Source organism: Triturus cristatus, chromosome 7 (genome assembly GCF_964204655.1).
Source record: "Triturus cristatus chromosome 7, aTriCri1.1, whole genome shotgun sequence".
Classification (NCBI taxonomy): Eukaryota; Metazoa; Chordata; class Amphibia; order Caudata; family Salamandridae; genus Triturus; species Triturus cristatus.
In genome coordinates this window covers 92,827,399-92,899,487 of record NC_140590.1, presented here as the reverse complement: position 1 = coordinate 92,899,487, position 72,089 = coordinate 92,827,399, and the positions used below count along the sequence as shown (strand labels likewise).

The 72,089-nt window shown below is 43.1% G+C and overlaps 1 protein-coding gene across 1 annotated transcript; it reads right to left on the bottom strand.

Moving 5' to 3' along the window:
* Positions 1–36,102: 36,102 nt before the first annotated feature.
* Positions 36,103–55,156, bottom strand: LOC146808902 (phospholipase A2 inhibitor and Ly6/PLAUR domain-containing protein-like). Its single transcript, XM_085615714.1, has 5 exons — positions 54,973–55,156; positions 48,666–48,785; positions 47,639–47,791; positions 42,326–42,475; positions 36,103–38,582 (listed from the first exon to the last, which is right to left on the bottom strand). Exons 1-5 carry the CDS (start codon positions 55,139–55,141, stop codon positions 38,449–38,451), a joined length of 726 nt encoding a protein of 241 aa, XP_085471840.1. The 5' UTR covers positions 55,142–55,156; the 3' UTR covers positions 36,103–38,448.
* Positions 55,157–72,089: the final 16,933 nt, after the last annotated feature.

Genomic DNA, 72,089 nt, shown 5'->3' with positions numbered 1-72,089 from the left:
CGAGAGAACATCTCACCCAAACAGGCTTCGCTGCATTTTCTGTGCAGGCAACATGGGCCGGCATTGGACGCCCCTCAGGTGGTCTGGCTCCCTGGGTAGCCACCGATCTGGGCTGTAAGGCTATTGTATATCCACAAAATTCGCCGAACATTCTTATGGTTCGGCTTGACTGGCCGAACGCAAACAGTCTTCTGCTAATTAATGTATACTCCAGGCCAACCAAGATTTCCCAGACTTCAAGTACGATAGAGGAGCTCTCAGGAGTTTTAGATGACATTCCACAGGGCACTCACTTCTTGATAGGAGGAGATCTTAACTCCCATTATGAGCCCCTTCCGGGATTACTGTTGGATTTAGCAATGGAGGAGGACATGGAGTGGTCCATACCCCCCCTGCGAGCAACAGCCCCCAGAGCTTGGACCCCCCTAGCTACACAAGTTACCGCCTTAACCTTAAAATTTGGTCTGAGGGCATGTAACGGCAGGTCTACCTCAGATAACCCAGCTAGCTTCACTTTTAACAGCAAGGGTAGGGAGTCAAGACTGGACTATATACTGGCCCCACTACCAATGTGGTCAAGTATCATTGACTTCTGGGTATTGCCTAGGGATGACAGTGACCATAATGCACTGAAACTAGAATTTGCTCATCCTGGTATAGATTCTAGGCTGGAATTGAGGGATTCCCGGGATACCGGTCTTGGCCTGACTCAAAATAAACGAAGAGTAAAGTGGGAGATATTCATCTCTAACCCAGAGAGGATACCCATACTCTATCAAAGGGTTGTCCCTATACTCGAAAAAGTTCAGGAAATCATGGTTAATGATATAAACCAGAGTAACCATGAACAAGTAGGGCAGTGCCATAGAACCCTCTCTGAGACAGTATCTGCAACACTTACTCGTACCCTAAGGAGGCCAACTGCCTGTGCAGCTGGCCCAATTTGGTATAATAGGACCTGTCGTACTGCAAAATCAAGCCTCTTGACCTCTATCAAAGCAGGTCTGGGAAGCGAGATAATTAGAGCCAAGAGATCCGCTTACAAAACTTTAATCTGTAATGCGAAAAGAGAATGGGAACACCAGAAATGGGAATCCCTTTCTGTATCATTAGCCAGGGGGGACTCACGAACATTTTGGCGAACAGTGAACACTGGCTCACTGGAATTGGCCCCTGCACTGGAGCCGAACATTTCACCTAGTGCATGGTCTGATCATTTTAAATCGCTATACCAACTACCAGATGGGGAGCAGGCTGCTTTCTATCCTTTATGCACTGAGGATCCTAAAGAAATCTCCCTGTTTACATTCAAGGAGGTTAGAGCGGCTATAGCTGGATTAGCTTCAGGCAAGGCCCCAGGGTTGGATGGTATCCCAGGTGACCTTTTTAAGCAGGAGGTGGATGTCTGGACTCCATATCTGGTTTTATTATTTAACCACATTCTGCGAGGCATGGAGATTCCTGCTACTTGGCTGGGCGCAGAGATTGTTCCCATTTTTAAGAAGGGCTCTCCTCTGCTCCCAGCCAATTACAGACCCATAAGCCTCATAGATGTCTCACAAAAGATCTTTGGTAGAGTGATTCTGAACCGGCTTCAGGACTGGATCGATGACAATAACATCTTGAGTCCCTTTCAGGCAGGTTTCAGTAGGGGGGTTTCGACAGTGGACCAGATCTTCCGATTGAATCTTCTCTACTGGAAAACAGTAACAATCGAGGGGGGCAGTCTATACACAATATTCGTCGACCTGCGGGCGGCGTTTGATTTAGTCCCTAGGGACAAACTCTGGGCAGTTTTGGCAGCTACAGGGGTTCCTGCTGATCTACTCTTTATTCTGGAAAAACTACATCAGGGCAACTACGCAAGGGTAAGATGTGGCAGAGGAGGTACCCTTTCAGATCCTTTTCCCGTTGACAGGGGGGTTAGACAGGGTTGTGTGCTTGCACCCACCCTTTTTTGCCTCTTTGTCAACGGGATCTTTAACCATCTTGACGGGATTAGTAACATCGACGCCCCAAGGTTGGCGGGCAACAGGGTACCGGCAATTATGTTTGCTGATGATACCCTGTTGCTCTCCAAATCACCTATGGGTATACAAAGGGTCCTTGACGGCTTTGTCGACTTCTGCAAGTCGCATGGTTTGGAGATCAACACTACAAAAACAAAATATATGATCTTCAACCCACCTGCCTCTACCCGATCTAGCCCGCGGATAGAGACTTCCAGTCTTGAGAGGGTGTACACCTTTGAATACTTGGGGGTTATCTTTAATCCCCTAATGAGGTGGGATTCACATCAGACAAAAGTGAATCTGAAGCTAACCCAGATGACGGGCGCCATTTCCAGGATGCTGAGTGGGCTGAGCTACAAACCATTAGGCCCACGCCTTCACATTTACAAAACCCAGGCTAGGGCGGCTGGGCTATATGGGGGCGAAATCTGGGGACATGTACCTATCCAGAAAATACAGGTTGTAGAGAACAACTTCTTGAGGCACCTGACAGCTCTACCATCAAGCACCCCGCTATTACCCTTAAGATTGGACTTGGGCTTAAAACCCATTGCGTTGGAACTAGGCCTCAAACCTCTAATTTTCTGGCATAAATTATGGCGTACCCCAGAGCTTGAGAATTACAGAAAAGAGCTACAAGATATTCTGCGCCTTATAAGAATTGATCAAGTACCATGGCTTGCTTATATTAAACATTCCTGTGAATTAATAGGAAGATCTGATCTGTGGACTGACCCAGTTAATACATGCCCAATGTCTTCCCGCAAAACTATCTCCTCAGCTTACTATGAGCACAATTTACGTGCCCTAGTTATGAAGGCTAGGGCTGGGTCCCTTACTGAACAGTTCCTGGCATTTAAAGATACATACACCCGGGAACCAGTCCTAGATGATATTGAACCAACATTAACCAGGAAGCTTTACCTACAATGGCGCTACGGTACTTTGCCTCTTGGAGCCCATACTGTCAGCTGGTCACCTAACTCAACAACTCTATGCCCAGCGTGTGGCCACCCATCAGAGTCTGACTTGCATATAATTTTCTTCTGCCAAGCCTACCACAGACCACGGAGATACTGGCTTCTTCCACTTTTAAAAAACCTGGGTTTTAAGCATTACATTTCAGCTTATAGGATTTTAAAAACTGACTTATCACCACCAATAGTATTTGCGGTAGCGAAATTTTTAACAGCTATGTGGATCAGCCGCAACCGTCATGTAAAGCCCAAAAATTGCAGATGGACTGATCTGAATGTTGCTATGCTGCTAACTCTAAATGAGTATTTTAATGTGGTGCATAACATGTTATTTATTGTATGTTTATCTCTTTTATTCTTTTATGGCCCAAGTGGCCGAAATAAAGCTGAAATGATGATGAAAACTTTAATCTCTGTATATATAATCGGGGTCTGCTGCTAACACCTAGAGAGTGCTGATATATAATCAGTTTGCTTCTGTAGAAGGGGAGGGAGGTTAGGTAAATACTCTTCTATATAATGACTGCTCCATTTATGATTCATGGGCTCCTTGCTATGCTAACCATATTTGTGCATTTTCATACTTGTTGAGGCATGCATAATGTATACCAGAGCAAGATAGTTAAAATAAACATTTTAAACTTTCTTCATATCTTGTTATTATTTCCAATGTACCCCAATATAGGCCTGGGTAGTCACCTAACCTTTCACCTACATTCACCCTGCCACTGTACTACATAACAGTTTTGGTGCTGACCTTTTACCTAGTTAGCTACTGCATAAATGTTGTGTGATTTTTCTCGAAAACTAGCCTCATTTATTATACATGAGTATTCTCAGAATCACAGCATGAACACCATCTTCTGCATAATATCTATCTATAAGGTTCATCGCCATCGTAATCCTCGGCCGACATGACACAGCAAGATAGAACCTCTGAGGGTACCTTTAGGGTATATAAGTGTTATGTCTTCGCTGGGGCAGGCAGAGGAGAAAGACTTACATGCTGACACAGTGACACACAGCAACAGCGGGGCCTGCAGCGCTCCCCAATAAAAAGGTTGCAGCATTGACAGCAAAATATGCCCCAGAAGGTAAGAAACCTCCTCCTGGACACGAGATGGGCAGTGACTCTCCTCAACAGCGTGGCGGAAGTTATCATAGGGCACTAGACATCCACCTATTTCTGGATGCGAGAGCAACTGATACCTTTGTCACTGTTGAAACAACGGATACCCGCGTAGCTCCCCCTGATAGACTTTATAAAATGGACATTCAGATTGAAGGTGACATTAAGCTCAGCATAAATGCTGTTTTTTTAACAACTTACCATCTGCATATGACATTTTATTAGCAGATGTTGATTGCCCCCACCTCCTTTTGTTCCTGCTTGACCACGTGGTGAGGACGTGAATATTCCTTCCTTTTCGCAATATGTCCCTGATGAGACTAAGCATGCCTATGCTTCGGAGTGGGCTCTTGCCTTAGCTCCTGCCTTATATTGCAATAAGTCTTGTTGGGATATAGATTCTCCTTCACATGTTGTACCTGTTCGCTCTGCTCATCAGCCACAGCCTCAATATCCAATTTAACGTGATGCAAAGGGGTTGTTAAAGAAATGCTGACTCAATTGGAGTATCAGGGTGTAATAGAACCCTGTTTCACTGCAATGCATAACCCTCTTTTTCCGGTATTGAAACCTGATGGTTCATATTGCATTGTTTTAGATTATAGACATTTGAATAGACATACCCGTACATATGCAGTGCAAAACACGTATAGTAATGCATTAATAAATAATATAATATGTAAGCAAATTTTGGACGACATTGGGTATTTCCAATGGCTTTCTTAGCCACAGCCTGGCTCCTGAGAGCCGGGATATATCCATATTTAGCGCCCTCGGCACTCAGAGGCGCTATGCGAGATTGCCTTTGGGGTTATAAGAATGCTGGGTGGTAGGAAATTTGTGTCAGCCCGGTGATGCCACAACTTTCCCACACAAAAATGTGTGGAAAAAGTGATTTTTTCAGCTAAATTTGAGGTTTGCATGGGATTCTGAGTAAGAAAACTTTGGGGGATCCACGCAAGCCATACCTCCCTGGAATTCCCCGGGTGTCTAGATTTCAGAAATGTGTGGGTTTGGTAGGTTTCCCTAGCTGGCCGCCAAGCACGGGGTCAAAAACCCAGGTGACCCCCCCTTGCAAAACCAGGTCGTTTTGTGATAGGAAATTTTGTATGTCGCCTCAATACGTTTTGGGCCCTTGTTTGTCGCGGGTACTTGGGCCTCCTACACGAGTGAGGCACCATTTTAAGCGGGAGACCTGAGGGAACACTGGGTGGTAGGAGATTTGTGTCAGCCCGGTGATGCCACAATTTTCCCACACAAAAATGTGTGGAAAAAGTGATTTTTTTCAGCTAAATTTAAGGTTTGTAGGGGATTCCGGGTAAGAAAACGTTGGGGGATCCATGCAAGCCATACCTCCCTGGAATTTACCAGGTGTCTAGTTTTCAGAAATGTGTAGGTTTGGTAGGTTTCCCAAGATGGCCGCCGAGCCCGGGGCAAAAAACTCATGAGACCCCCTTGAAAACCAGGTTGGTGTGTGATAGGTAATTTTGATGTCGCCTCACTAGGTTTTGAGCCCTTGCCTGCCGCGGGTACTTGACCCACCCTCACAAGTGAGGTACCATTTTTCTGAGAAGACTTTGGGAAATGCGGGGTGAATGGAATTTTGTGGAGCCACACACATTCCAGTACTTTCCACCACAGAAATGAGAGGAAAATGTGTTTTTATACACATTTTGAGCTTTGCAAGGGATTCTGGGTAACAGAACCTGGTGAAAGCCAGACAAGTCCCCCCATCCTGGACTCCCCTTGGTGTCTAGTTTTGAAAAATGTATGGGTTTGCTGGGTTTCCCTAGGTGCCAGCAGAGCTAGGGTTCAAAATCTACAGCTAGGCACTCTGCAAAAAAAGGGTCAGTTTTTACTGTGAAAATGTGGTGTGTCCACGTTGTGTTTTGTTTCGTGTCATGGGCACCAGGCCTACCCACACAAGTGAGGTACCATTTTTCTCGGAAGACTTTGGAGAACGCAGGGTCGGTGGAATTTGTGGATCCACACAGATTCCAGAAGTTTTCACCACAACACTTTTAGGAAAATGTGGGTTTTTAGACAAAGTTTGAGATTTGCAAGGGAGTCTGGGTAACAGAACCTGGTGAGAGGCACACAAGTCACCCCATCCTGGATTCCCCTTGGTGTCTAGTTTTCAAAAATGTACAGGTTTGCTAGGTTTCCCTATGTGCCGGCTGCGCTAGGGCCTAAAATCTACAGGTAGGCACATCCTGAAGAAAATTCAGTGCCGAGTTGGCTTTTTGCCACCCTGGGGAGGGGGGGAAATCGAGGGCTATTTCTCTGATATGCCCCCAAGAGGGGCAGAAAGACTGTGACTATTCTTTTGGGGGGGTGGGGGCATTGAGATGCCCATTCTGGGAAGCCCCCACCCCTACTAATAGAAAAGCTAGCATAATCGCTGGCGCCTAGTGGACATTCTGCCCTCCCAAGGGGGGGCATATCAGGGGCTACTGCTCCCATCTGCCTCCTGGGGGGTCAGAAAGGCTGTTAGGATTTTGTCTCAAGTTTGTCTTAAGTCTGTCTTAAGTCTATCTTAAGTCCGTCTTAAGTCTGTCCTAAATTTGTCTTAAGTCTGTCTTAAGTCTGTCTTAAGTTTGTCTTAAGACAAACTTAAGACAAAATCCTAACTTCTGTGAATAACAAAAGTTGTAAGTTTAGGATTTTGTCTTAAGTAAGTTCTGTGAATCGGCCCCTGAGACTCTGCTGCCATCTCCGAGTTTCACCTGAGCTCTGGTTTTGCTATGTAAAGCTATGATGGCATAGAGTAATTTTTGTGGTAATCACCATACTTTCAATTTTGCCCAAAGTCAATCTCATGGAACGCTATCAAACGCAGATTTTAGATCTATGAAACATGTGATTAACCGAGATTTTCTTCTCATGGCTTTTTCTGATAAAATGGCCAGGGCTGTCAGATTTGCTGTTGTTGCCATGCCGGGTCTGAATCCTGTTTAAAAGTTCGGGATCACGCATTTCTCTTTCTTGCTTGGAGGTGTGCTAGGATGCGTATAGTTTTGCCTCTACATCAATCAGGGCTATCAGCCTGTAATTTTCTGGCTGGGTGCGGCATCCGTTTTTTTATATTTGGTGGATTATGTTTCCTTTCCAAGAATTTGGTATCCTGTTCTGACTGCAGATATAATTGAAGGGAGGCGCAAGATACTCAGCCCAATAGCCTGCTGCTTGCTTGAATAGTGCGTTTGGGAGACCGTTCCGCCTTGTTGCTCCTTCCGCCTTTCGTTTTTTTAAATAATTCCTTTGATTTGTTTTGCGTTGGCTACCGCATTGGGTCCGTGAGCGCTTAAATCAAATGAATCCCCTTCCGATTTCCTGCTTTCCTGTAGTTAGAAGCTGGAAGTTGCTGCTCCATTGCTTCCATCTATTTTGACTGCATCTGAATGTTCCGGCGATCGAACTTCCTGCACCTTTGTCTCCTGGGCGGTCTTGTAGTTTTGGGGGTTGGTATACATTTTATGAACATGTTTTTTTCCAGTTTCTTTGCTTATTCCTGCATTTTAATACTGTCTCGGTCCTTTTGTTAGGTTGTTTATTATGCCCCAAAATTCCCTGCTGTTTGGCAGTTTACTTGCTCAGAGTAGTTTGCCCCAGAGGTCTTCCTTATGTGCCTTTTTTGCCTCCCTACATTCTTTCCTATATTTCTTCTTCATTGCTGTGATTTCATTCTTAGCCATTTATATACCTTTTCTTGCTGCTGCTGCCCAAATTCTCACCTCATTCCTTGATTGTTGTCTGCCAGAATTCCTCTGGTTTACCGGTTTTGCTGGGAACTTTTTTACTAGGATGTTTCCTAAATTCACCCATTTATTTACAATATGTTTCTCACTCTGGGTCCCTGTATTGTTTGCGTATTTGTATACAATGTCTATGACTGGTCCATATATCTATATGCTTCTAACTCTACCTGTCTCTGTCTATATCTATTTAAATAACGTGCTATTTCTAGCTCCTTGCCTCTATCCCAGTCACTTTATCAGTCTCTTTCTGACTCTTTTCATGTATCTATCTTTATTAAACTGCCTCTTGCTCCATATGTGAATTTGAATTACTGTCTCTTTCTCCATCATTTTGTCTGTATTCATCTGTCTTTATCTGTCTCTATCTCTTTGCAACTGACTCTATTTCTTTTTCTCTCCATCTCTCCTTATCTGATTCTTTTTATTTGCCCCTATCTGCCTGCCTCTTTTTATCTGCCTATTTCTAATTCTCTCTCCTACTCTTACGCTATCTATCTTCCTCTCTTTATAAATGTTGCTAGCTTTCTGTATATATCTGTCTGTCTATCTGTATATCTGTCTATCTATCTATCTATCTATCTATCTATCTATCTATCTATCTATCTATCTATCTATCTATCTATCTATCTATCTATCTATCTATCTATCTATCTATCTATCTATCTATCTATCTATCTATCTATCTATCTATCTATCTATCTATCTATCTATCTATCTATCTATCTATCTATCTATCTATCTATCTATCTATCTATCTATCTATCTATCTATCTATCTATCTATCTATCTATCTATCCATCCATCTATCTATCTATCTATCTATCTATCTATCTATCTATCTATCTATCTATCTATCTATCTATCTATCTATCTATCTATCTATCTATCTATCTATCTATCTATCTATCTATCTCTCTCTACCAGTCTGTCCCTTTTCTCTCCTTCTGCCTCTATGTATCTGTTTCCAGCTCTGTCTCTCTTTATATCTCTTTCTAGCTCACTTTACTTGATCCTATCCTCATGCCTTTAACAATCTGTTTCTATCTGCCTGCTCTACTTGCCTCTCTCTGTGTAGCCATCTCTCGCTGTCTCTGTCTGTATTGTACTGTCTCTTTCTAACTGTCTATACCTGCTTCTGTCTCCACTTGTCTCTGCCCATCTCTTCCATGGGGACTATGGTGCAGGAACAGTCCTTTTTAATAAGAATCGCTACTCCACCACCCTTGCCCACCGTACGGTCCCTCCTCAGGATATGATACCCTGGGGGAATGGCGGTAGCAATAGTGGGGTTAGAGGTTTCGGTAAGCCACATTTCTGTCAGAAACTAAATGTCTGGATTGGACTCTTGCAGCAAATCAACGATGTGCAAAGCTTGTTTTTAACATATTTAAAACGATTTTAAAGATGGGGCACAGTAGTTAGTTGTAAATTTAATTTTTATAAATAATGTTACGTAAGTCTTTAAAATAAAAGATAAAACAGGATGTTTGTGCACAGCAAGTTTCTAAATAAGTATAATACAAAATAAATAAGTTAATATAATTAGGATTTTAAATACTAATAACATAATTAGGACACTTGAAATAATTTAAAATTATTAATGTGTTATTTAAAAAAAATATAAACAAGTAACTTAGATTTTTTATTACATGCACACATACATATATTTATGCATCAATTAAAAAAAATAAAAGTTTGAGAAAGATGTACATTCACATTTTTAAAATGCCTTTCTATGATTTTTCCCACGTTTTTCAGTTGAATCAATGGGTAAAATTGTACTTTTTTACTTTTTTACTTTTACAGATGATGTACCCGATTGACAGTTTATTGCTACAGTCAGTGGTGCGTCACGGGCAAGAACGGAAGCAAGGAAGAGCTGCGGCCAGGTAAGTCAAACTATATTGATTGTTTTGACATTGTGGCTTGCTAACTTTATTGTAAGGAGAGTGGAGGGAGGCAGTTAGATATATGTAAGTATTTAGAACTGTGTTTTTAACAACAAATTCACTCCTATGCAGGTAGCAATTGTACGATTATGTAGGGGTGATTGTTTGTTTTAAACACTGTTGGTTTAAAAGAAGAGAACTCTATGAAGAGGTAATATTTCATTTAAACCAATTTTCCTTTTTCGATTGGGGAGTACACAGATGGCATAAACATTTAGTACACTTCGGAGAACTGTTTTAAATGTTTTTGTTTTTTTGCTCCAGTATAGTCTTTGGAGCATTTCAAGGGTTTTGCTTTGGTTTTTCACACACCGTAGAAAGAGGATTGCAACGTTGAATTTGTTAATGCGTTTTTTGCCAATCTTTGAAATTTTTTCAGGATTTTTTGGGGGGATGCGTTTGTTTTAGTTATCACAGATTTATTTGCAGTATTTTAATTGCAGGTAAACATGGCTTTGCCAATCTGTGACTTTTGATAGTTATGCACGCGCTTTGGATTGGATTGTGGAATATGGATATACAGTGTGGATATTTGGGGAGCTTCAGACTCTTGATGGACTTCTGAGTTTTACAGAGAAGAACAATAGTCGAAGAAAGAAGACAACTGAAGGTAAGAACATGATTTTTCAGATCTTTGTAAAAAAAAAGTTTTAGAAAGAATTCCAATTTTATTTTAATTAAAAAAAAACGCAAAACACGCAAGTAACCTAGAGTACGTGTTAGTGAGAGTTAGAAGTGTAGTATGTGTGCAATATTATCTAGGTAGTCTGAAGCCAGTATCAATGAAAACTGTTGGATCTGTCCCAATAATCTCTTGGACATCTTGTTTGCTCTTTTGGAAATTCATGGGTCTTAGACTACCAATCAATGATTGTGCTATTCTCATTTCTTGGAAAGTTTGCTCCTTCTTCAAAATGTCCCCAAAATTACAAAAGCCTCGGTGTGGGTTTTCAATTGATTTATTGAAGGAGTTGTGCCATCCCTCTATGGCATTATTGGTCTTTGCACCGCCCTCTAAGCAAGTTGTGTAATAGTACCACCATTTGACAGGAAACCTCGAATTCCTCCTGCAACCTGACCTACTTAAATGACCAATCCAAGTGTCTTCGAAGTAATTTAGTAGGGTGCCCGATTTTTTTTCAAGTGCAGTAAAATATTCAGATTCAGAAATTGTTTTGTAGTATTCATCTGCACAGTCAGGAAGAACAAAGCACAATGCTGTTATCTTTTTGAATTCAAATTGCTGTTTACTGTCTGATATGTAATCCTCAACTAAGGATTTTTTTAATGTTTGGCTAACATGCCTGTGAAAAGTGAATACAATATCCTTGAAATTGGGTTTCCGGTTACATATCATGTTAATCATTGATAATTCAAAATCAATTATCACTTTTCTAGGACGTTTGTTTTGTATTTTAGATTTAAGCACTGTTAATAATGCAGTGTATGTTGAGGATTGCTTAACGGGGAGTAAACTGTACACCAAGGGAACTACAGTATTATTAATGTAGGCATGAATAGTGTATATTTGGATGAATGGACGGGGTGTGGATTTAAAAGTCCCATCCATCATCCAAATATCACTAGTCTCCAATTTTAGAAGGTTACGTGTACTAAATATTAGCATTCTTTTTTGAGGGTTTTTGATGTCGTGCAATAGAAAGGTTTCATTAGTAACAGTGACAGTTAATTCAGGAGCAATGTTAATATCAGAGTATGTTTGAAGTGTTACACGTTGTGGGTTACTTGCTGTATAATTTGTCTCAAATTTGGGATTGCAGGCATATAATTTGCTACATGCATAGGAATGTGGTGTGATACCTCCCTCAAAACTGCACCACAGGGGTCATTGGAGGTGGATTCTAGGTCTTTCATTTGATTTATGTTTTCTCTAATCTCAATCTCCACTGCAGAGGCAGATTGGTTATGCTCTGTGGTCCTTTCATGGGTGCCCACTATTGTAACAGCTCTGCCTGTGCAATGGGATGAGTAATATTGCACACACCTCCAATGAATCCTGGGCTCAGTTAATCTCTCCTTACAATAAAGGTAGCCAACGTGCTTTAGGAGTCGATTTCCACGTTGGGATTTTATATAGGTGGCTTGTCATTATTTATATGTTGTTCGTTTTTATAGGTTTGACAATGTTCATTTCAGAATACATGTTTTACAACATTTTGCATTTAATATGTGCTTGTTTGCAACCTGCGAAAACATCGTTAAATGATAATTGGATGTGTATTCAGCTTTCAATGAACCTGTTGTTTTTTACTTTGTTTAATTTCAATTTTATCAGCTGTACTTTTTGGATTATGTTTTTTTGTTTATTCCTGGTAAAAGATAAATAACTATTTTCCTTTGGTTGAGTTGGTATGCCTCTCCTTTGTAAGATTTCTTTGTTTGCTTGTTCCTCCTTTTGCTGGTGGGAATTGGTACTTTGGTATCTTCAGTTGATTTTGGTGATTTTGTTTCCTCCCTCCTGGGTGATGTTGGGTAGGTCTAAAAGGAAAAGTAGAATGTTAATGGTTCATGTTTACTTGGATTTTTGGTTTCTGATTTGTGTTAGTTTTGGTTGCATCATTATGTTTATAAACTACTTTACAAGTGAAAGGCCTTCTGATTGTTGAATATGTGTTTGATCGGAAGTTCCAGTTGATGGCTTGGATTTTATTGATTTTAGCAGAAGTTGATTTAAGCTGTGTAAAATAAAACACATCATGATTTTATGTATTGCCATTAGTAATGTTGCCACCCTCACCACTGACCAGCACTTTCCCTGATGCAAATACCTGTAGGAGTTACAATAGTAATTATGCTCCCCAACACTGATCAGCACTTTCCCTGAGGCAAACACTGGATGGAGTTTAAATATTCATTTTGCCCTCCTCCACTGACCGACACTTTCCCTGAGGGAAACACAAAGGTAGAATTGACCCCAACCACTGACCAGTACATTCCCTGAGGCAAACACCTGTTGGAGTTAGGATAGTAATTATGTTCCCGCCACTGACCAGCACTTTGCCTGAGGCAAACACTGGTTGGAGTTGGATTATTCTTTTTGCCCTCCTCCACTGACCAGCAGTTTCCCTGAGGGAAACACCTGCTGGTGCTTGAATAGTAATTTTGACCCCCTCCACTGACCAGCACTTTCCCTGAGTCAAACACCGGTTGAAGTTAGAATATTATTTTTGCCCTCCTCCACAGTTCGGGCTGGACTGTTCCCATTGGGCGCAGGTTCAAGACTGACTTGAATATGGCTGTGCCCAAACTGGAATGGCCTGGTGAGCAAAAAAACGATGGATTTAGGCCCGGATCTCTGCACTGGGGTGAATGTATGACATTGTTCTGCATTCTATCCATCAATTGTTCTTTATGCATTTGTCACCCCGAGGAGGACGGGTATGCCCAGACTTGGGTCCTGTGATCTCCATGCCACTAGAATCAAGCTATCCTGGCTGAAGAGGGGTGAAACCCAGAAACAGGTCCTAGGATGCTTGGTTTCCAGTCCAAGGAGGACCTGGCCTGGCAGTTCGGGCTGGATTTTTCACATTGGGCGCAGGGTCAATACTGATTTGCATATGGCTGGGTCCAAACTGGAATGGCATGGTGACCGAAAACATTAAGGATTTAGGCCCAGATTTCTGCACTGGAATGAATGTATGACATTGTTCTGCATTCTGTCCATCAACTGTTTTTTTTGCACTCCTCCAGTGACCAGCACTTTCCCTGAGGAAAACACCTGCTGGAGTTTGAATAGTAATTTTGCCCCCCACCAGTGACCACCACATTCCCTGAGCCAAAAACTTGTTGGGGTTTGAATAGTTATTTTGCCCCCACCACTGACCCGCACTTTCTTTGAGCCAAACACCCTGTAAAGTTAGAATAGTAAATTTGGGAACACGTACTTTATTCATATACTTATGTACAGTTAAGTAACACACACAGAGACCTTTCCAGGGAAAGATTGTGACAAGCGCCTCGGATGTAAAACTTTAATCTCTGTATATATAATCGGGGTCTGCTGCTAACACCTAGAGAGTGCTGATATATAATCAGTTTGCTTCTGTAGAAGGGGAGGGAGGTTAGGTAAATACTCTTCTATATAATGACTGCTCCATTTATGATTCATGGGCTCCTTGCTATGCTAACCATATTTGTGCATTTTCATACTTGTTGAGGCATGCATAATGTATACCAGAGCAAGATAGTTAAAATAAACATTTTAAACTTTCTTCATATCTTGTTATTATTTCCAATGTACCCCAATATAGGCCTGGGTAGTCACCTAACCTTTCACCTACATTCACCCTGCCACTGTACTACATAACAGTTTTGGTGCTGACCTTTTACCTAGTTAGCTACTGCATAAATGTTGTGTGATTTTTCTCGAAAACTAGCCTCATTTATTATACATGAGTATTCTCAGAATCACAGCATGAACACCATCTTCTGCATAACATCTATCTATAAGGTTCATCGCCATCGTAATCCTCGGCCGACATGACACAGCAAGATAGAACCTCTGAGGGTACCTTTAGGGTATATAAGTGTTATGTCTTCGCTGGGGCAGGCAGAGGAGAAAGACTTACATGCTGACACAGTGACACACAGCAACAGCGGGGCCTGCAGCGCTCCCCAATAAAAAGGTTGCAGCATTGACAGCAAAATATGCTCCAGAAGGTAAGAAACCTCCTCCTGGACACGAGATGGGCAGTGACTCTCCTCAACAGCGTGGCGGAAGTTATCATAGGGCACTAGACATCCACCTATTTCTGGAGGCGAGAGCAACTGATACCTTTGTCACTGTTGAAACAACGGATACCCGCGTAGCTCCCCCTGATAGACTTTATAAAATGGACATTCAGATTGAAGGTGACATTAAGCTCACCATAAATGCTGTTTTTTTAACAACTTACCATCTGCATATGACATTTTATTAGCAGATGTTGATTGCCCCACCTCCTTTTGTTCCTGCTTGACCACGTGGTGAGGACGTGAATATTCCTTCCTTTTCGCAATATGTCCCTGATGAGACTAAGCATGCCTATGCTTCGGAGTGGGCTCTTGCCTTAGCTCCTGCCTTATATTGCAATAAGTCTTGTTGGGATATAGATTCTCCTTCACATGTTGTACCTGTTCGCTCTGCTCATCAGCCACAGCCTCAATATCCAATTTAACGTGATGCAAAGGGGTTGTTAAAGAAATTCTGACTCAATTGGAGTATCAGGGTGTAATAGAACCCTGTTTCACTGCAATGCATAACCCTCTTTTTCCGGTATTGAAACCTGATGGTTCATATTGCATTGCTTTAGATTATAGACATTTGAATAGACATACCCGTACATATGCAGTGCAAAACACGTATAGTAATGCATTAATAAATAATATAATATGTAAGCAAATTTTGGACGACATTGGGTATTTCCAATGGCTTTCTTAGCCACAGCCTGGCTCCTGAGAGCCGGGATATATCCATATTTAGCACCCTCGGCACTCAGAGGCGCTATGCGAGATTGCCTATGGGGTTATAAGAATGCTGGGTGGTAGGAAATTTGTGTCAGCCCGGTGATGCCACAACTTTCCCACACAAAAATGTGTGGAAAAAGTGATTTTTCAGCTAAATTTGAGGTTTGCATGGGATTCTGAGTAAGAAAACTTTGGGGGATCCACGCAAGCCATACCTCCCTGGAATTCCCCGGGTGTCTAGATTTCAGAAATGTGTGGGTTTGGTAGGTTTCCCTAGCTGGCCGCCAAGCACGGGGTCAAAAACCCAGGTGACCCCCCCTTGCAAAACCAGGTCGTTTTGTGATAGGAAATTTTGTATGTCGCCTCAATACGTTTTGGGCCCTTGTTTGTCGCGGGTACTTGGGCCTCCTACACGAGTGAGGCACCATTTTAAGCGGGAGACCTGAGGGAACACTGGGTGGTAGGAGATTTGTGTCAGCCCGGTGATGCCACAATTTTCCCACACAAAAATGTGTGGAAAAAGTGATTTTTTTCAGCTAAATTTAAGGTTTGTAGGGGATTCCGGGTAAGAAAACGTTGGGGGATCCATGCAAGCCATACCTCCCTGGAATTTACCAGGTGTCTAGTTTTCAGAAATGTGTAGGTTTGGTAGGTTTCCCAAGATGGCCGCCGAGCCCGGGGCAAAAAACTCATGAGACCCCCTTGAAAACCAGGTTGGTGTGTAATTTTGATGTCGCCTCACTAGGTTTTGAGCCCTTGCCTGCCGCGGGTACTTGACCCACCCTCACAAGTGAGGTACCATTTTTCTGAGAAGACTTTGGGAAATGCGGGGTGAATGGAATTTTGTGGAGCCACACACATTCCAGTACTTTCCACCACAGAAATGAGAGGAAAATGTGTTTTTATACACATTTTGAGCTTTGCAAGGGATTCTGGGTAACAGAACCTGGTGAAAGCCAGACAAGTCCCCCCATCCTGGACTCCCCTTGGTGTCTAGTTTTGAAAAATGTATGGGTTTGCTGGGTTTCCCTAGGTGCCAGCAGAGCTAGGGTTCAAAATCTACAGCTAGGCACTCTGCAAAAAAAGGGTCAGTTTTTACTGTGAAAATGTGGTGTGTCCACGTTGTGTTTTGTTTCGTGTCATGGGCACCAGGCCTACCCACACAAGTGAGGTACCATTTTTCTCGGAAGACTTTGGAGAACGCAGGGTCGGTGGAATTTGTGGATCCACACAGATTCCAGAAGTTTTCACCACAACACTTTTAGGAAAATGTGGGTTTTTAGACAAAGTTTGAGATTTGCAAGGGAGTCTGGGTAACAGAACCTGGTGAGAGGCACACAAGTCACCCCATCCTGGATTCCCCTTGGTGTCTAGTTTTCAAAAATGTACAGGTTTGCTAGGTTTCCCTATGTGCCGGCTGCGCTAGGGCCTAAAATCTACAGGTAGGCACATCCTGAAGAAAATTCAGTGCCGAGTTGGCTTTTTGCCACCCTGGGGAGGGGGGAAATCGAGGGCTATTTCTCTGATATGCCCCCAAGAGGGGCAGAAAGACTGTGACTATTCTTTTGGGGGGGTGGGGGCATTGAGATGCCCATTCTGGGAAGCCCCCACCCCTACTAATAGAAAAGCTAGCATAATCGCTGGCTCCTAGTGGACATTCTGCCCTCCCAAGGGGGGGCATATCAGGGGCTACTGCTCCCATCTGCCTCCTGGGGGGTCAGAAAGGCTGTTAGGATTTTGTCTCAAGTTTGTCTTAAGTCTGTCTTAAGTCTATCTTAAGTCCGTCTTAAGTCTGTCCTAAATTTGTCTTAAGTCTGTCTTAAGTCTGTCTTAAGTCTGTCTTAAGTTTGTCTTAAGACAAACTTAAGACAAAATCCTAACTTCTGTGAATAACAAAAGTTGTAAGTTTAGGATTTTGTCTTAAGTTAGTTCTGTGAATCGGCCCCTGAGACTCTGCTGCCATCTCCGAGTTTCACCTTAGCCCAGGTGTTGCTATGTAAAGCTATGATGGCATAGAGTAATTTTTGTGGTAGTCACCATACTTTCAATTTTGCCCAAAGTCAATCTCATGGAACGCTATCAAACGCAGATTTTAGATCTATGAAACATGTGATTAACCAAGATTTTCTTCTCATGGCTTTTTCTGATAAAATGGCCAGGGCTGTCAGATTTGCTGTTGTTGCCATGCCGGGTCTGAATCCTGTTTAAAAGTTCGGGATCACGCATTTCTCTTTCTTGCTTGGAGGTGTGCTAGGATGCGTATAGTTTTGCCTCTACATCAATCAGGGCTATCAGCCTGTAATTTTCTGGCTGGGTGCGGCTTCCGTTTTTTTTATATTTGGTGGATTATGTTTCCTTTCCAAGAATTTGGTATCCGTTCTGACTGCAGATATAATTGAAGGGAGGCGCAAGATACTCAGCCCAATAGCCTGCTGCTTGCTTGAATAGTGCGTTTGGGAGACCGTTCCGCCTTGTTGCTCCTTCCACCTTTCGTTTTTTAAAATAATTCCTTTGATTTGTTTTGCGTTGGCTACCGCATTGGGTCCGTGAGCGCTTAAATCAAATGAATCCCCTTCCGATTTCCTGCTTTCCTGTAGTTAGAAGCTGGAAGTTGCTGCTCCATTGCTTCCATCTATTTTGACTGCATCTGAATGTTCCGGCGATCGAACTTCCTGCACCTTTGTCTCCTGGGCGGTCTTGTAGTTTTGGGGGTTGGTATACATTTTATGAACATGTTTTTTTCCAGTTTCTTCGCTTATTCCTGCATTTTAATACTGTCTCGGTCCTATTGTTAGGTTGTTTATTATGCCCCAAAATTCCCTGCTGTTTGGCAGTTTACTTGCTCAGAGTAGTTTCCCCCAGAGGTCTTCCTTATGTGCCTTTTTTGCCTCCCTACATTCTTTCCTATATTTCTTCCTCATTGCTGTGATTTCATTCTTATCCATTTATATACCTTTTCTTGCTGCTGCTGCACAAATTCTCACCTCATTCCTTGCTTGTTGTCTTACTAGGATGTTTCCTAAATTCACCCATTTATTTACAATATGTTTCTCACTCTGGGTCCCTGTATTGTTTGCGTATTTGTATACAATGTCTATGACTGGTCCATCTATATGCTTCTAACTCTACCTGTCTCTGTCTATATCTATTTAAATAATGTGCTATTTCTAGCTCCTTGCCTCTATCCCAGTCACTTTATCAGTCTCTTTCTGACTATTTTCATGTATCTATCCCTATTAAACTGCCTCTTGCTCCATTCTATATGTGAATTTGAATTACTGTCTCTTTCTCCATCATTTTGTCTGTATTCATCTGTCTTTATCTGTCTCTCTCTCTTTGCAACTGACTCTATTTCATTTTCTCTCCGTCTCTCCTTATCTGATTCTTTTTATTTGCCCCTATCTGCCTGCCTCTTTTTATCTGTCTATTTCTAATTCTCTCTCCTACTCTTACGCTATCTATCTTCCTCTCTTTATAAATGTTGCTAGCTTTCTGTATATATCTGTCTGTCTGTATATCTATCTATCTATCTATCTATCTATCTATCTATCTATCTATCTATCTATCTATCTATCTATCTATCTATCTATCTATCTATCTATCTATCTATCTATCTATCTATCTATCTATCTATCTATCTATCTATCTTTCTATCTATCATCTATCTCTCTCTACCAGTCTGTCCCTTTTCTCTCTTTCTGCCTCTATGTATCTGTTTTCAGCTCTGTCTCTCTTTATCTCTCTTTCTAGCTCACTTTACTTGTTTCTATCCTCATGCCTTTAATAATCTGTTTCTATCTGCCTGCTCTACTTGCCTCTCTCTGTGTAGCCTTCTCTCGCTGTCTCTGTCTGTATTGTACTGTCTCTTTCTAACTGTCTATACCTGCTTCTGTCTCCACTTGTCTCTGCCCATCTCTTTCTCTCCCGTTCTGTACCTGTTACTAATTAACTGTCACTATATGTCTCTATCTGTGTTTGTAACGGTGTTCATGTTTACCTGACTCTATTGCTCAGTCTCACTAAATGTCTCCATCTATCGTTAACTAATGATATCTTTCTGTTTCCCCATATTTCTTTGTAACTGTCTTTCTATCTGTCTGTTTCTACCTGTCTGCTTCTGTTTCTATCTCTATTTATCTATCTGTATTTTCCCCTATCTCTATGTATCTGTCTTTATCAAGCTATCTCTGTCGCTATCTCTCTAGTGTTGTCAATCTCAGCTGTCCCTTTCTATTTTTCTCTATAACAATCTATATCTATCTGTATTTCTGACAGTTTCGCTCTGTTTGTCATTGTCGCTGCCTCTCTGTCCCCATCTCTCCATAGCTTGTTGCAGGGATTCTGCTTATGCGCAGAACTATGCGCAGGAACCCAGGCCCTCAGTGAATTGCGGTGTACCAAAAACTCACCTCAGAGCCCAGAACCCCTATCCGGCCAGCATCAGTGTCACATTCGTTATCCGAGATTTAGCTCGGCGGTCTCAATGTATAGACAACCCAGAACAAGCGACTTAGTATATTTCTCAGGAATGGTGGGAATCAGAAACACCTTTTCGTAATTATTCTCGTACCAGTCCACAACAGAATAAACAGAGACACGGGAAAAGTTTAAAGAGTTTATTTTATAAACCTCGTGTCCTAATATGCAGCAGTTTGGCTAACATTAGCAGACAAACGATTAAAATCAAAACCATCAGCATAGTTACAATACCATAAAAAATGAAAGGAGCAATCATACTAAAATGACAGTGGCTCTAGGCCACCTTCCTTTCTCTAACACACTAATAGTATTATTAGACTAATAAAAGGTATCTAGGCTTGAATGGGGAACCCCATACCGTATAGGTCAGCTGAGAGAGTTCACATCACAGGATCAGCTATGCTCTGCTCCTAGGAACGCTCTTCTTCAGAATGTGTTGAAAACATGTAGCACTGTAATATTAAAAGCATTCGACTTTTAGGTATTTGCAGCTGCGTGCGTGTTATGGCTAAACTAGTGGGCCGATCAACCTGAACTCAACAACATGCACCGTCTAGCGACCCAGACTGTTTCTGTTACACTGTGTACAGACCAAGGTCGCTATTCACTGTTCAAGATGTTAACAACAGACAGTTCTCATGTGAAGCAAAGTCGAGTAAGCATTTCTCAATTCTAATAACATGTGACTACAGTGTCGTGTGCAAAAGCAGCAAAAGCGGCAAGATGGCTTTCTAACATTAAACGCGGTTATGCTAACTTAGCGTTGTACATAGGTAGATAACGATCATCACTACAAGCTCTAGCTATCTCAATTTGTGTATCCATTTCACCTGTCTCAGCCTCTATCACTAAAATATAAGGAAGCTACTTACAAATGTAAACTTTGAAAAATGTATCTTAAAACAGGCACACTCCTTTTTATTTTATTCTTAATTAATCAGATAGGAAACAAAAATTAGTAAGAACTATCAAGGACAGACAGTATGGAATGATCATCTTTTGCTTTTGAAAATTGTGTGCCTAATCTGTTTTTGCTGACTGTAGAACGCTGCATTTTACCCATACGTGCTAGTAATAAAGTGCCTGTGCTCCCATTTTTAACATGGGTGAACTGGTATGCTTCTAATTGGCATAGTTAAGTTACCTATAAGACCATAGTATATAATCCGAAATGTACCCAGAGCCTGTAATTTAAGTGCCACTAGTGGACCGCTATTTCCTTGGTCACACTTCTGGGGTGGGCACACATACATTGCACCTGGAGAAAAGGGATTTACTACTTTCGATTTAGGCAGTGAGGGGCACTGTGGTATTGTTTGAAGAAGGGTGTAAAAGCAACCTCTGGGAACATTTACCCCATTGGTTGAGGAGGAGTCACCCCACCCATAAATTGGTGCAAGGCATAAATGTGGGTTCCCCATTACCCTCCTCCCTGCAATGGCCAGCTTACCAGTTCCAACTAAACCTTCCCAGGACCCTGATGTAGGCATTTGCTTGAGCAACTCCTGACTACCAAATGCTGTTTCTCGTGCCCTGGAACCTCTGGCTATGTATTGCTGGACTTCTCTTACCACCCGTGAAAACCTTGAACTCAAAAACGCGTTGGCTCCAAACACATCTGGAGGACCTGGACCAACCTCTCAAGTAGATCGGACCAAACTGTGTTGCCACTAGGCTGAAGATTCATGTTTCCCCTACTCTGAGCTTTATCATGATGACAAAGTCTTTGCCGTGAGACCTCCAGGAGATTGTTTCTGCTGGTCTTGTGGAGCTCTCTTCAGCTACAACTTGCATATTTGGTCTACTTGAGGAATCTGAGCATCGATAAAATGATTAGGTGCGAATGAAGAAATCTTGATCAGGCGAATACACCAAAAGTTGCTGGGTGGAAAGGGACCTTTCTTAGGATCAAAATTCAAATTTCCCCTGCTTTCCTGCCATAAACCTATGGAGACCTCGTCCAAAGGCTATCAGGCGTTGTGGCCCCATCATCTGCTACAAACGATGAATTATTAGATAGGAGTTTTGAGGTATTCATACTAGTGTTTGGACCAATACTGGATGTGATAGTTTCTTTGCGTCAACTATATCATGAAATATTTCTGGCTATACATACATATAAAGGTAACCACCACAACATAGCCTCCTTTTGAGACATGCCATGTTGCTGCAGTAACACACCAGTTTGGCTTACTATACAAGTATTGAATTGTCTAATCTAATATATACATAACAAAATAAGCTTTTAAGCATAAATTGATCCTGTAATCAATGATTATCAGAGAGTATTATGATTGATGGAACCGTTGTTGGCAATTTTGTATCATTGGACAATAGACATTAAATGTTGGCACAGACTCTTTTTAATTTGTGAAGGATCACCACAGTGTGCTGTCTTTTGAATTTGCTTAGCAAGACAGTTAGTTTTTGGATGCACTAAACAGTTTGTCCAAATGCACAATTATTGTATCAGTAGGTAATTGAGTATGCGTTGGTTATTTAAGTATATGAGATAGATTTATTTTCATGTGCAAATTTACAAAAATACTTAACTAAATAGGAATACTGTATTGTTACATGATTATTGAATTTTGGGATTAAATGATTGCATTGTAACTTTAAAACACGTCTTTCTGCATTCAGGGATTCATGCGTGTGGTTATCAACTCAAACAGTGATATCAACTTAAAAGGTGATGACCAAGGTAATGAGATGGGTAAATTATATTTCTGGGAATGAGACAGGTATTAGAATTTTGGAAAACTGAGGGCCAGATTTAACAAGGTTTTGAATCATCCTTGCGCAAAACCTGTGAGATTTACTAGGCCACGTAAGGCCACCTTGTGTAGCCCTGCATGACTTTAGAAATCTGGAGTAACGCAAATCAGTGCAAGTCAATGCCTGGTGTTTGTGTGCACCTGGGACGCATTCCATGGGTGGAGGGTGAGTGTTCCCAAGCAAGATTTACCATTAGTGGTAGTTCTGGGAATGTGCCAAAATGCTATACCTCCCCATGTAAGGCGTAACGAGGAGAAATATATTTATCATTGTGGTTTCCGATTTCTACGTGTGCAGCATTCTGCAGCACATGTAGAAAGAGGAAAAAGGTAAAATTACATTAAAAAAAATAAATGAAACCACTTAACTTGCGCACGCCGCGTCACCGAGTCATCAAAGAAATTCCTAAATTGCGTAAGGGGCAATGTTCTAATTTTTACCATCTACCCAGCAGAACTCCCGGACTTGACCATTGCACCTGATCCATGCGGCCAGTAGTTCTAGTCCTAGGGAAGGAATAAAGCACCCGAACATGAGCAAAAAAAGTGCAGTCTGAATCCAAAATGTTCGAGGAAGTCCCAATTGAGAGAGTCAATAAGTGTATGCCCAGCCTGATTACACAATCGGCATTGGTGTGTCAGCGACACCTGCACCCTTCCACTGTGGTTGGGATGAACCCACATTTTTCAGAATGGACAAGTGTTATGAGGGCAGTGAGGAGAATATTTGCTAGAATTTTGGCATACAGTTTCAGAATTGATCACGGAGATAGGGTGAAAGGAGGAGCAGTTTTGGGGTGGTTCACTCTCCTTATTAACGATTACAATCAAGCCTAAGTCCAAGTAAGGGGTGACACCCTCCCTTTGGACTGCCACTTTAAACATTAAAAGCAGGGGGCTATAGATGTGCTTACATTGTTTCTGGTAGTACTCCATGGGGAAACCATCAGGCCTGGAGTCACACCAGGCTTCCTCCAACTCCTCAGACTCTATGTGTGGTCAAGGTTGCGTCTGTCAAACCTAGAGAAAGTCAACAGTATGATGTCCACTATGATGGGCTTAGAGGATTCCCTCCCAGGCCTGGAGCATTTGATGTATGGGATCCTATAATATTCCACAAAAGAAGAGGCAATAGAGGCGGCTTCCATGGCAAGATCTCCACCTGTAAGACCACTTTCAGGACCAATCAGCTCAGCGAACCTTGGGTTGTGAGCCAATAAAGCATCTTGGCAGATTTTTGCCTCATCCATAGAATCATTTGGTTGAGGCCATCGAGCAATTTTTGGCTTCATTCAAGCAGAGTTGTCAAAGTCTTGTACAGTGAATGGCCAGCTGATGGCCATTAAGGGCATCAGGAGCAAGCCTTTCAATACTTTTGAGTAATCACTCTTGTCTTCACCCATTCTCGGCCTCTCAGAGAGAATCTTGAAACCCCTCTCCTGTAGGCCTTCCCTGCCACCAAAGTACATCTGGGGAGTCCACAGATCCCATGTTTATGTTTGTATCTCCGGCACCAGGAATCCTGGAACAATCCCTGTCAACCTGATGCAAGGCATTATGCCGCCAAATCATGCCGTTCTCTTCCCTAGGGGATCCTAGGCAAAGCATCACTGAGGAGTGCTCAGAGATATCCTGTAGAATGTTATGTGTCCGTCATAAGGATTAGATCTGCTGCAGGTAAAAAAAAACAGGTTGATACGTGATGTGGTATCATGGGCTGGGAAAGCGTGCATGTATTCGCTAGTGGAGGTGTTCCATGTACACCAGACATCACAGAGGCCCAAACTTGCAATCCAATTAGCAAGCTCTGTCTCCTTTTTCTGTGATTCCTACCAGACCCAAGAAATCCCATTGGGTGTTCATCACACCATTACATTTCTCCCGATAAGTGTTACACTGTGTTGGAGGTCCAATAGACTGGTCTTTATTCCTAAGCACCTTCGGGGTCAGGCCAGTGAGATGTGGAGGGACATGCACACTAAACAAGTTACATGCCTGGCCTTCTAGTGTTGCATCTAGTTTCATATAACTCCCCTTGGGATCCGTAACCACACACAAAATTGCTAAAGGAAAGGTTTTGTGAACTACAATCACCAACCACTGCAGCCCCTTGTATATCCTGTATGAAACAACCCGTTATAGTCACAGCGGGTCAGGTACAGACATTTTGTGCCCAGCAGGTGCATTTCGTGTAGCAGCAGAGAGTGTGTCTTATAGCGAATCCAAGCACTGCCTCTCTTTTAATGCGGTCATTCATCCCATTGACATTCCATGTCAGTGCCCTAAATTTGAACATGACATGGCAGGTGGAAAGAAGGTGTTGGTCTAGGTGGGTGGCCTACGGACATCGATTCTAGTGCCTAATTTGTGTGGGCAAACCGTGTTTGAACTAAGTAGACTGAGTTGTACAGAAATACTTCCTGGTGAAAACAATTGCGGCCACGAGGTCAAAAACAAATTCCCCTAAATCTGCTCAACTCCCACCTACCCTTCACTTCCACCCCTGAAACATCTCATGCACCAAGAAAAAAAGAGAACAACAAAGGGGAGGGAGAGAACTGGAAAGAGATACTTGCTCCTCAGAAAGTCCCAAAAGTAAGAAGGAGGTACAATACCAGGTCTCATTGGGCCTCTGCACCCATAACACATCTTGCACTTAAAGAATATCATGTTGCTGGCTAGCGTAAAGTTAAAGCTGGCTGCCTATGAAATAGGGAAGGGCAGCTCTGCCCCCTGAGCCTCAGTTCATCCAGACAACATCAGTTTCAAATTTGGCCCAGGATGAGGGTGCCAGGGGTGTGACATGGAAACCGTGTCCAACTGGGTGTGGTCGTTCTGCCATTCATGCCCGACCCCCGTGGAATCCAACATTCTCCTAGTCAGGCCCAGTTACTTTTGAGATTCCGTCTGTGGGGTCTAGTCCACATGGGTTACTGTTCCATGGCCCCTGTCCAACCCTGTGATGGGGCTGATTTGGTCGTTTCTCCGTGAGCCATTCCCAGGCGACTTCAGGTGTCTCGAAAAAGAATGATTCTGAGTAATGCCTTGAGTTTGGCAAGAAACATCAGAATATATTAACACTTCATGGCCTGCAGCTTTTGTTTGATGGCCTCAAATAGTTTGCTTCGAGCTCGCACTTGCTTAGTGTAATCTGGGAAAAGAATGTTTTTCGTGGAATGGTGCCTTATTGAGTCCAAGCCTTGGGCTGTCCAGAGTATAGCACCTCTGTCCCTATAGTTGAGTACTTTGGCAATTATGGGGCAGGGACGGACGCCATGGGGAGGTGGCACCATCAATGAGCTGTGGGTGTGCTCGATAAGGAAGGAGGACTGACAATTTTAATGGCAGCCCCATGTAGCAAGCCACCGCTCCAGACATCTCTCAGAATTTATGCCCTCAATGCCCTCTGGGATGCTTTCAAATTGTAGATTGCTCCGGCTGCTCCTCCGGGACCCGGGATGTAGATATCTGACACATCACATTAGTCTTGAGCCCATGTACAGTGTCCTCAAGATATGAGATGTGGCCCTCTACTCCAGAGACTCTGTTCCCACATTGTGGAGGTCCTGATGGAGGGCAGCATCGACCCTCACTTCACCACTCCTATTCTTCAGTGCGGACAACTAGGCCTGGATCGCCTGAAGGAGGACGTTTTCGTCCATGGAGTCCGGGCAAGCTGTGTTGAACTCCCACCACCACTGCCCTTCCTCGCCACATATATAGGAGGCATAAACGTATCAATTTTGGTTTGGGCGTTGGAGGTGGGGGTTCGTCTCACCCCATCTCTACGTAGGTACATGGCGTGTGCCCCAAAGGCCTGTGTGCCGGTGTCCACTTTACCAATAGTGTCCATAGACGGTCAGTTTGGGTCAGAGGGACATCCCCGAACCCACCGTACAGTGATTGAGTGGTAAGGGAGGCTGGCCCCTCCAATCGGGCAACTCACTGCACTCCTCTGGTCCAGTTATGGCCTCATGCTGTTGTCTTTTGAAAGGTCAGTGGGAGGGGGCCCCCTTCTAATTAATCCTCCAGTTTTCTTTGAGTCAGTAAGCCAGGTGCAGTGCTCTCTCCTCTGACTGGGCTGGAATTCAGATCATATTCTTTGCCTCTGGTCTCTGCCACCACACCATCCCTCAAGGTTACTCAGCACACTCACCATGGTCCCTGACTGTGTTCTTGTAAGGTGTCTGCAGTAGCTCTGACAGAAGCACCCAGAATCCACAGTGTCAGAACCCCTCTCCGAGGCCCCACCAGCTCCTTGTATGCAGTCCAAGGTCTCGAGGGGGCTGCCTTTGGGTAGGTCAATGCTGTCTTCACACTGCGCTGTCGTCTCTCACCCCTCCAAACACTGACATTGTGCAAGTCCCACATGCCATGGGAACCGCTGGGTGCCCTGCTTTGCCCCCGTTGGCTGCGTTCAGCTCTATTTTCCCAGGACCCTCCATCAGGGTTTCACCACCAACCCCTCTTCTGCGGGCTCTCTACAGGTAAGTGTGGGCCTCAGACGATTCATCCTCAACCACCCTCTCTCAGGCTGTCGTCCTTTATGTCCTGGTCTCCCTTTGGCACTGGTGGGTGGTTCTATCATTCCTATGATATACCAATGTGGCTCCGGCTGGGACCCACACAGTAAGAGGGCTCCGCTGCAGCCCCTACCTTAGAACAGGCAGCAGTACCGGGCACCACCATGGTATTGTCAGCACCTCCTCAGTGAGCTCCTCTGTGATGGATGCAGGCTGCTGGGTGAGTATAGCCGAAACCCCACCAGGGCTGAGGCCATTTGTCACTAGGGTGCCCACTCGGTGGTAAGGGATGTCTCAGGAAGTTCTGTCCTTCCCTTTGCGCACCAAAACAGCTTTATGGAGTGTGCCTTCCTTCCAGCACCCCCTCATGGTGCCTGTTACTATAAAGTATATGGGCCACCAACAGAATAACACCAAATTTGGCTGCCGAGTGCTAGAGCTCGGACAGGATTGTCCGCATCCTGGCGACCGAGGCCGTGACCCAAGTTCTTTCTTTCACACTGGTTTACATTTGGAAGCCAAAAATGTAGAGGAATTAAATTGATTATAGCAAATGTTTTACTAATCTTTGTTTCTACACTTCCCCCGATAAAACAGTTCCCTAACTGTGTGGTTCAGCCACAACATGAAATTGTCTGCATGGATCCAGCGACATTATCTTTTGCCAGAATGCCACGCAAACTATACACTTTGTCTAAATCATGCATCTGGTCTACTCACTCACAGGGGAGGGCAGTGTTTCAAGCAGGAGGATTGTGGAAATGCAGGGTGGTCAGACTTTGGCTATTGGCCAGACGCTCCCCAGGTTCAGCCCACTCTTTGTAATTGCAGAGAATTCTGGATATGAACATATATTGGGCTCCACACTAGACACACAGCCTGGATTTTGTAGCTTTCAGAAATGTCAATGGTTGGTAGAGCTCCCTGATTGGTGGATGACCCAAAGCTCAAATAGTGCAACTACTGAGGATTGAATGTTCCTTCCAGAATACTTCCTAGGCACCAGTCTAGATCCTGAAATCTTTTTCAAGCAATTCTTCTATGCTTCACTATGTGGCAATGTTTGGGTCCACACTGGCGGCCTTCTACCGTGAAAGTGGTGGAGTTGAGATGCATATAAGTGCCACTCCTGCACATTGACTTCAGTTCCAGATCCGAGCTCCACTCCATATACTGTGGACCTACTTACACCTGCTAAAATGAATACAGTTTGCTAGACCGCTGGGTCAATAATGCTTCACTGTTTGATCAGTGGGCAGGACAGTGATGCTCTGTGTCCTGTATATCCCAGACCTCAAGTTTCGGTGTCAGGGTACAGATGTTTCCCCAAGGTCATCCCGCCCTATCCGTGCTCTGCTCTCTAGTCTATCAGTACCTCTCGAAGTCAGTCTCCCGCTGCAGGATCCTTCCGCTCAAGAGTGCCAACGGTATTGGCCGTTGGGTGTTTTACCAGCTCCACCAGTGCCAACCAAGCATGCGCCATCTCCAGTGATTTGTCATTCCCAGTTCGTCTGGCCATTCGCAATTTGCAATTCCCCTCTGCCTCCGCCCATTTCACTAACCCCGGGACCATCGTGCTAAGTTAGGGCCATTCTTCGGCTTTCCTTCTGCTGTCTGAGGTGTGTCTTGGGGGCAACGCTGCTGCTGAGTGTGAAGAGCTCCAGGATGACTGTGGCGAAGTCATTTGGTGCTGGAGCAGTGTCCCCTACTTGCAACTTTGTGAGGAGAAGTAAGCATATGGAGAGGGTGAAATGTACAAATTATGCCAATCTCAATAGCTGGATTTTCTTCTTGACTAGGCCTGTATGAGAATAAAGCAACTTTTCCAAGTCTACTGGTTCTGGTGATATTTGTCCTCTTTCGCTGTTGATACTTGTTGCCTGTTGTTTTTATTGCAGGCTGCTGAAGTTTGTCTGCCTTCTCTGGAGGCCATTTCCGATTACTTATTTGGTTTCTCTCCACAGATGTCTCCTGTCCCGTACAGACTCCTTTCCCAGATGTTTCCTTCCTTCCTGCCCTCCCATCCCGCTCCTAATGTTCATAGTTACTCCTCATGTTTGGTAAGTGTTAATTCTTCCATCAGATATCCTGGGTGCAGTTGTTTGCCTGTTATACATTTATCATTTATGTTTTTTATGTCGTCTGTTTCTTCCATGTTGCCTGCCTGCCTCCTCACTTCTTAGGTATGACTCTTTAAGATTGCTTTTAAGTAATCAGTTTTCACTCCTCTCTGGATCTCTCCCCTCCGCATCGGACCCCATTTTAAAACCTTTATCTACCTCTCTTTCCCTTCGGGCCTTTCATATCTACAAATATCTTCGGGGCATATTATCAATACAGGCGATAAAACTATTGCTTCTAAAATGGTGATAATGGGCTTGATAATAGGCTCTATGGAATTCCAATTGAAGCTCAGGTTAGATGTTCTTCACAACTAACATGGGCTTCAATTGGAATTCCATAGAGCATATTATCAAGCCCATTATCACAGTTTTAGCAGCAGTTTTCTGCCGCTAAAGCTGCGATAATTTTATCCCCTTCATTTCTCCTCTTCTAACCGCCCCAAGAGTAAAGTTGAACTTTTATGGGAATCTGATATTCAGCGTACCCTCTCTATTCATACATGGAACTCTATTTGGGCATGCAAACATCACACCTCCTGCTCTGCCAGCACCACTCAAACTTCTTATTATTTCTATCAGGGGTTATTTTTAACTCCATTATCTCTCTCCAAGTATACTTCTGATTTATCCCCGAACTGCTGGTCCTGTAAAAACACCCCTGGCTCATTTATACACTCCTTTTTTCTTTGCCCCAGCATTACTCTGTTTTGGACCAAGGTATGTGAATCAATCTGCTCCATTTGCTCTATCAATTTTCCCTTTGACATTTACTCCATATTCTTGGGAAGTAATTCTGCAAATTGGTTTGGATCTCACAGGGTGGGCATTTTTGTGGATTTGTTAATTGCTATTGCCTTTCAGATAATTACATCTAATTGGAAGGATGCCACCAAGGTCTCTTATTCTGCTTGGTGGAACCTTCCCTGCTACCATCACAGGCTGGATAGGGCTTCTGCCATCACATCTTAGCAACTTCTTCGAAAAGAACCCGTCTGGTCTCCACTCACCAATTATCTCTCCTCCTCTGCATTACGTAACAAAGACAGTTCCTTTGTTTTTCAACCACCATGAGTATTATGTTTCATTTATTTTATATAGTTCTTATAAGTCAATGTATGGTTCTTACTCTGTTTTCAGAAATTGTATAATGATTGTACCTTGATAGTCTTACATATGATATCTGGTAAGGATGTTGATTTCTCTTCGTTCTTTTTGGTTAGTCTTTTCTTTTCCTTTCTTCTCCCTCCTCTCTTCTTTTCTCTCCCTCTAAAAAATGTAAAATGCTATATTGTTTGAAGGTACCACCTTTCACTATTGCTTTCATCTTTTCAATTTTTTTTCAATTCAATTTATTGCATAATTAATAAAAATTATTACAATCCACATTTAATAAAAACAATTGTAAAACTTGCGATCATAAATTACTTGTTTCGTCTTGTCTTTTTTTTTTTTTTTAAACCAGGTCACAAGTCCTCGGAAGAATAAACTTAAAGGGGCAGATTTATGTTGCCTGGCGCATCCCTGCAAATCAGCAAGGATGCGCCAGGAATGATGCGTCACGCAAGTTTACCCTTGCGCCACACATGATGCGCCGCATTTACAATGCGGCGCATCATGGCGCAGGAATAAACAGATGCGTGATGCATCCGATGGCGTAAGGTTGGCGCAGTGCTTCAGTTGCGTCGCAAGCGCGACGCAACTCCAGCACTGTTCCAACCTACCCTATCCCTAACATGGTGCGTCAAGCCTTACGCCTGCTTCAAGCAGGCGCAGGGTTTTGGCGCATCAGCGTTGGGAAAGTGACTCAGTCAAATCTTATAGATTTGACTGAGTCACTTTTCAGGGGCGTTCCTGCGACGGAACGCCCCCCCCTCTGTCGACGCGCCCACGTGAAACCTGACGCAGGTTTTACGTGGCGCAGGGCTTAACATCGTGACGCATCTCCATAGATGCGTCACGATGTAAATATGGCGCAACGTGGCGCAGGGTTTACACCGCCGCTGCGTCACAAAAGTGACGCAACGGCGGCGTAAAAGTGGCGCATCTCCGATATAGATCTGCCCCATAGTTTTTGAATTCTTAGTCTAACACGTTTTAAGATGTAATCACGTGGTAGAGCGTCCGGCCTTAATCACTGTGTTCCACTTTAGTTAAAGTGTAGGGCTGCTCATTTGCCCAGGAGTAGTTTTTTAGCTTCTGTCATGAATTTGAGTCCCCGGCAAGCAAAAGTGGGAGAGGAGCCACTCAACCAAGTTATTATCGCTTGCCGGCATGTTTTTATGTTCAAATTGAGACAAATAGCACGTAGGTATTTCCTTCTCAGTGTCATTAGCGCTGGGCACACGCAAAACAGATGAGTTAGGGTTTCATTATGGTATCCACATAGTCTACATTGGAGACTTTCATTCTGATATTTCCACGACGGTCTTAGATCTTTAGAATAATGCAAACCCAGTCTGTAGTCTATGAAGATTTTTTTTTAAGTGTTGACTAAAGTGAGTTGCTAAATAGGTCTGCTGTTTCTGATAAGAGTAGGAAGAGATTACGGTTCAAGCGTGGCGTCGAGAAGCCAGTATAGTTTGTCCTCTAATAAAGATTTCCTTTTTGCCACTCTGTTGGCTATTTTACAGAAAGTAGTATGTTCGATTTCTTTGTTCCAAGTTTCTAGGAGATCTAATTCGTGCAAACAGGAGTTCAGGTAAATTGCCCAAGAATTTCCGGTAGACTCTCTGTCTTGGGAGCTTATTTCTTGCCAACAAACGTGGTCCATGGACTTGGGTTGGGCTAGCCGAAGTTTATGACACCATTTTGAAAACCTTGACATTGAGCGAAAGTGTTGATTTTGTAAGCCAAATTCAAGGCGGACTTGAGCCGCAGATGCTGATTTAGGCAGATTGAACACAGATTTGTAGATTTTATTCTGTAGTTCGTTTAAAATTTTGGCCTCACCTCCGAGCCAAGTGACTAGTCCGTATGATAGTGTAGGTTGAATTTGGGCAGACATTACCCTCAGGAGGTGCGTATAATTGGGACCCCCCATTTTTTGTTGAAGCTGTCTATATGCGTAAATCAGTGTTTGGGACTCTGCTTTTATAGTCAGTGTATGTTCTTTTTTTGAGTTGCCTTTCCCAATTGTCACGCCTAGGTACCGGTAGTAATTCTCTTCTTCCAGTACTGACTTATCAATCGACCATGTAAATTTAATCTTCTTATGTTCAACTATTGCTTTCATCTTTTGGTTTTAGTTGTTTGACAATTTAAGTTATCTTAAGTTTTCATTCTTCCTCACTATACATTTTGCTTGTTACTTTTTGTCATTTCTCTACAATTAGTGCTGTAATAGTGTACCTATGTTCCTATTTGCTTCAATAAAGCTCTTTAAACTTTATGAAAAAAAAGGTAATGGATGACACAAAGTTAGACATATTCCATGGGTAAAATTGGCAGCCATGAAAGACCACATAACAGCAGCCCCACCTTAATCTAGTCAAGCAAAGAGTGCATAAAAGCAATGGTGAGAATTCTTTAAAATTCAAGTTTTAGGTGCCTTAGAATGCAGGCCTCCCAATGTCATAATATTTAGAATGGAGTAGGTCAAGGATTCCTAACTGTGTCTAGGAATTTGTTGACTAAAACATTTGAGTATATTGCTCTCACTTTTTTTTATCCATTATAGTCCTGTTAAGCAGCTAGATCATTGACAAAGTGTAAGAGGTAATGGGATGTGAGAGACAGTAATAAGAGGGTAATGGGATGTGAGTGTAAATGAGAGTGCAACATACAGACGTTCTGTACTTAAAACAGTCTAACCTCAGTCCATTGGGCGCTGCCAATGAGAAGACATTACATAACCTGCATTGCTTATTCTTTAAAATAAATATCTGCTAAATGATAATCACTACAAATAATGTTGTTTGTAATCACTGGAAAGCACAGTTCATGTCTATCTATTATGCGCGTTACAAAGCACTAAGTTGGCAGGGTATGCACAGAAGTGGGTCCCTTGCTCACTTTGCCACTGGATTCAAGCTGATGAGGGGTGTTATGCCGAAACCGGTCCCAGGATGCTTGTTTCTGGTTCAGGAAAGACCTGGCTTGGCAGTTCAGGCTGGATTGTTGCCTTGAGGCACAGGGTCAAGACTGATTTGCATATGGTTGGGTCTGAACTGAGGTGGTGAAGTGAGTTAAAGAACAATGATGGATTCAACCCAGATATGTGACTGGGGGTGACTGTCTGAAAAGTTTCAGTGCTCCGTCCATCATCTTCTAGTGTTTTCTTTGTTCCCCCTAAGTTGGCAGTGTATGCCCAGACGTGGGTCCCTTGCTCACTTTGACACTGGATTCAAGCTAGCCTGACTGATGAGGGGTGTTATCCTAGAAACTGGTCCCAGGATGCTTGTTTCCGGTTCAGGGAACACCTGGCTTGGCAGCTCTGGCTGGACTGTTCCCATGTGGCAGTGGGTCAAGACTGATTTGCATATGGCTGGGTATGAACTGAAGTGAGCTAAAGTACGATGAAAGATTCAACCCAGATCTCTGACTGGGGGTGAGTGTCTAAAAAGTGTCAGTGCTCCGTCCATCATCCCCTTGTGTTTTATTATGGATGTTAGGCAGCTGAATGAACACTGATAAACACTGACTTCAAAAGGTTTGGAACACACTGAGAAAACACCACTGGAATTAACAAATCAGGAGAGCCTAGTAAGGAGTAATGTAATATGTGAGGTCATAAGCAGTGTATGACAGGTCGCAAGTTGTACTTAGTTCACTAAACTTTAACTTATGAATTTCAGCAGTATTGGGGTAGTAAATGTACTTCTTATCTAATTATCTAATTTCAACACTAACTGAATTGTCACTTTACACTTTTGTTACTCCAGTGGATTTATCAGGTTTTGTATGCATAGGAAAAGATCTTATTACCATCTTTAACTATAATGTCACCTAAATCTTTTTTTCAGTGAATACCTGTAACTGTGTTTATCATATTCTAAGCTGATTGCCACCTACCGCGTTGGCAACTCACATCAAAGCCAAAGCCCTCTGCATAAGACCTGCAGACAGGTACTCTGCCTAAGTCACTGTGGGGTGGCCAACCTCCAACAGATAATCAAATCTGCTGTGCAGAGCTTTCAGCAGTGTGCAGTGTTGTGTCCAACTTTCCACAGGCAGCCAAATCCCACTGCGCATTGCCTACAATCTGCTCATTGGCAGTTTGCTGTCATTTGTGTTAGTTGTTTTTTGTTACTTGTACCCAATACCGTGTTACCACAGGGGGTGCCATGCTGGGTATTGTGGCAGTGGGCACCGGTACACTCAGTAATAAATTTGTATTTGGCTTCAAGTCAGGTCTCTTTCATTTTCTTAAGAAATATGAAACCGAGTCGCCTAGTCCTGTAATGGCAGAACCAACATTTTCTTCAGTGGTGTGGCGGTGATGCAGATCATTTGGTACCACAATACCAGCAAAAGTACTAAGGTACCAAAATGACTCTCAGGAGAAAAGGCTCCACTGGCCAATAATGTTTTGGGAGCAACTGGACTACTTTTTTTTAGGTTAACCTTTTCAAGCTCATGCAAGCGTCTCTTTAAATGCTTATTTTGTGAAAAGGACTGAAAGATGTTACATCACATCACAAAAATCATGTTTACTTAGAAAAGTTCAAACTTTTTACCAAACTTGGTGTTATTTGCGTGATTCAGTTCAGCAGTTGTTTTTGAAAATGTTACGAGAAATCACACTTTTGGGAATCCCCATATTTCTTGGGCCCCGCTTGGCACATCAGCTTTCCAAAGCCAAAGTGGATGAACTTTTTGTTTTTAAGTTTTGTGTAACATTGCTTAGGTTATTGCAGAAACAAAATAAAAATCCTCCTAGGGAAACTCTGACCTAACGACACAGTGGCATCCTCCATTGTGTATTACACACACACACCCACACATGCACACACACACACACACTCACACACACACGCACACACACCCACGCACACGCACACACACACACACACACACATACACACACACACACACACATTCATTATTTCAGAGATAATGCCTTTCATTGTCCATTCAAGCTTTTTAGGTATGGTACCAAGTGCTTTTATTTTTAGACTTTAGCCATCATTAAATGAATCACTTGTAATGGTCTGATATATTAGTGTTTTTAGGGCAAACATGTTGGTCCTCATTATGATGTTGGTCAGAGTTCCCTCTGACCGACATCTCTGCGGTTACACAAACGACCGATCTCCGGTCGGCGGTCCCAAAACCACAATTATGATGCGGAAATCTGCTGCAGCACGAGCTCCCATAGAGAAATGGGAGTTTCTGTAAATCCCTGCACTGTGTGGCAGACACCTCATGGTGCCTGCCACACAGTGCAGAGATTTTCATGGGAGCACGATAGGTGCCCCTACGGCACCCAGCCAGAGGCTGCGGAGGGAATGGGGTCTGCTAGGGGCCTCCAAAGTTGCTTCCCAATAGCCTTTCTATGTCGGAAAGGCCAGCATGGAAAGGCTGTTGGAAACCGACATCATAATCCTGACGGTGGAAACGCCGTCCTAAAGGGATTATGTGTTGTATCCGACTGGCCCGTCAGAAGCCAGTTGGATTGACTGACTGGTTTGGACTATGATCGCCATCATTTAAATACGGTGGTCGGAGTTCAAACGAAGGATGACGGTCGGTAAGCCTCTGATGAGTGGTTTGAGGCTTACCTACAGACATCCAAATCAGGCCCTTAATGTTAGGGACCTGGATTACTCATTGCGCAAAGAGCTCACACTTAACTCACTCATGTCTGTTCTAATGGCCTTCTCTGAGCAGTCAGTATGAAGCCAAAGCTAACACACCAACATGTGTCTGCTACCCCCACTATCCCACATAATAGACACAGACTCTTATGCATCCATTCATAATACGCTTTATTCGTCTACACAGCTCTATCACAGGCACTGCAATTTGGTTTTCATTGACAATTAAAGCCTGAACATGATTACGTAATTCAACATGAAAATGGGCGGAGTGGATGATTTCATGTCACTGACTGCACTTGGCTGCCTGAGGTTTGGATGACTTTGAAGAAAAGTACAGACCATCTCAGGTCAGTCACAGCGATGCTTCAAGGAATTGGCATTGCTCCAGGATGGAACCGGGATTTGTCAATTGTGAATTAGGTGACATTCTTCAGCTTCATGGACAGACTTGTGTGACACTAAGTTAAATATGCCTCAGCCCTGATGGATATTCAGAGGAACTAAAGTCACTTGAGTCCATGAGTTGCAGTCTTTGTCTGTGGTAGGAGGATCAGGTAACATCAATACATACCTGAGGATCCCACCCCTCATTAAGACAGTGTTTCAAATGATGTAGACACAAGTTAGAGCAAAAACTGATTGTTTTAAACATAAACATTTTTCACTGCCCACACCAGCCATGAAGTTGTTTTTTTTTGCTGACTCAACAAAACCCTTCTTTCAAGACCATGATGGAGGGCACTGCGTAAACAGCAACATCCACCATTGTGCTACTTTATCAAATCAGCTTTAGTTTCTGACTCACAGACTCCACCACTTTAAGCATTATGTTAATAATTAGCCAAATGATTCAAAAACAAACTGGTGAACTAAAAGTTAATCCACGCATATTTTTAGCTATGCAGTGGATGAAAGTGGTTAAACAGCAATAGGTAGTGAGAGGACCCACTGAAGATGTCAGACGGCCACAATGAAATATCAGAGAGTCTACACAAAATATAGTGTGGCAAACGAGAAAAAGCAGATGGCCCATGTCAGATTGTAATACAGTAATCTCAAATGGGCCAGTAAAGATGCCATGTTGCCCATGGAAGTGTCATACAGCATATTGGTAATGCTAGATGACTCAGTCGACATTCCAGATGGTCTCATAAGAATATCCGATGACCTGCAGGGGATGTCTGATGGCACACTAGCTATATCAGACAGTTTACTGTAGATATTAGATGAGATGTATCATTGGAGATGTCTAATCCCCAAGGGAATTTGTCATATAGCGTTATGGGTATATCAGCTACTGACCAGACAAATGACCTGGCCTGACAGTCGTATCAGATGATCTACAGATGATATCAGTAAGTTTACTGTAGATATATAAGTGTTCTATCGAACAAGTGTGATTGCCCACTAGAGAAATGAGATGGTCTGGTCTTGTTTACATATGTGCACACTGAGATGTCAGATGGTCATGACATGAAGTCAGAGGGTCCACCTGAAATGTCAGTGGCTGTTGTATGTTAACCTGTGGGATCAGGAAATACATCATAGCCTACCATAAGAATGAGTGAGTTAAACACTTAGGGAACAAGATCTGCCTGCCATGATTTCAGTGTGCTTGGTTGGTGATATAACATAAGTGAGATAAGATGCCTTAAGGATTTTACACTCCTTGGACCTGGGAATAGAGTACACAATTAATTTAGCTCAAATGAGATGCCAGCGGCACTGAGGACCTGCCCTGAAATGGTATGTTGATCACTCTTATGATATATTAAGGAAATCTTCTCTCAGCCATTTGTCTGTTCAGTACCCAGTTCAAAAGAAGTTGTTTGTAAGACAAAGTAAGAACCCTTGCTGCTGAAGGATGCGATTGGCCTCCACAGTTTATAGAGGCTGTATGGTATGTGGTATAATGATTACTTTAACAGATGGGGCAATACTGCAAGGGATTGCAAAGCTGCAATGCTATTGCCACTCTGGGTGGAGCCCATGAGTAGTGTGCAGTCTGAACAGATTATCTCTTAGTTACTACTTTACAAGTCAGGAGGATATATGAGCAGAAACACAAGGTGACCGGACTTACAGTTTCTGGATGATATCTTGGCACATACATCACAGATATTAAGAGCGTTTTCTTCCTAGTAAAATCTGCACCAGTACAATCCAGATGAGGGACACTAGTGCACTTATAATTTAGCAGCGCAGGATTCCACCCAACTCATATTTGGGTCCTAAAGGCATAAAGTAGGACTGTGCCTGCCACTTAGTGGGTGTGCCATTTGCTTGATGTGGATAGAGGCACACAGCAGGGCTGTGGGATGAAGCAAAATGGAAGCTATGCAGACCTCAAAAGTAAAATGTATGTAACCCCCATTCCATTCTATTCCATAAAACCCAATTTCTACAATCGAGGTTGCAGGTTTTACTTGTTTCACACTAGCAATAGCACTACTGCTGGTGGCTGTCAAATCATTTTTATAGTGCAGTGGTGGGCACATTACATTTTGGAGGCCGGTTTGCACTTATGTTCAACCGAATAGAACTTGAACTGTGATCCTGGTAGGTAATACATGAGAGAACAGGCACCAGGTGTGGAGCATCCTTTAAAGGAATAGGACCTCAAATCCAATTCTGCAAAAAAGAAGAGAAGGACATTTACTTACACCTGAATGTAATGCAACGTACACTGTTATCACTTTAATTATTGTGTAACCTACAGTTCCTGCAATCTGTGCAATGGTTCATTCCATTAGAATCACTGTCTCAATATATGGATTAATACCAGGAGGCTTAACTACTGGAGTTTAGAAATGGTACATTTATAGGCAGATGGCCACAGCTGGAAGTGAAACTAGAAAATATTCATATTACAAAATATGGCCCTGACTTAGATCTTGTCTAGAGGAAATACCGACTTCTGTAAAAGCATACTGTATGCACATGCCATGCCGGTCAAGGACAATTTACCCCATATCAAGTTTACAAGCCTGTCAGAGCCAGAGAAGAATAGGAACAGCAAGAAGATAAAGCTATAGGGCCCGATTCACAAAAAAATATGAGGCAAAATCCTAACTTTAGGACTTTTGGTATTCACGAAGGGCATTTAGGAGTAGTAAAGTTAGGATTTTGTCTCAGTTAAACTTATGCTTTGGTCTTGAGTTTAACGTAAGTAAAACTTAAGTTTAACAGAGACAAAATCCTAACTTTAACACTCCTAAATGCCCTTTGTGAATACCAAAAGTTGTACAGTTAGGATTTTGTCTCAGATTATGTTTGTGTATCAGGCCCATAAGAATGAAGAATGATTATTACTCGGCATATTCTTTTTTTTCCTATTAACTCATGAAGACAAACAAAAGCAGGAAGCTTTTTCCCATCCATGCACACCAGTAGTATTTAAAATCATCTTTCATAAGGAAAGAGCTGAAGAAAAACCTCATTAAAGAACACAACTTCTCAAACTTAGTAGATATTCTCCCTCCTTTCTCAGACCCCAGCATCTGTTGCTTTTTGGCTACACTAGTAACACATACATTCAGCACATACCTCCATCTGGAGATCTGCGGTTGCCAGTCACAGTGGAGTGGCATAGAGTGGAGGGGCATAGAGTGGAATAGCGTACAGTGGAGTTGCGTACAGTGGAATTGCTTACAATGGAATAGCGTAAAGTAGATTGGCCCACAGTGTAGTGGTGTGGAGTGGCGTAGACTTGAGCCGTGTAGAGTGGAGAGGCATACAGTGGATAGCATACAGTGGATTCTTGTACAGTGAAGTGGCATAAAGTGGAGTGTGGTAGAGTGGACTGGGATATATTGAAATAGAGTAGAGTGGAGTGGCGTAGAGTGAAGGTGAGTGCTGTAGAGTGTACTGGAGTACAGTGGAATTGTGTACTGTGGAATAGCTTACACTGCATGGGTCGGAATGGTGTAACGTGGATTCGTGTAGAGTGGAGTGGCATATAGTGGAATAGGCTAGAGTGAAGTGGCGTACACAAGTCTGGCTTACACTGGAGTGAGGTAAAGTGGAGTCGTTTTCAGTGGAAAAGCGTAGACTGGAGTGGCCTGCAAGTTAGTGGTATAGATGGAGTGGGGGACAGTAGAGTGGCATACAGTAAAGTAGCGTACACTGAAAGAGCGTACAGTGGAGTAGCATAGAGTGGAGTGGCAGACACTGGAGTGGCATAGTTTAGAATAGCGTACAGTGGAGTGGCGTAGGGTAGAGAGGCAGACAGTGGAGTGGCATAGAGTGGTTTGGGTACAGTGGAGTAGCATACAGTGGTTCAGCATAAAGTGAAGTGAGACAGAGGGGAGTGGCATAGAGTTAAATAGCATAGAGTTGAGTGGCTTCAAATGAAGTTACATACAGTAAAATAGCATATAATGGAACGGCGTAGAATGGAGTGGGGTACAGTGGAGTGGCATACAGTGGAGTGGCAAAGAGTGGAAAAGCATACAGTGGAGCATTGCAGAGTGAAGTGGCGTAGAGTAGTGGTGTACAGTAGAATAGTGTAAAGTGGAGTAGTGTAGAGTGGAGTGGTGCAGAGTGGAGCACAGTACCGTGTACTGAGGTACAGTGTGGTAGCATACAATGTAATAGCGTAGGGTACGGTGGGATAAAGTGAAGTGGTGTAGAGTGGACTTTTGTACAGTAGATTAGAGTAAACCGGAATAGCATAGAATGGACTAGTGTACAGTAGCGTGGTGTAGATTAGAGTGGCGTAGAGTTGAGTGGTGTACAGTGGAATAGTATATAGTATAGCAGTGTACAGTGGTGTGGCATAAAATAGGTTTTAGGTTGCGGCAGTCTGGCTACGTAAGTTAGTCAGCAGTCCATGTTTTACAGGTTCTCTCTGTGGATTGGCACCATTGGTACTAGGAACATATAGGAAAGTTGAATAAGTCAATCAGGGAAGGTCAATTTAACCATGCTTAAAGATGGAGGATGAGCATTTTATTCCTGCTCAGCAGAATTAAGAAAATACACAAAAATACGGTCATAAAAAAGGAAAATAATCTGGGTCAACCATGCAAACAAGGTGGATTTGATACACAGTTCTTATCCACTGTTTCCTAGCGTTGTTTTTGCTTTACAAGCACCACTATTGCTTATAAATATCCAATGCAATGCAAACCAGCTCACAAAAGTCAGATCCAATCAGAAGCCACTTGGAGGGAGGATGATCTATGTCATAGGTGCACACCTCTAATTTATTAAAATCAGACAGGAGCAATCACTGCAATCTGAAATATTTCAAGAAAATCTGAGGACAAGCCTTTTCTACAACGCATTAGCATCTCATTTTGATTCCACAGCGACAACATCTCTCCGAAGGGACTTGCTGCGTGATTACTAAAAATCATCTTGCTACCACTCCAAGTGGCTTAATATCACAAGTCAAGTCTTTATAAATGTATTAAATAAAAAAACTATAGGCAAGAGAAAAAGTACTGATGATTAGAGTGGTATACGTACATCTATGTCTGTTTAAATGAGGATGTGACATACCATTAGTAAAGGAATTTTACAATGTAGGCAAGTGATGTTTATTGCCAATCTCACAAGTGGTTTCTCACCATTGTTAAGATAGCCAACATTATTAATGGAAATGACAGATGGACACTGTGGAATATTTTCCAGCTATCTAAATAGTCACTGCACATACACTCCAGAGAGACACAATCTGGGCTAGTGGCTAATCTCTCCACTTCTGAATTGTGAAAGCTCGGTTCTCAAATTAGGCTTTAAAATAGTGTGATTGTGGGCTACTCCCTTTGTACCCACATAATGCTTCAAATTCTAATTATGTGTAATGAAACCGTGTAGAGTGTAGTTGTGTAACGTACGATGTGTAATGCACACTTGCACTACATGATATTAAATTACCCCTGTCTCTTACTACTTTACAGTACTCTGATGCTTCTTCCTAGGTGTGTCCTATATAAATCACAAAGCATATGTAGACCAAGTGGAGTAAGTTCTAACTCTGTAGGGAGATCTTATCATGTAAATGTTCCCACCAAACTATCACTACAATATGATGGAGGATACTCCACCGCCACATGTTTATCAGGTTTAGCACTTTCTCCATAAAGGGCATTGTTATGCCAACCAAATCTAAACCTAGGTAATTTTTTTTAAATGTACCTGATTATCTGCAGTGTACAGGTTTATTACAGCTCAGTTCTTCCATTCTTGTTAAAGCAATAGAGCATTTGGTACCGGACAAGACATAAAGTGGACACTGCTAACACCATGATGCTGTCTATCTCAGAGCCTTTTAATGGTCATTCCCATTGCTGGGATCCAAACCTCTCCTAGGAGCCGCAATCAAACCTTTGTGGAAGCAACACTTCAAATATGAGCTACCCACTTACCTGGCCTGGTGGCTTTCCCACGTACGTCCATGCACTCCGTTTGCCGTCCCACACATTCGATTACTTTATCAGTTGTACATTCCTCGATGGAACCTTCGATGAAGCAGTCTGGGCACTTATGTCCATTGGTGGTCAGGTTTATAGGTAAAACTGAAATCCACAGAAGAAAAGAATTGAAAACATGCACATGCACAGATAATTATCAAAGTTACTAAAGGCTCCTATACCAATAAACATAATAAAAAACTTGAAGGCAAAATGTGATTTTGGACTGAGTTGATGGTCTCATTTAAAAGTGCTGTTGTGTATGAGGCACCCACATAGTGTTAAGGACTACATATTGGGCTCCAGTAACACAATAAGTCAGGTAGGTAGCTGTTGAGGTGTTGCTAGTGGAGGCATAGTGTACAAAGGCTTGGCATCATGTTACCAATCGTCATGAAATTTTTCACAAAAAGTTTCAAAGTAGGTTCTGGTTGTCATGGAAAGTTTGGGGGTGATCCGTGCAGTAGGGCCGAGAGTGAGGGGCGCAAAAAAGGGTGCGTTTGTCATGCTAATTCCCATAGGAACATGTTGTCAAAACTACAGCCCGCACACTGGACGTAATTACTCTAAATTTGGCAGAAAGGTAGATGTTATTACGCAGATTTGGCTTTTTGTTATTTGTTGCAAATCAATCTGTCCAGAAGCTATTGTGAAATTTAGTTAAAAATTACAGATATAGCTCTGGTTGGGGATATTTCGCAGTGGTTTTGCAATGAATTGCGAATGCGCATGTCAAAGAGAATGCTCTAATTGGCAGGATCCAAACTGAACAGAAAGTTGCAGCTGCGATTTTATCATTGAGGAATGGTTTCTGGGGCTGAAACTTTGTGTGAAAGCCCACATAAGGTGTCCTCTGTTACCTTGTTGCAGCTCCTGTGAGAAGAGCAGGTATGGTTCAGGGGGGTGATGTGAGTGAATGTGATGTAGAAGTGGACAATTGAGTGGTCTGACCAGTTTAGTTTGGCTGCGTGGCTGTATCCAATCCTTTTCCTTCTATAAAGATGTGTGTGACCTGTGATAAGTGTGGGGTTGGTGACTAATTGAGTGAGGCCTAGGTTGTTTATGCTCACAATCAATTTGGCTGTGTTAGTGTCATTGGAGTCCTCCACGTGTATGTAAAGGGCCCCAAGGAAGATGCCGTTCTTGGATTTGATAGCCAGGAGGTGATAAAGTCGGAGATGGCTTTGCAGAATGCGGTCCGTGGTCCTGGTGGTCTGTAGCCCGGGGTGCCCCTGAGGTGGTTTTGTTGTCCATGTTGATCAGCACATTTAGGTGTTCCGTTATGAGGGTGGAGTATTCTGTGGTTGCAGTGCAGTGGAGGGACACATTGTGGATGATGGCTATTCCACCTCTGTGTTTCTTGCTACTGTCCCATTGTATGATCTTGTATCCTTTTAGGGTGGACGTGGTGATGACCGTTGCTGAGGCTGGCTTGAGCCAGGTTTCATTCAGGAAGACAACATCAGGGGAGAGGGAGATGACAGTGTCCCTGATCTCTGAGGCTTGTCTGTGGAGTGAGCGGTAGTTGAACAAGAGGCAGTGGATGTCTCTTGGGTCCTAGGTGGGGGGCTCCTTGGGAGGGCGATGTGGTGTTGTAGATGAATTAGCAGTGGAAACAGGAGAACGGTCCTGCAGTAGAACACGTAAATGTGCGGATGCAGTGAGTTCTGCTGTGTTGGGGGTTCAGGGCTGTGATCTCGGTGTTGGTGTAGCTGTAGGTCAGCGAGGTCCAGGGTTCCTGAGCTGGGCGCAATCCAGACACGGACGGGCGCAGATGGATTTGCATTTGGTGTGTCTTCTGAGGGGTGGCAGAATGCCCACTGCATGAATCCTCTGCGCGGCGGCCCTGCAGCCTGAATTAAGTAGGTTCCTGGGAGAGGGCGGGACATTGGGTGGGGTGACGGGGAAGCAGGTTAGCTGAAAAAAGCCATCAAAGTTGTTTGGGAAAAGTGAAGGAGGCAAAACTTACATGTTTGGAAACAGGAGAAAAGTTAAGAATGGGCAAGGGTCAGGTTAAAAGGAGTAAAACGTTGAGGTAAAAGGAGAGAAAATGTTGTTACAAGGAGGGAAAGTGGATTTAAAAAAGAGGAAAAGTAAAGTTGGGGAAAAAACGAGCAGGGAGCAAGAATCAAGTTAACGAGACAAAAGTCGGTTGGGGGAAGATCGAGCAAGAGTAAATTAAGCAAAATTCAGAGGAACTTGTGAGTGGTGCAGCGCCCAGCGTACTCAATATGCAGCAGCGGGGGGAGCAAGGCCCAGGGACATGGTCCATAGGATTAACTTTAGATTTTTTTCCAGGGTGGGAATAGGTATTTCACAAAAGGTTTGTGACTACATTGACAAATCTATGAGTTTGTGGAGTCTTTCTTGATTACTGCACGTCCATCTCCATGACACATCCATTTCCTGTCCACAACACTTAATTATGTTGATGTTAAATGTGGCATAAAACCAGATTCGTAGGTGCCTGGCACATTCCTAAAATTCCACATATCCTGATTCTGTGAAATGGGATGCAGCGTTTGGAACCATACTTTTTATGCAACCAACTGAATTTAGATGTACATCCTCTTTCTTTGAAACATTTCCCAGTCGTGTCCATTAAGACTGCACAAAACATTTTTACCTATTGCAATGGTTGATTCAGAAAATATATTTTCCCATTTTCGTGAGTTGAAAGATTAATGACTTAACCCTGTGAAGCTGTCTAGAAGCAAGACTCTGTGTACCTTCTTTTATTTTGGATCCACGTCTCGTTTTTAGGTCTGGCCTGGAGACAGCTTTGGCTGCATTGCCAGCTCATGTTTTCTCAAAAATAAAACATAATGATACATTATTTTATTTCCGGGAAACAAGCTTTGGATCAGGTCTCTTCAATCATTGGTCAGACTGAGTGTCAGATACATGCTGCTTCAGTCCACAGATCAGCCCACATGTAAGAAGGACTTGCTGCTACTTACTGACTTTGCTGCCAATCCTTTGTTCAGCCCACTGGACAGCCATTTGCATGTTTAATCTGTGTTATTCCACATTCAAAGTAGTATGTCCTCAGAAGGCGCTTTGTGTAGTGCATGCCCAGCGCCCTCTTGCAACTGCAGACAAGTTTCAAATTGAATAATGAAAGCAGGGGCATGTTATCATATTGGGAACTGATAGTTTAAAACTGTAGTATACAGTGGCAATAAATAGATGCACAGCTTTGCGTTTTTGAAGGGGCGTGTGATTTTTCTTTTTTAAAAGCCATGGACCTTACTCGCAAAAGACAGCCAAGACAAGTTTTTCTTTAAGAGTGATCTCTTTCATAAATCTGATTGGGCTGTTTTCTGTAGGTGAGTGGCCCTTGTTTTTTTCAGATTCTGGGAGGTGCACCTCTGTAGAGGTAACAGGTTAGATAGGAAGTTCGGGCTAAAGTGTAGTCCTTATTCTCAGCTATGGCTCTGCCTTTTTGGGTCCAAACCTAAGAAAGCCAGCAATAAATATCTAGACCTGGCCGTTACATAAAAAAGTGTATAAATATGTTTTGGAAATCACAGCTCCCACCTCCATATAACCTGCGAATGCTGACGTGAGACTATGGGCTGGATTACGCATTGACACAATTGGCTATAGTTTGGTATAGAGTTGCTGGGATCATTAGTTATGTACTGGGGGCGGACATTTATAGGAGTGATGGAGAGTCATGTGATTCAGAAATTTGTAGGGGTGCATTATATTCATTGTTAGTCAGCACCCGCATATTAATCCATGCATGTTGAAAAGCTGTAGAAATGTATTATTAGAACTCACTTAACATAGGGGTGATTAGAAATGTAATAATGCTTTTGTGAAGATCAACGTTGCAAGTTATCGTGAATGTATTTAGCAAATGCATAATGATTAGTTTTCGTGCAATGCAAATGTATGAGTTAAACGCGTGCCATGTTCAAATTACACGTGTAGATTGCTTATTCACGCATATGAAAATAATGAACTAATGCTTAGAGTGGGATTTAACAGTGTGTTTAATTTTGTAAAGGCCTGATCGCATATACGTTAGAAGAGAAGGGCCTGTTCATTTTCTTATGTTGAAGAGGTGTGCCGAAGGGCGTGTGCTACGATTTTGGGGTTTTGTATTAGGGACAGTGCCCCGTGGGTTGAGCAGATGAGGTTTAGATGGGAAGCTAGAAGGAGCATCTTAGATTGAGCTCTGACTAAGTGAATGTACTTCTAAGGAAGTCTTCACTTCTGTCACCTTTTTGATTCTCTTGCCTGGAATGGGGAACGCTAAGTAGGGATGTCACTTTAGTTAGTGTAGGGATAGATTTTCTTTCCTTGACTAATGATTCCTAATTTAGATATTGGATTAACTATAGCCTTCTTGATTATTTTGGAATCAGTAATTCTTTTTGTCTAGAGTCGGATGAGAATCCTGCGTAGGCTTGCTTTTGTTTTAGTGCCAGTTTATCTTCTACACCTTGTATTGAGGGGTTTGTATGTTCAGCGGTTTTTGGTTGTAATAAAATCTTATACATTTTAGAATTGGAGTCAGTGGTTCTTCCCAAATGAAATCTAATTTTGGTCAATATATTTTGATAATTGTATTCATCCCCTCTACACTATTTGGCAGATAAAAAGATCCTGGCGACCTGTGAGGATTCTTGGAGATAACCAGGTAGGCAAGAATCCGGTCCTATCAGGAGTGCTTAAATTACCTGTGTGTGTGGCGGCCAATGGGGGGTTGAGAGTACCCCTAAAAAAACCAGGTAGCTGGGGAGATGATGTGCTGTTTTTTTTCTTCAGTTTTGTATAGCACAAACTCGACCAGAAGGTATCGGAGCGCTTTACATGAGCACCAGTTGCATTACAGATGGACACATTCATTTTTCAGGCACGGGGATATTAAGTGATTTGCCCAGAATCATAGGATGTTGAGCTGAAGCCAAGACACAAACCTGGTTCCCCAAGGTTAGACACTCTGGCTATTACGACACACCCTTTCCTCGGTTTTAGTTGACAGACACCACTTTTCATCAATATGCACTCACAGGCCTTCACAGTGGTCCAGGGGGCCCTGGATTCTTTAGTTTCCCCAGCCCCGGGAGCACATGGGCACAAACCATTTTCTTGCAATCATTCCCACTGAAATAGTTCTCCACATTCCCTCCAAACTGTAGCCGTGAAGGTGAAATGCGCTCTGTTTCTCATTGTGAGTTAAGGATCACCGCTGGCATGCAGCTCCGACCTATCACAAGGGCATGAAGTGCCCCCTGCACCTCGGCCAGGACATACCTTCCAATTCACCCATGCTTTGGCCACACGCTGACACAAACCGCACTTGAAGGTGGGAACTCCAGAAGGAGTGTTCAGGAATTTCACAGATGGCTGGAGGCATCGTCTCACGATTATTACAAAACTTGAAAGGCACCACACGCACATCACCATCTGTTGGAAAACAAAGTTTGGTGAGAGCACAGCAGTGACTCTGGGTGTAGGCTTCCAAGATGTATTGAAATAAGCATAATGAGTTGTTACAGAGCCCGTTTGCCGCTTCCACGCCCAGTGAACAGTAGATGGCACTTTACCCAACTCAATAGCTGTCAATTCATCCACCTTTCAAGGATGAAAGGCTGAGACAGGTGGTGTCAGGGATTCAATCCCATGCCCTTGCAATTACCACCTGATTTGTTTCAAACCACGGGCATGGCCCATCTAAGGGATGCCACCCCAAAAAGAGATAAGCACTATTTTTTCTAAGCGCTCTCGTGCAACCATGGTGGAACCCGCCCGATGACCACCAGAGGAGTACCCACAAAGGAAGACATGGGCCCAGCAGCAGGGACCATGCTGAGGGATGGCAACCAGGAGTCATGTTTCTTGCTGCTGGGATGTGAGTCCACGCTCCAGCCCAAAAGTTAAATCCTAATGTAAGCCATTGAGAGGAGTTACTAATAGCATCATATTATTCACATCGCCGCCAAACCCCCAGCACGAAGCAGTAACATTTAACATAACAGTGAAGCATTTACGATTACAAGAAGGTAATGTGCCAGATGTCACACAATGAGTCAAGAACAGAGCAGCACACATGACAGCGTGGGCACATTGGCAGAAGCAGTGGCCATTCAGGTTGACAACTGGTGCACTCTTAGGAAAGTTCCTTAACCCCTGTGGGCTTCACTCTCCCAGAGTTCTCCATATCAGCTTTTGATGCTGCTCCTAGGCAGCAGGAGGTGAGGTGTCTTCATACATTCATTTTTTTGCGTGTTGCGTCCATTTGCTCAAGATTGCTATTGAACCTATGACTCAGGACACTCACCAAGTGTGTTGTTCTCGAATCCCTGGATACAATCTTCATCAACATCTTCGCATTGCATCATGGAGCCTTTACAGCTGGTTGAACCAAATCCGAGGCAATGCTCACATTCTATAGAGTGTCCTAGAAAGAAATGGCAGTTGTTAGTTGTAAGGTTCTGACGCCAACCACACTCTTCAACTCCATTCTGATAGCTTCTTAAATTAGGGTGGGAGGGTGAGATTTTAATTACATCAAATATCCCACCTTATGTTTGTGTGTCAGTCGTAGTTCACCTGTCAGTTCAGTTTGTAGTACTGGTATTTGGGTGCTCGCCTGTCCAAAAGCACGTCATTGAGCGCAGCCTCCTGACGACAGAACAGGATGATGTGGGCACTGAAAAGGCCCCCTACTTGGCCAAAGAGCATCCGTTCCACTCCTGAGTACCCCACAAGAGATTTGTTATGCCCTTTTCAATTGTAGATCTCAGAACACGAGATTGCTGCATAGGACTTCTTACAATACTTCCAAGTGGTAGTTGAGTGAGAGAGTCTTTCATGGACAGTGAGAGACGAGTGCAGTGCCACCTCACCTGCCCCATCTGGAGAGTGTGCATCGAGTTAAGGGACGTCACAGAGGTTGAACACGCTGGGAGGTAGTCAATGCACCGCTACTTTGCAACCTGAAGCAGGTGGGAAGGAGCGACAGACCTTGCCAAAGTCAACGAGAAGACCACAGGCTTTTCATGAGGTGCCATGCGCGGACTGTGAACGAGGCAAAGGTCATCACCCTGACTACCAGCCTGCACCTGGAGCACTGTACCTACCCAAAGCTAGGAGCAGAGGGGGATGGGCCACCTGAGAGCAGACAGCGCATACATCGCTCTCATAGTGTCCTTTAGACAACTCACCCAAACGAAAGGCCTAGTGCCTAATGCCACGCTGGCAGATAGCCCAGCACTGATCTCTAGATGTAGCTGAGCCTATTCTGAAGGCCTTCCAGAGTTTGATGGACAGTACTGAGTTGGTAATAGCCTCCAAGCTACAGTTTGAGTGATTTAACCTCTCATTGCTCCTGAACTCCTCAACAGGGTCCCAAGGCAGATGGTCTGTCCTTTTATGATCTCTTGCCATTCCCTGATGGAACTAGTCATTGACTCCTCTCGCTTTTATCTTAAGCCAAGGATGATCACCAATTAGCTAAAGGCAGATTACTGTGATCTAAGTGGTCACTAGTACAAGAAACGTGGGCCTGTAGTAAAGTGAGAGAGGCAAACTATACACTGGTCACCAAGAGCCGATGCAGACATTGCGAGGCAGGAGGTGTGCGGATGTGGTCTTGCCACTTCGAGGACAACACCACCTGCACAGCCACTTCTGCCACCCCTGCCAACCACAGGTCAGGATCTCAGGCCGTGCTAAGAACAAAGGGGGATATTAGCAAGGACCTTATCGCCGCTTTAGTGGCACTTTTTGCCACTAAAGCGGCGATATTTCTATTTCCCTATTAGCAAGCTGTCGCTAACAGCTGGTAGCGACAGCTTATTGGCGAAAGCGACCGCTTTGGTGCCGCTTTGCATGTCAGCGATATATATCGCTAATGACATGCAAAGTAGGTGTTCCTGACTTAAAGCGACTGAAAACAGTCACTAACACAGCTTCCCCCTATTAGCAATGCCCATGAAGCGATAAAAAAATGTGCGCTAACCGCGAATATCGCTGGAATCTAACACCTGCTAAAAACCTGACTTAACCATTCTAGTCAATGGGGGGGTGGATTGTCAGGTTATGTCCTCACCTGCCTATTAGTAAGCTTTTCATTAGCGCGTAGGATTTATCGCTGGTTTTCTCATGCTATTGCTGGGTTTCGCTGCTGTTGCTGGATTTTCCATCGTCTTGGAGATAAGCGTTGATAATAACGCATTATCTCCGCGATGAAATCCAGCGATAAAAAACAGCGCTATGCGCGCTTCGTGATAATTATCGCACTTTCTTGGTAATATCCCCCACTGTTTGCCTAGGTAAGGTGGCTGGTCTCTGATCACCAACGAGAAACAACCTTAACAACGCGGTTGTTACATTGCGTTCCATAACAACGCGGTCGTTACAACGACCCGTTATTAAAACGCGAAGCAATTACATCGCCAGTCAATAGATCGACTTGCACTAGATGCTAGGGTGGAGTTGGAATAGTAAATTATACTATTTCTAATGTTGGAGCGCCATCTAGTGCAAGTCGATCTAATGACTTGCGATGTAATGGCATTGCATTGTAACAACGGGTCGTTGTAAAGACCATGTTGTTACGGAACGCGATGCAAAAGCATGGGTTGTAGCATGCTATATTCATCACCAACACAGCTGTTGTGTAAACGCTCTCTACGGCCTGGGTGTCCATGTGATTATTACATTGAGCAGCTGCACACACATCTCTTCAAGACCACTGGCTGCATCTGATCCCACACGTCTGTCTGCCTACACCAAGCCACATATAAACCCCCTCATCTAACCCTCATATACCTTAGATTAGCGCATATGACATCACCACCAAGCTGTGCTTTATACCAATCTTTAAGGTGCCTTGGCACTGCTGGATGTTCAAGCCACGTCTTTATGTGAAGGAAGCTGCGTGAGGGGAATGCTTACATTGACAATGCCAGTGGTTGCTGTCAATCTGTGCCATGGAACCATGCACTGCAGCACTTACTTTGTTGTGTTGTTTTTGCCAGAGCATGGATTGTATGTGTTGTGTGTGAAGAAGGCTTACACTGCAGATTCTTGTAGTCCACATGAAGAGTTGGCAGAGGTCTGAGGTTCCATTACACAGATTGGGTACAGGTGTGAACACAGACAAGCTTCGCTCCTGCAGAGCATCTACTGTGCAAGCTTCCCTCGCACAAAGTGAAGGCACAGTAGGGCTGTTACAGTGCTGGATTCTTTAACACACAAAAAGTAAAGGAGCTTCTCACACACATCAAGTTGAATACAAAAAAATCAAACTTCTCTACCATGGAATAGGTAGAGACTGTGTATACCAGCACTGAAGGAAAACATCTGCAGTGGAATCTTCCCTCAAACAGAGGACATATACAGTGGGGCGTCTTTCAAGTTGGCAGACTGCATATATCACTGGCAGCATCATTGCAAGCTTCCTTCACACATGCATTTTCAGTGAACCCTTGCTTCAGCTCTCACACAGAAGATACAGCCAACTCAGCAGCATGGAAGACTGGGTCCAGAGCTTTTAACACCAGGGCACACTTCAATCAGTCATACAGGAATCCATAGTGCAAGCTTCCCTCCCTTGAAGCTGGGATATTACCAAGATTCCCACACAAAGACATCGACTGGGTCCAAAATGTATTCCATAGTCGTGTCCTCAGGAAAGCATCTATAGTTCAAGCTACACTAACAAAGGTACAATAAAGAAGTGAAGTTCAAGCATCTCTCTTAGACAGAACAGATCAAGTGCTTTCACAGTGCAAGCTTCTCACTCACAGAGCAGGTATGGGAAATGAATGCCCATCTTGTGTAAACGTGGGCTGGACTCTGGGCTTAGATGTGTCTCTATCCATCCATCCCCCAACATGGCAGAGCCCTGGCCACACTAAATGCAGAAGTCCTTTGGCCTTCACTCAGATGGAGATAGTAACACGTCCATGCATACCAAGCAACTGAACACAAAAGTGTAGATGAGGTAGGAAGACGTGCAGACACATCTGGAGAGAGGCTGGTTTACCTCTTCTGAAGGTAAGGTCCCCCCATCCCTCTCTCACCACTGTGTCACCTTATTTCCATGTTATTACCCCAAAATAACATACTTTTTCTCCAACTTTTCAAACCCGGTCTTTACTTCTGATTCCTTCTTACTTTTCTACCTACCTTTTCCTTTCTGTCTCCGTGTCGCATGCTGCTTTCTCATCTGTTTCTTTCATTTCCTTCTTTGCTCTCACAGGGGTTGTCTCCTATTACCTCTCCCTTTATAACTTTCTCACTTCTCTCATTTGAATTTATCACACTTTGTATTTATCACACTGTGCCAGTGTGTTTGGCTTTTTGGTAATTCTTTGTCCACACCTCTCAACTCGCACATATTTCCCACCCTTGCAAGTCTCCAATCACAGTTGCAGGTGCCCATAAAGACAACCTATAAAGGGTTATTTTGACTCAAAACCTGTGTACTATTCTGTCTGTTCAGACCAGCAATGTCAATGCAATCCCTGGTTCAGTGTTTGAAGTGGGAGTTCCCTGCACCACTGGATGGCATAGAGTTGTGAGAGATGTCACACCAGATGAAAGAGATTACATTAAAAAGATTGACAACTGAGGAACTGACACAGATGACACAGGCTGGCGACAGATCACACTGCTGGAGAGAGGGTGGAGGTGGTGGAGAGAGAGCACAGACTGATCACTCTGCACTGAGTGAGGCATATATGACCCTCCAGTGTGGATAGCACAGAGTGGGGTAGATGGAAGACACAGGCAAAGATGTCACCATTCTTTGAACATCATCCACCAAATGGACCGCCTTGCTATCCTTTGGCAGCAGAACTGTATACCTGGGGTAACTGTGTGCTTTAGCACCACATATACCATCCCATATTATAACATAATATTACATAACACAGGACACAAAGGAAGGGTCACACAAGTGCCAGGTTTCCCTCCTCCCTCGTGAACCTCTAGCTATTGAAAAGGCCCCCTCACTCCCATCTGCTCACTCGTCAAATGTCAAACAACTTGCAGGTGAATGATGGATTCAATTTTTAAGGCTCATCAGGGCACTTAACCAGCAATTGCTTCAACACAAAAAGGAAATATAAAATCTTGGAAGGAATTCAGCTCATAGTGTCAAAGTGATTCCAAATATTAATGATAATACAGACACATTTTCAAGTAGACTATTGAATGGAGCCACAAACTGTTTCATTGGGAAACTTACAGAAGTAGTTACAGTGATTATTATTATTATTATTATTAATAATAATAATCATTATAATAATAATAACAATCATCATAATCATTATAATAGGTAATACATTACAAAGTGACATTCAGGTGAAATTTGACACAGTTCAAGGAAATCTTGCACGCCGTGTTATTTTGGTCTCTTCTTCAATAAATTGGCGATGCTTCTTGGATGCAGCAAATGCTCTGCCAAGAATAATCTTGTGGTGTGAATAGGATTGAAAAAACCCAAGTACATTCAAATATATATTTGCACATGATGCAGGAGGCAGTGTTATTCTTCAAGAGAAGTTTCCTAGCTCCACCACATGTGCGGCTAGGGATAAAATGGGTATCTTTTCACACAATGCAACACAGAAAGCAAAGTGACTGTGCCGCACTCTGCTGCGTGACATGGGAAGGGCAGAACAGCAGCTCTCTCCCTTGGTTGGGACACTTGAGGGCGCCCTGCACTGAGACACACACCCTAGCACACGGTGTAATGGTGTGTATGTGATGTCTAGCGTATGGTATGTACTAGAAGGGGACCCTTGCACTACAAGAAACCTTTTTTAATACTTTTCTCACTTTGCATTTGTGCAGTACAGTGCAGCACATGTATGCAGCTGGAGAAAGTGACTCCGTGTTATGCCCGTCTCATGGATGAATTCGCTTTTGGCTCAAATGCTTGTCTAAAATGTTAGTAGATGGGGATTTGCATCAAAGCCCAAGGGCAGGTACACCGGAACCCACATCAGTGTAAAGTAGCAAATAACCCTCCTTTGTGTTACTTTAGGCAACTTTCCGAGGCAAATGATGATTCGCTTGGTAAATACCACAACAGTTTGAGCTAGGTTTGCGTCACTGTTTGCGATGCAAACCCGGTGCACAGTATTATGGAGGGCACTACTGATATTCATTCTTCCAGCCATGAGAAGCAATCAATCATTGCGTTTGTATTTGAGAAGTAATTTTAATTGAAAAGACTTATTATTTAACTGTGTCTCTGACATTATTCAATTTAGACACCTCAGTTCGGAATTTAAAACACGCCTCATGGATGAAGCTTTGCTTCGCTGCTTCCCTGCCCTTTTGAGCCTCCTGCTAGTCTTGTATGAATCTTAACAACGCGTCACATGCGCAGTAGGCATTTGAGCACATTTCATAAATCTGCAACGCAACACAAACTTGCTGTCATTGGTCTCGATGTGTTAAATATTTCTAACACTTTAGAATATTTTGAATTGGCTTTGTAAAGTTTCATATAGTTGTAATATAGTGATGAGAGTGGAATAAACATACAATAAGACACCCACTCCAACGGGAAGGTTGCAACACATGCTGACTCAATGGAGCATAAAGGTTTGGTGATCATATCTCACCCTCATACAGAACCGCAGCAAGGAAACCGAAGACTGCCAGAAGTGACGTCATGATGCTGGAGGAAGGTGCCAGGTGAGGACGAGGGTCTTGGCTGGAGCCTGTCTGCTGCTCTTCTATGAACCTCACCTCTGGGGATGCTGTATTTATACCCCAGAGAGTTGGAAACATCCTCCCTACAGTCCCTCTACCTGGCATCCAACCGGATGTGGCACGTGCTGCGTGGGCTGGGACGTCGCATGATTGCTGCGTCAGACCAGCGCACATACCCGGATCACGAGTCATTCTGCCATCTGGCTGAGTGTGTGACGTGCCTCTCCTGTGGATTTTTCCAAAGGTTAGGTTGAGTATCACGCCAAGGAGCCACCTCCCCTTCCCTCCTTGCCCCTGCCTGAAGTAGTTCTTGCGCGGCCTGCGGGTTACTTTAATTCCATCATCTACCTGTAGTGGTTTTCCTCCTCGCGCCTGCCAGTGTAAGCAAGCCTGGCGCTCTCTTAGTCTGGAGCACGGCTGCAGTATCTCCTGTCTGCACTTCAGCTAACCCCATCCGACGTAACCAAAAGTAAACTTGACAGACGAGCCTGCAAAAACGTGCCTGTTATATGTCAATAAAAGCTGCTGTGCTAGTAAACACCCCACCCCCCCCGACTCTCAGCCGGAGGGAGGGTGCATAGTGTGCAAGTGGAGCGGGAAAGAAACGTGTCTCCTCTTGTGCACACACCGCATTATTATCACTTGAAGGCCAACGGGTGCAGAGCCAGAAAGGGTGACCACCCGGCATGACGGCACATTGTGGACAGAACTGTAAAAAATTAAGGTCAACGGTCAAAATCCATGACAAAATTCAGGACAAAGGGTCAAAATTCAGGGAAAAAAATGTAGGATAAAAGGTCAATTTTACGAGCACATCCAAGGAGAGGCCATATCCCCCTATTTTATCAGTGCTTTTATTTACTATTTTCTGCATAGCACTATTTATTCGCTGCGGTCTTTATGTGATTGCCTATAGATATGCTAAATTCAGGTGGCCCGTTATGGCCTTTTTTTTAATTAAATGTATACCCTTGAGCACGGTGTCAAGAGCATCACACCTATTCAGATTTACCCAAACCTTTTTAGAGAGAAAAAAACAGAACATTTTTGATTATGTTTGTAAACATATTAAACCCTATGGCAAACAGTGTGGGACATTTTAAGATAAGTGACGTATGCTTTGACAAGTTTAACAAAAACATCTAGCCCACCACAACCTCCAGTAAACCTTAACCCTAAAAAAGAATTGAATAGAAAGCCAATGTAAAGACCTAAGTGCAGCTTTGGCTGACTGGCGGCTTGGAGTACCCTCAAGAATCCTTGCTGTACAATTTTGCATGATTTGAAGTTTCTTAAAGACCGCACAGGGAGCACCGAGATAAAGAGCGTTTCCATAGTCCAGGAGGGATAAGACAAGTGCCTGGACCACAAGCTTTCTTGCTTGAGAGGGTAGCAAAGGCAACATTTTACGCAGCAGTCTTAGAATACCGAAGTAGGTGCCAACAACTTTCCTTGTTTGGGTTTTAAAGCTAAGCTCAGAATCAAGCCAGAAACCCAAACTCTTTATTTCGGATTTGGGGACATGCACAGGGCCCATACATGCTAGCCAGATAGAGGAAATCTCGGGGTGGGGGATTACCGAGCAACATAAGTTCGGTCTTATCACCGTTCAGTTTTAGATGGGATTGGCACATCCACCTCATCACCTCCTCAAGGCATGGGCCAAGACAAGTAGGGGAACTGATTTTGTAGTTAAATGCCACCACTAATTGAGTGTCGTCGGCATATGTAGTTATATGCACCCCAAAGGGTAGAACAATGTCTGCGAGAGAAGTCATGTAAACATTAAAGAGAGTGGGACTCAGGGACGGCCCCTGAGGCACTCCACAATAAAGGGGCCTAGGGCTTGCAATGGCCTCGCCCTCGAAGACCTGGAAGGATCTACCCTCGAGGAAAGAGCACATCCTATTCAGGGCTGTTCCTGTCACACCCAGATCTTTGAGTCGATGAATTAGGATATGGTGATTAACTGTGTCAAATGCCGCGCTGAGATTTATCAATATCACGGCTAGAGAACCACCTGCATCAAGAATCCTGCTAGAGTCTTCTGTGACTGCCAGTAAAGCTGTTTCAGTCCCTTGAGAGGGGCGAAACCCAGTTTGGGATGGATGCAGGAGGTTTCCAGCTTCAAGATGCCTAGAGAGAGAGTTCAAACATGAATGGCAAAATATCCTAGTTTGCAAATGTTTTCCACATAACTATGGCTTTGCCATATTTACCACATAATACATCATCTGCTGCATAATCTGATGATTTTAACTAATAAATTGTTTATAGTTCAAACACCTCAAAAGTTACTAACTTTGTGGCCCTTTGCATAGATTGACTGGTCACCTTTCTCATTGCTGCAGTTGTATGTTCCACTAGTACTAATAAGGAAACTTCTTTGCAGAGACTGTTAGCATGTGTAAACATTTCAAAATAATAAAGTATCAGAAAATTTACAGCACCACTAAAACCAGTGTAGGGTATTAGAGCACTTTACATCACACATATTACACAGAGACAATCATTCATATGTGTGTAAATCACTGTGTAGGAAATGTTACATAAGACAAAGGACTATAAGGTGTAGGAGTCACATGACAACCATACTAGTAGGCAGCATAGTTTAATAGTGATTGGTCTGCAGAAACACAAACTCAGAATTAAAAACATTATACCATGGTTAGGGGTTCTCTTTAATAATCAGAATTGATTTCTACTCAAATGAACCCTTTTTTGCAACATTAGGATAATCGAAGACTGGGGAAAAAAACATAACGCTCTAATTTATACCTTGGAGTTTGCATGCAGCTCTTACATGACAGTTAAGAGCTCACTGTTCTATGTTAGGATTTTAACTTATTAACTGCAAGTAACAATAGGGTCTCTCTGACAAAAGAAGTAACCCACTGACCTATTCACATTATGTGCACTTTGTGATCTGCCTGGCACATGTTCTTAACAGCATGCACATTACACCTCTGCCATTCCTTTTCATGAGTCAAACCTTCCACTAGACAAAACACCATCTCTCTCTACGAAGAACATTAATCACTGCAGTTATCAAGACATTTTTATTGTTGCCCAAAAATGTTGGAGGCCAGGAAGGAGGCAGCAAGTGCTTTTAAAACCATAATATACTTACAAACACGATGCCCCCACCTGAAGTTAGCGCCTGTTGCGGTCGCACTGCCCTAGAGCCACCCTGCTCAAGGGTCCTGTGACCTCAGTGACAGAGTCACTGCCACTCTATGGTGTGCTGCTTCATAGTTCTGTCCCCAAGACTGGAGGTGAACTTCATGGATAGTGGTGGACAGGCCTTCAAGGTTAATCCACACTTGCCACCGCTAGGGTCCACCTGGTGGCGCTAAGACACCAGGGCTTTTAAGATCTTGCGGCGCCTTCTAAGATGTAGCACAGGAATGTGCTCCCTCAGGAGAGTGGTCTGGGAGCCTGGTCATTAAGGCTGAACCTGGTTCACCAGTTCCACTTCAGCAGCTCTGATCATAGCGCCACATCCTCTCCCCCACTGAACACCATACTGCCCCACTGAGAGAAACTTGCACTGCACTGACCCGTTATTAACACTTGGATGTGACTCAATTCTAATTACGCACTAGATAAGAGCAATATGCTGCCTACAAAAATTAACACCATCCTAGAAAGAGCAAACACTCATAGGGAATGCAAGATTAAGTAAAGCATGTGAGATGTAAGCAGGAACAACATGGTTACCTTTTTCCTTTTACACTCATTATTCTGAAATTAGTGAGTGCTTTTGCATGAAAAGGTAAGGCCATGACTAGAGGGCCCGGAAGGGACCCATGTCAGTGCCCATTGCTTATATTCTTTCAAAACATAGGCAGTATGGTTTAAAAAGACCACGGGGCATATCAGCAACACCCGGCGATAATTATCGCTCAGCGCTTTTAGCGTGAGGATAATTATCGCCGGGTAATGTGGATTTTTATCGCTGAGATAACGTGCTATTAGCAACGCTTATCTCCTCAGCGATAAACATCCTCACGCTAACTGCCTAACGTGAGATTATCGCTGGAAACCCAGCAATAATCTCACGCAATGTGGCGTTAGCTTGCTGATAGGGATTACAAACGTAGCCATGATATCCACCCTCCATAGGATATCATGGCTAAGTCAGTCCTGAAGCAGGCGTAAGGAAAGTAGCGATAACAGGGGTTATCGCTACTTTTCCTGATGCTATGCTTCATAGCGTGGGGCTTGATGATAGGAGAAATGTCGCTTAGCGACATTTCTCCTGTCATGTTAGGTCAGGGACGCCCACTTTGCATCTCATTAGAGATGCAAAGCTGGGCGTAAAGAATCCCCAAGCTAAAGCAAGGTTTCAGGCGTTAGCGTGGCCTTGCTAATTAGGCGATAATTAGGCGATAAAATTACCGCCACTTTTCGGCCGAAAACGGCCGCAAAAGCGGCGATAATTTTTTAACGCCTGCTTGTAAATATGCCCCCACATTCGTAAACACACAGTCGCTGTACACATTTTGTTTTCCATTTCACCCATTAAGCAGGTATTTCAGTACCTCCAGGCAAGGTGCACTTTCCCACACAGGGAAAACAATGTTGTTCAAAGAGAGGAGAAAACAAAAGTATCTCTTCACTGGCAAACACTGTAAAGTCGTGTAAATAAATCCATCTGGACACCTTGCAACCACTCTGTCTTGCTTTAATTAGTTATTTATTTTTCACATTTGGAATGTTTTATTTCTCTCCACCCCGAGGCTGCATTTGTGTCAGAAAAAGACAACGTTTCCAGCAAAAATGTAATTCTTTTTTGGATCCATTTCACAGGGGAGCAAATAAACGAAAGGAAGAAAGAGAGGGTAATACCCGTTTCTTGAAGTCTCGGTTTTCACTAACTGAGGATCGAGACAGAATGAGAGGGAAGACTCGGAGGCTTAGATGCCGTCACCGTGGTGTGCGCGCACAGTTTAATTAATGGGGACTTGGGTAGGCCATGCGCGCAGGCACACCATTTTATAAGAGGTTTGCTTGCAGGCGCAGCCGTCTCACTCCGCTGAAAGTGAAAGGGCCCCAAGAGCGTGGGGGCTGTGGGGGCCTGTGTTACGCCCCTGAGTCTCACAGCACTAGACTGTGCTTCTGGGACTCTACAGTTAGCTTATAACTGAGAGCCCAGAATAGCAGACAGAATGAATTAAAGAGCGGGATGAAATCAAGATCAGATGGGAGATCAAAAGCAACTGATTCAAAGGTTTGTTGCTAAGAACTGGACAAATAAGTGAGAAGATGCTGGGTGCAATGGTACAGAATGGTACATACAATTCATCAGCTCCCACTTGGAAGGGATGGGTGTCAATGAAGATTCAAGGATACCACCGGAGGGTTTATTATCCATTGGCCCGACCCACGCTATGCAGACACAGACGACCCAGGGGTAGTGACTTCATATAGTGTTGGCAAGTTGTGCCTAGACTGGCTAAAAGCCTCAACACTACAACAGGTATAACAACACGTGTCCCTTCTAGCAAACAACATGGATCTTAGGGATTTCTTTCTAGATCCCAAGAAACCGCGTAGGAAACGCTTCTTGTATGCCATCTACAATGAACTATGGAAAGTCTCCCAAAAGGATGCTGCTGAGATATTACGTGAGATTGATAGAATTAACCTAGAAATGGCCTTGGCTGTGGTAGACAATGGTATGACTACAATTTCTTTGCGTGTTTACGCACTGAGCAACAGTGTGTCCTCAGCCATCGACATAATGGAACAATATTTGTCTATTCTACAACATAGGCAATATCAATTGCGCTCCATTGTGCTTTTAACTGGACTCTACAATCATTACGTTTTGGCCACCTGCCATGGCGGTACATTAACAGCTCAAATCTGTTCTTAGCTTATAATCTGACCGACAGACAGGTGACTATGGCTCACAGTGATGCAAAGTACACCATAATGCTCATTAAAAAATTAGAAAAGCTACCTTTCACAGTAGCAGAATCTACTGAATGGTTAATTCCCGGCTATATCTGCTGCAGATCGGAGCATATAAATTCTCCCTACTTCCACGGACAGAGTAAATCTACAGTCGCACGCACATACACTCATCATACGCTAGGGCCCATTACACTAACATTCATTCCATTACTCTATCCAGACTGAATATAAGAGAGAAACCTAAACCAATCTGCATCTAGTGCGAGGTCAATGCGACCTTAAAGATATGTCTTGAGTCATGATTTTAAACACAGGAAATACATTTGAAACTCAATAAAGAAATAACCACCCGACACTGGAATTCAAACAAAGGTTATTTTATCTAAATTAGTTCAAATGAAAGTCAATCAATAGCAAAATCATTATTCTCATAGTTACCTATTCTAGCTAAGTGTCATTTGGGTCAGGACAGGTCTCTCAGTAAAGTCTCCCGAGTCGCCGTCCTCGCAATCAGCGTCGATCCTCTCGAGCATAGGTTCGGGAAGAAGTGGCCTTAGACCCTCTCTAGTCTAACATTATTTATATTGAAACTAACAAAATAAAAGTAACAAACAAACTCTAAACGTCCGTTGAGCCGCTGAGCAGAGCGAGCAGGAAAGGATGTTGACTAGCAACATTTAGAAAACCTCCACTCAGAAAAAAACACAAAAATAAAAACACGGAAGAAGGAAACTCAAGCTAGAAAAATGATACAATCATGAATGCATTTCCTCGGAACCATAGTGAAGCCACCGCAAGTTTATCAGAATTCATTGTGACTTTATTCTTCTCCAAGGGCAACTGGCAGCGAGCCTGGAGCTGCTGTCCTCACGGAAACTTTTAATTCAGACAGAGGCCGAAGTCAGGTGATTTCAAACCATGTTCAGCAAGGCCTCTCGTCACATTTCAATCACTCGAGTGCAGGCTGTAAATATCGGCCATCTTGGATTAGGCCAAAACGGACCATCTTAATTAAAAGAAATACAAAACAACGTTACCACATCGTAATGATTATACAGTGTTAATACCCACTAATACCCTTATGTGTATGTAATTATCTAGCCATCTGCGACACAAAGAAGCATTAGAGCACGTTATTTAAAAGCGCAAACACGAAACAAATAGCACTTTTGCGACACTTATTTAATTAATTTGCTCACCAATTTAGTTCACGTATTATTAAAGCAACATATATGCATTCCCGCGTGTAACTTTTCTCATTAGTAATGTTGATTAGTCAGAGACATTAACAAAATTAATAATTATCAATTCATTATCAGTAATTTTAATCATAACATATAACATAAACTGGAGTTTAAATCTCAATGAATTTTCAATAGAAAACCCTGCTCCAGCAATCCCCCCTTTGGTGATATATATCACCACAAAAACCAACCCAAAAAAAAAATAATTTAGTCCCCATTTTTAGGAGAAATTGAAATGTCTTTTTTTACGACACTACACACCAGATTCTCTCTCATCATCCCTTTTTGACTCCAAGTAAACACTCTCCCTTAATTCTTCTAATTCTATTTCTTGTGGGTCTCTCTTTGACCTCTTTTGTTTCTTTGCAGAATTTCCTCTAATTATTCTCTTTTTCCCTCCCCTGTTTTTACAACACAAACACCCTAATCTAAGCATCAATAAAGCAACAATTACACAAGTCAAAGGAAACAATATCTTACCAATAATGGTACTACTTATCTTAACAATAAAACTCTTAACAGCAAGTAGCTTATTAGCCATTTTAGTCCAGATACTTTCAGCTTCCAGTGGTACTAATTCTTCATGCAAATCAGTAATATTTTTGATATAGACCTTTAGATCTCTGCTTTTGTCAGGAATGTAAGTGCAACAATGTTGAACTTTCAGCATTCCACAGACTCCACCCTCCTTGGCCAATAGAATATCAAGGGCAAGTCGATTTTGCATAGACATGGCGCATACGGCAATCATCTCCGTATTTACCAAAAGAAACCCTCCAGCGGTACTTGTCGATAAGCGATCCACCACTGTTGACAGTTTCCGAATTCCATATGCATTTAAAGAAATTCCCACTGCTGGAATTAAAGCTCCAAAAATATCACCTACAATTTCTGACCAAGTTTCTCTCTTAAAGCGTGTTAGTAGATTAATGTGTTCTACATCTTCTATCTTATCTATATGAAAAATCTTTGGAAAGACCAGGCCAACATAACACGTGCCATACCAATGGTCAGGCAACCTGTAATAAGCCTTATTCCCACAAATATAATACACTCCCGGGAAAACTGGATCTTCTCCACCTTTAAAACCCCATCCTGTTGCAATAAAGTATGTATCATGACACTCACTAGTCCCAACAAAGTAATTATCATATTGGGATTTCTTTCTGGTAATGCATAGTTTACCCTTCTGTGGTGCATCTAAAGCCAAAGTTGGACTGGCCCAATTCCTCAACTCTTTTCCCATCTCAATATCCCATATTGTCTCACTCACTTCATATTTCCCTGCCTTTTCATGCATGCTCACTCTCCTTTTCTCTACCATGTCTAGAAAAGCTTTTTCTTCTTCTTTCAAACTGCAAGTTAAATTGTTTCTAAAAATGTAATCTAATGTTAATTCTTCTGCCTCAATAAAAATCTCACCAAAAATGTTAGCTTCTTTAGCTGGATTCAGCTTCGCATTCATAGGTAATTGCCCAAAAATATTATCTTTGTTAGACATCTCATAATCTATTTTCCCTAACAAATAAAAAACACTACTTAGCACACTACATGAAATCCCATACGTAGCTGGTAAATGGTGATAAGTAACACCCTCTGAAACGGATGCTGGTAATTGCATGCAAACGTAGCAATCCCTAACTTCCATTGTCTTTACATATTCATACAACAACTTTGAAAAAACATTGCTAGAAAAATCATTAATTGACCTATCCTTATGTATGTAAATGTTACTACTTCTAGTTGGAACTACTTTCTGTGAATTCTTCTCTATATTAGTCATATTCTCAGCATGTATTCCAGAAGTGTCTATTGTAACCCTAAAGATAACTAGTAAAGCAAGTACACCCCATAACAGCATTAATAATCCAGTACAGCAGCAGCACATTCTACACCATCTTTTCAAGAAGGCACATCTACTTTGATTATTCTCTGTGTTAGCCATTTTACTACTTTGGCAGTGTCTTTTGACTTAGCCTCTACTACTCCACTACTGAATTTCTAGAACTCTAGAATATTTCAAACAGCAAATTTTGATTTTCTTCTTTTCACTCTTCTCCAAGTGACTCCTTTAGTTCAATCAATTTGGATTTTCATCACTTTTTACTTCTTCTTCAGCAACATCAAATTGTATCAGATCTTCAACAACATCCTGAGCATCCGACTCTTCTCCAATGTCAGTCAGGATAACTTTCAGGATTCCAACAGTTTTCTCCTCCTCAATAACTTCTCGTACGGTCCCCTCTGGATTTCCTTGACTCTCTGTCTCTTCACCTTCAGACAATGCCACATACGTCCATTCCGGTGACCTATACTTTTGGTTAGGTTTTCTGATTCTCTTGATCTCCTCTGGTTCTTTTGAGACCTTCTGTTTATCACCCTTTGCTTGATTCTGACTCGACACCTCGTTCACCTGTTCAGCTTTCGATGAATTTGCTCGTGTCAGTCTATATCTCAGTCTCTTTATCCTGTAAGGCCAAAGATCTCCTCTTACACTCCTCTTTGGTCTCACTTCTTTATTATTTCTCTCTCCGATCCAAGTTCTCTTTCTCAGAACTCGACCCTCTGATTTCTCATTCTCACTTTCATCCGATTCTGTTTCATTTGCCTCTTGTTCTTCAACAATCCACTTTTGCTCCACAGACTTCTTCCCCACCGATTGAGATTTCCCTGCTACTGTCCCTCCTCGGGTCTCCGACACGCAATCTTCTTGCTGTCTACTTGTCCCTTCACCTAGCTTATCAGGAATGTTCCCTACACTTCCTCGGGGGTCTTCCGCAATCTGTCCCTCTCTATCTTCTACTGACCCTGCCTCTTCAGGTGTAATCTCAGGTGGATTCTCAACCTCCTCATCTGATTCAGGTGTAGTCCCTGTGGAATTGCTCTTTTCTCTTCTTTCTTCTCCACTGCTTGTTGGAACTTCAGGCACTCTTACAGAATCTGATCTCTCCTCTGAGACTCTCAATGTTTCTCTTAAAGCCTCTCTCGGAAAGAAAAAAGAATCACCTGACTCTCTTTCTCCTTCCCCCCTCTCAGGATTCTTTTTTCTTCTCACTGGTTCAGTTTCTGCATCATCACTGGAATCTGACTCTTCAAAATACTCTTTCCCAGTCCCATCCTTTGGATTTGGAACTCTTAGAGTATGACTTGCATGAACCCAGTTTTTCACACCAGCACACTTCATTGCAGTTGTCGTAGTCAGAATAACTTGTCTTGGTCTTCCCCACCTTGGAACCAAGCAATTTCTTCTTCTGTGCAACTTAATCCTCACCCAGTCCCCTGGACTCAGATCATGGGCTTGCTTCTTCTCAAGTGTGGTGGCGTCTTCTCCAACCTGGTGAAACACAGAATGAACTGCGTCAGCCAGGCCTTTACAGTAATTCAAAATCATGTCATCAGTTATTGTCATCAACTTGTTGACAGGCACGAAAGCACGGACAGAGTAAATCTACAGTCGCACGCACATACACTCATCATACGCTAGGGCCCATTACACTAACATTCATTCCATTCCATTGGTTACGGGTCTGACTTCGCCGGGACACTCTGCTTGAGTAGCTGAGCACTTAACAAAACCCCTCATAACATAACATAACATAACATAACACTGAATATAAGAGAGAAACCTAAACCAATCTGCATCTAGTGCGAGGTCAATGCGACCTTAAAGATATGTCTTGAGTCATGATTTTAAACACAGGAAATACATTTGAAACTCAATAAACGACAAAGAAATAACCACCCGACACTGGAATTCAAACAAAGGTTATTTTATCTAAATTAGTTCAAATGAAAGTCAATCAATAGCAAAATCATTATTCTCATAGTTACATATTCTAGCTGAGTGTCATTTGGGTCAGGACAGGTCTCTCAGTAAAGTCTCCCGAGTCGCCGTCCTCGCAATCAGCGTCGATCCTCTCGAGCATAGGTTCGGGAAGAAGTGGCCTTAGACCCTCTCTAGTCTAACATTATTTATAATGAAACTAACAAAATAAAAGTAACAAACAAACTCTAAACGTCCGTTGAGCCGCTGAGCAGAGCGAGCAGGAAAGGATGTTGACTAGCAACATTTAGAAAACCTCCGCTCAGAAAAAAACACAAAAATAAAAACACGGAAGAAGGAAACTCAAGCTAGAAAAATGATACATTCATGAATGCTTTTCCTCGGAACCATAGTGAAGCCACCGCAAGTTTATCAGAATTCATTGTGACTTTATACTTCTCCAAGGGCAACTGGCAGCGAGCCTGGAGCTGCTGTCCTCACGGAAACTTTTAATTCAGACAGAGGCCGAAGTCAGGTGATTTCAAACCATGTTCAGCAAGGCCTCTCGTCACATTTCAATCACTCGAGTGCAGGCTGTAAATATCGGCCATCTTGGATTAGGCCAAAACGGACCATCTTAATTAAAAGAAATACAAAACAACGTTACCACATCGTAATGATTATACAGTGTTAATACCCACTAATACCCTTATGTGTATGTAATTATCTAGCCATCTGCGACACAAAGAAGCATTAGAGCACGTTATTTAAAAGCGCAAACACGAAACAAATAGCACTTTTGCGACACTTATTTAATTAATTTGCTCACCAATTTAGTTCACGTATTATTAAAGCAACATATATGCATTCCTGCGTGTAACTTTTCTCATTAGTAATGTTGATTAGTCAGAGACATTAACAAAATTAATAATTATCAATTAATTATCAGTAATTTTAATCATAACATATAACATAAACTGGAGTTTAAATCTCAATAAATTTTCAATAGAAAACCCTGCTCCAGCACTATATCACACTGCCAATCATGACATTCCAGTTCCAATACTGCCTTAGATACACTCAAGCAGGCAGGTGAAAAGCGTTGGGTGAATGGTACATAGAGGAAACCTGGAGTTACCGTATAGATATAGGTGCAGAAATAAGGACACTGAAGTTTTCTTACGTGGAATAGACTGTGAGAGGGCTTTAAGTGGATCTTTAGTGTGTAAGGAGGTCTCGCTTCATGGGGCGTGTAATGCTTTAATAGCAAAGTTATCTTGTCACTTGCAAGGCTCCCCAGCTGCAGTGATTCATCTGGTTTTTGAATGACTTTCTAATGGGAGTTATTTGATGCTGAATGATCAAGGCTGTTGCAGGATGGTGCCAGGCATCACATATCTAGTAACAGTAAACCTCAGGGTTATCCTTTGTAAGCAAGTATTGTTTCCCCCTGCTCGCACAGTTTGGCGAAGCACCAGTGTGGCCTTCATTGAATGTTTCCAGTATACGGTTTGATTCACTGAGCAGACTGAAAGCCATGTTGTTCCAACAAAATGTGGCCTTAACTTCAGTCCGAGAGACTTTTGATCTCCAGGTTGCAAGGTCTTCAGTAGAGATACAGTCCCTGGTCCGTACGAACTTCCCGATCCATTTCAGCGAAATGGTTCATCTTATCTTTAACATGTCTGATACGAGTGGGATCGTACACTTATTTGAGCGACTTGGATCAGGTCTCTTAACCACCTTTCACACCTTCTTTGGAGTAATTTCAGCCTTCATACACTCTGTACTTGGAGCGTTTTTGGAGGGCTTCCTTTGGTCCCGCTTTTAGTAGCAGGCATTCTGATTTCAATCCTATTGCTTCGCAATGGACATCTCAATCCCTAAAGACATGGAGAGAACACTGCTGGAATGACGTTGTCATGAGCATATGCTGTTCTACCTGACTACGCCTTGACTACGAGAGCTGAGAGAGCATTGGTTCCTGTCTTTCAGACCGGTCTGCCTAGACTGTGTCCTGCCTGTGTTCCGTTGCCTCTTCTGCAGATTTGGCTGTGTGTTGGACCAGTGCCTTACACTTCCATCTATTGCACCACTGGACATAGACCGGCTCCTGGAGCCTTTGCAGGCACACGTGCGCAGTTGTCTCCAGCGTATTCCCATGTTGATGACAGCATTTCTAGAGCCTCCAAGGGATGCTTCCGCTCCTGTTGGAAGTGAAATTGTCTGTGCTCCAGAGGTACAGGCATCGGTATCAGGCGTGCAGGCATCTAAATCTTCCACGGTGGCTGCTGAGGGAACCAGAGATTACCATCCTTGCTCACTTGACATGATACTGAAAGTTCTGGGGTATTGCCACCTTCGGATACGATGTTCAGCGATGTTGAGTCTTCGGTGCAGGATTCTTAAACAATATGACCTCTCCTTTGCTGGAAACCATTTGGCAATTTTTTTTAACATTTATTAAATTGGAGGTCGAAACTAACTTTTTTTTTTTTCCTTCTCTGCTCTAACTGAGCATAATGGCTTTCAAGGTGCTCAGTGTAATAACAACCACAAATACAAGCTTAGAGGACCTTACTGAACGCTTTTTAGGGACAAATTACTTATTTTATGGACATTTTTTCAGTCTTTTAAAAGTGCTTTTTAGGATATGTTATTGTAAATGTTTTTTTGACTTTTAATAGTGTTAGCTTTATCATTACCTAGCTGACCCTGTTGACCTTTTGATGAGGAGTGGGTGTCATGTCTTTTAGGATAGTCCTATCATATACACCCTATTTTACATACATTGTCCCATCCACATGACAAAAAATTATTGCAAACTGGTGACCTTTTACCTAGTAGCTTGCTCCTGTCTCTTCAACACCAGGCTCTGGGTATTCTATCATAATCCCTGTACCGACATACATAAACATGTCCTCAGGCACGGTATAATTAACTAATGGACAGTTGTCACATGCTGACATCGCTTCCTCCTGACTAATGAAGCCCGTAAATCATCACAGGTAAACCGACCGACTTAGAAATGCTGCAAGCATTGGGAATCCTCATACCGCCAGCTCACTGCACATAATGCGCAACCTGACAGCACAAGAGACATGAGAGTTTCCGATCATGGCGGCAATCTCACAGCTGCAGCCTCCATTCCTACTTTGGGAATAGAATCTCCATATCACGCATGATATCAAAGAGCCCTCATTCTTACAAATCACAATGAGAAGACTTTTTTCAAAACTGAATGACATTCCACCTAAAATTTAAACAACGGTTACGCTATAGTTATACAAATACCATACCGTAACATTATTTGACTAAGCAGGAGCCTTGTGAGGCCTTACATTTAATTACCTATAACCATGACTTCTTGCACTGTATCTTACACTCTCAGCCATTACACCTAAGAGCTACAAGAAACTGGCATCAGGAAATGTTGCAGGGGTGATAGTAGTGTTGAGGAGGGTGGGTGTTCCTCGCCAACCCTTTGGTTTTAAGGTTGAACATGTAGTGCGGGCATGGGTCTGTTGGAGCTCCAGAGTGTATGGATTTCATGTTGGAGGTGGCTTCCCTGTGGAGAGGATATTACAGGTGGTCAGTGTGTGGTTCATGCCAGTTACAGTGATGTTGTATCTGTCAATTAAGTCCGTAGGTGTGGGTTGGGATTCATAGTTTCTGTATTTGGTTGTGGTCGCAGAGTTCCTGTGAGAGTGTGATGTTGTTTTCACTGGCAGTCAGTTTGGAGAATTTCTTAACAATGTTGAAAAGTTCCTTGGTGTTCCTCGCGCTGGTTTCAATGCATGCAGCAAGGGCTGCCTTCTCTGTTGCTCTCAGCAAGTGATGTTAAAGGTTGAGGGAGGTCTTTAAGGCTGCCCAGTCATAGGTGTCTTTACAGGTGTGCCATCTCCTCTCAAACTATTTGCTGTCTCATTTCACTCTTCTGAGTTCTTGGGTGTACCAGCTGGTCTTTTTGGAGGATTTTCTCTGTTGCTCTTGATGAGTACGATGCTGTTTGAGCAATTGGATATCCAGGCATTTAAGTTTTTCACTCCCTGTTCAAGGTTGGTGGTGGTAGCAGAGTTGGAGGTGTTGAGGGCATTTGCCAACCTGGTCTATGAGATTTTTTTCCAGCTCCAGTGTGCACCGTTAGACACCTTGGGGGTGGTGGTGCGAGGGCTGGAGATGCTGAAGTGGATGATGAAGTAATCTACCAATGTGAGTTCTGTGACAAGGCTGTATTTGACGTAGTAGCTGAGGTGAAAATTGGGTCCAGCATGTCTCCTGCAGTTCGTGCAAGGTCATGGATGATCTGTGTCAATCCGAGGCTGCTCATACCGTCGAGGAGGTGTGCAGTGTTTTTGTTGTTAGAGATTTCAATGTGGAAATTTAGGTCACCTACGAAGATGAAGTCATTGGAGTCTATAGCTAGGGGCACAATGAAGTCTGCGATGGTGTTTCAGAAGTTGGAGAGCAGGCCTGTGGGTCGGTATGCATGGGTGACTTTGAGGGTTATCGTGTTGTCCATGTGGAGCTTGAAGTTGATATTTTCCATGGGGGTGAATGTGGGGTCGTGCCGGGTCTTAGTGAGGGAGACCATGTCAGGTACGAGGGTGGCGGTGAGGTCCCATAATTCAGTGGAATGCTTGCATAGTGAGTGTGTGTTGAGAAAGGCACATGCTAGTTGGTGTTTTTGTCAAATCACAAGGGACACTGTTCCGAAATAGGGGTGCAAAGTGTCACCCACTCATCAAAAGAAAAGACTGAGAGTAGAATAGATACTGAGAGGGAGAGGAAATAGAGAGAGGCAGAGGTACATCCCCAGTACCAAGGATCCGATCCCAAAGGGGAGGGCCAAGCCTTGCCTCTTAGTAGCCCTCACACACCCCAAGGGATGCCATGCTTCATCATTGGGCCTGTGCTCATCGTCGGGCCGGGGCTGCAATGCCCTGCGGGTCCCCCGAAGGATCACTTTTGTGGAGATCTTTTTAGAGAAAAGCCATCAGATGAGTGCGGGTGTGTGGGGTGGATACAGGCGTGGAAGTGGTGAAGTGCATGCAGTGAAAGATACTCAAAATAAAACTGCCTAGGAGTATCCACAGGAATTTTTTTTTAATAACGTGGTACCCCTGGTAGATAAAAAAACCTCGAAGGGTAGTGAGTTACTATAAGGCTTAATATGCCCGAGTAACTATAAAAAGGTCAACATGTTTCACGCCTAGTATGTCTTAGTGATCAGTGGCGTTTCGTCAGGGCCTAACCGTTGAGATTGTAGATATAGTGCACGTAAAAATGGGGTTCCGAAGTGAGGATGGTAACCCGCATGAGTGAGAGGTATATCTGTGCAATCCACAAAACTATGTTCCCTACAGTGTGGTAAATATCTAGACTTTTGATATGCCTAAAACAAAGAAGTACCTAGGGGAGATAAAAAACAAGAGAAGGAGAAAGAAAGTTTCTGTGTGAAACGTGCCAAGGTATAGGTGCTTGGCAATAGGTAGCACGATGTACACAGTAGCAGATAAAAGACATAGCACACCAACATATATTAAACATAATGATACACACTAGGAGTAACTTAGTCTTATATTGTCAAAGTCATCAGCAACCTCCCCGTGTAAAGCAATGGGGATCCATCTAAAGCGCAATGCCAGAAAGCATGGCCACTGTGCTCGAGGCCCCCCTGCTTGTCCCCCGAGGACGGTCGCCTTGGCTGAGGTCAGGAATAGGAAGAGGTCTCTCTCAAGTTACACAAGTATGGTGCGTGGTGCAGGCTACAGCCGGGAGGATCGGAGGTTGAGTCCCTACTGTCAGTGTGCCAAGCATCCACCACTCATTCACCCATACATCACTTCACTCATGGTTGCCGTACATGTGAATAAGAACCAAACACTGTCCAGTCCGCACTCGTGGTAGCACATTAATAATGTAGTGCCCGGCTTACCCTCACATCTAGGGGGAGATTCTCCCAAGGCTAGTATGCGCCTGATGCCCGCACCTTATTGGCTAAAGACGAGCGAGTGAGTCCAAAAAACTAAAATAACAGTTAAATGCGAGATAAAGAAACACAATGATAACACCCATCCCACTATGTTGATTTGTT

Excerpts from the sequence above, each read along its gene's own strand:
- LOC146808902 (XM_085615714.1), bottom strand. The coding sequence starts at position 55,141 with ATGTTTCCAACTCTCTGGGGTATAAATACAGCATCCCCAGAGGTGAGG. Across the intron at positions 48,786-54,972 it reads TGCTGCGGTTCTGTATGAGG|GACACTCTATAGAATGTGAG; the intron begins GTGAGATATGAT and ends ATTTCTTTCTAG. Across the intron at positions 42,476-47,638 it reads AAGCATGGGTGAATTGGAAG|TTTTACCTATAAACCTGACC; the intron begins GTATGTCCTGGC and ends TGTGGATTTCAG.